Source organism: Diplotaxodon limnothrissa, linkage group LG15 (assembly GCF_057381915.1).
Source record: "Diplotaxodon limnothrissa isolate DT_005_m linkage group LG15, D_limnothrissa_male_GT1.1, whole genome shotgun sequence".
Taxonomy (NCBI): domain Eukaryota; kingdom Metazoa; phylum Chordata; class Actinopteri; order Cichliformes; family Cichlidae; genus Diplotaxodon; species Diplotaxodon limnothrissa.
The window spans coordinates 27,884,029-27,956,117 of NC_140610.1; the positions used below are offsets into that span (position 1 = coordinate 27,884,029).

Genomic DNA, 72,089 nt, shown 5'->3' on the forward strand with positions numbered 1-72,089 from the left:
TGCTGCTGTTGTTGTTTAGCGCAACATCTGCTGGTTTCCTGTTTCTGGCGCAAAGTGGGAGATAAACAAACAAGATAGACGATCAGCTGATCATTGATGAGTTTCATGATTGAAGTAGCAACAGGAGAGAGGAAGGAGAGAGAATGAGGGGAGAAGAGGAGGCTGTGCAATTTAAAGACAGAATAACTCCAGCTTTGTGTCTTTTTTTCATTCTAGCTGAAGTACGGGACTAAGTGCGTTCCTTTTCCCCTCAATACGGATGTATTGTAATTGGTCCAGCCCAGAGTTGATCATGACCAATTGGCTAATCCACCACCTTTCATTGTTTATACCGTTACAAAAACAAACAAACATAGAAATGAAAAATCACCATCGGCCCACCGGGCAAATGCCCGGTATGCCCAATGGTCAGTCCAGCTATGGTGGGTAACAGGCATCAGTGAGTCAGTTGGGCTTGTGAATCATGATTCACTAGTCAGTAAAGTGATTCTCAAGTATTGAAGGATTCGTTCATGATTCGCGCATCACTAGTCTCAGGGCTATGGCATCATCAGTGGACCTGTTGTGGCGGTATGCGAACTGTAGAGGGTCCAGCGAGTCGGGTAGTGCAGAGCAGATGAAGTCCCTGACCAGCTTCTCGAAGCATTTGCTCACGATGGGGGCTACAGGTCACCAGTCGTTCAATGAGGAGATGGTGGAGGATTTGGGTACAGGGACTATGGTGGCCATTTTGAAGCAGGCTGGGACTACAGACAGAGAGAGGGAAAGGTTGAAGATGTGTGTAAACACTCCAGCCAGCTGAGCCGCGCATGACTTGAGGACGTGGCCGGGAATCCCATCCAGACCAGTAGCTTTGCGTCCGGAGTTGGTAATGTGCGTATTTGTAGTCCGATGTGTTCGCTGAGGCAAAAGCGGTGCTCCGTGCCGCCAGTGCCATACGAACATCTGTTAATCCACAGTTTTTGATTTGGGAAGGATTTAACTGTTCTGGATAGGATGACAACTTCCACGCATTTTCTGATAAATCCGCAGTCTGAGTCTGTGTACTCATCGATGTCATTAGCAGCCACATGAAACATTTCCCAGTCCGCGTGATCAAAACAGTCCTGCAGGTTGGACTCCGATTGGTCTGACCAATGGTGTACCGCCCTCAGGGTTGGAGCGTCCTGTTTCAGCTTCTGCCTGTAGGTGGGCAGGAGCAGGATGGAGCGGTGATCTGATTGGCCGAATGGGGCACGGGGGAGGGCTTTGTACGCATCCTGGAAGGAGGTGTAGCAGTGGTCAAGTAGCCGGTCTCCACAAGTGTTGAATTGGATGTGTTGGTGGAGTTTTGGTGAAACTTTCTTTAGGTTTCCCTTGTTAAAGTCCCCGGTCGTGATAAACGGCACCTCTGGGTGTGCAGTTTCCTCACTGCTGATCGCGCTGTACAGTTCCCTGGGTGCTTGGTCAGTGTCGGCTTGTGGGGGAATGTAAACAGCCGTAACAATCACTGCTATAAATTCCCTCGGCCAGAATGGCCGGCACTTAATCATCAGGGAGCTCACGGCGAGGCTGCCATATCAAATCAAATCAAATCAAATCACTTTTATTGTCACATCACATGTGCAGGTACATTGGTACAGCACATGTGAGTGAAATTCTTGTGTGCGAGCTTCACAAGCAACAGAGTTGTGCAAAATACAATAATGTAAACAAGCAAAATACAAGAATGGCTACATCTGAAACTAATAAATATATGTACAATATATAATAGTATATGCATTTCTGGATGTGTATACTAAATATTTTTCTACGTGTGTGTGTGTGTGTGTACACATATTTTACAAATTAAATAGAGTAAACAATGAATAGAATATATAAAATAAATAAAATAAAATAAAATATACAGAGTGAGACATGTGCAAAACAGTGGCATTACTGTACAGTATGGAGTGCATAATGTTAAAGTTCCAGTAGTGAAGCTGAGGTGTCTATGAAGTGTTCAGCAGTCTGATGGCCTGATGGAAAAAGCTGTCTCTCAGTCTGCTGGTACGGGACCGGATGCTGCAGAACCTCCTTCCTGATGGAAGTAGTCTGAACAGTTTATGGCTGGGGTGACTGGAGTCCTTCATGATCCTCCCCGCTTTCCTCAGGCACCGCTTCCTGTAGATGTCTTGGAGGGAGGGAAGCTCACCTCCAATTATCCGTTCAGAGCACCGCACTACTTGCTGGAGAGCTTTGCAGTTGTAGGCGGTGCTGTTGCCATACCAGGTGGTGATGCATCCAGTGAGGATGCTCTCAATGGCACAGTGATAGAAGGTCCTGAGGATGCGGGGGCTCATGCCGAATCTTTTCAGTCTCCTGAGAAAGAAGAGGCGCTGCTGCGCCTTCTTCACTGTTTTGTTTGTGTGTACTGACCACGTAAGATCCTCAGCCAGGTGTACGCCAAGGAACCGGAAGCTGCTCACTCTCTCCACAGCAGCGCCGTTGATGGTGATGGGGGTGTGTACTTCTCTGCACCTCCGGAAGTCCACTATCAACTCCTTTGTCTTTGCGACGTTGAGGGTGAGATGGTTGTCTTGACACCAGTGGGTCAGGGCGCTGACCTCCTCCCTGTAAGCTGTCTCATCACTGTTGGTGATAAGACCCACCACTGTAGTGTCGTCCGCAAACTTCACAATGATGTTGGAGTTGTTAGTGGCTGTGCAGTCGTAGGTGTAGAGTGAGTACAGGAGAGGGCTCAGTACACACCCCTGTGGAGCACCAGTGTTCAGTGTGATGGGGGATGAGGTGATGCTGCCCAGTCTGACCACTTGGCGTCTGTCAGACAGGAAGCTAAGGATCCAGCTGCAGAGGGAGCTGCTCAGTCCTAGATCCTGCAGTTTCCTATCCAGCTTCGAGGGAACGATAGTATTGAATGCTGAGCTGTAATCTACAAACAGCATTCTCACATACGTGTCTCTCTTCTCCAGGTGTGACAGGGCAGTGTGTAGTGTCAGGGCTATGGCATCATCAGTGGACCTGTTGTGGCGGTATGCGAACTGTAGAGGGTCCAGTGAGTCGGGTACTGCAGAGCAGATGAAGTCCCTGACCAGCTTCTCGAAGCATTTGCTTACGATGGGGGTCAGGGCTACAGGTCGCCAGTCGTTCAATGAGGAGATGGTGGAGGATTTGGGTACAGGGACGATGGTGGCCAGTTTGAAGCAGGCTGGGACTACACACAGAGAGAGGGAAAGGTTGAAGATGTGCGTGAACACTCCAGCCAGCTGAGCCGCGCATGACTTGAGGACGCGGCCGGGAATCCCGTCCGGACCAGTAGCTTTGCGTGCGTTCACCTTCCTGAAGCACCTCCGCACATCCTCCTCAGACACAGTGTGCGCACTGACGTCATCCGCGGTGCGCACACTGTCCGGTTTCATGGTGTTCGCTGTGTCGAATCTAGCGTAGAATACGTTTAGATCCTCACACAGAGAGGCCGTGGTCTGCGGTGTGCTGGTTTTCCCTCTAAAGTCTGTGATCGTGTTTAGTCCCTGCCACATACTCCGAGGGTTGTCAAACTGTTGCTCCACCCTGTCCCTGTACTCACGTTTGGCTGCTTTGATCGTCTTCCGGAGTTGGTAATGTGCGTGTTTGTAGTCCGATGTGTTCGCGGAGGCAAAGGCGGTGCTCCGTGCCGCCAGTGCCGCGCGAACATCTCCGTTAATCCAGGGTTTTTGATTTGGGAAGGATTTAACTGTTCTGGATGGGACGACATCTTCCACGCATTTCCTGATAAATCCGCAGACTGAGTCTGTGTATTCATCAATGTCCCTAGCAGCCACGTGAAACATTTCCCAGTCCGCGTGATCAAAACAGTCCCGCAGCGCAGACTCCGATTGGTCCGTCCAACAGTGCACCGCCCTCAGGGTTGGAGCTTCCTGTTTCAGCTTCTGCCGGTAGGCGGGCAGGAGCAGGATGGAGCGGTGATCTGATTGGCCGAATGGGGCGCGGGGGAGGGCTTTATACGCATCCCGGAAAGAGGCGTAGCAGTGGTCAAGTAGCCGATTTCCACGAGTGTTAAAGTGGATGTGTTGGTGGAGTTTGGGTGAGACTTTCTTCAGGTTTCCCTTATTAAAGTCCCCGGTCGTGATAAACGCTGCCTCTGGGTGTGCGGTTTCCTCACTGCTGATCGCGCTGTACAGTTCCCTGAGTGCTCGGTCAGTGTCGGCTTGTGGGGGAATGTAAACAGCCGTAATAATCACTGCTGTAAATTCCCTCGGTAGCCAGAATGGCCGGCACTTAATCATCAGGTACTCCAGTGAGTCCGGTGAGCAGAAGGATTTGACCGGGTGCACGTTCGCATAATCACACCAGCTGTTGTTGATCATGAAACACACACCACCGCCTCTGCTTTTCCCAGTAAGATCCTGTGACCTGTCCGCGCGATGCACGGAGAACCCCGGTAGTTGTATTGCGGAGTCCGGTACCTTGTCCGATAGCCAGGTTTCTGTGAGGCAGATCATGCAGCAGTCCCGCATCTCTCGCTGGAATGAGATCCGTGCCCAAAGCTCGCACAGCTTGTTCTCCAGAGACTGCACATTAGCCAGTAATAAACTGGGTAACGGTGGTCTGTTAGTGCGCCGTCTCAGTCGAACCAGAACGCCAGATCTTCTCCCTCTGCGTCGGCGTTTGTGGCCTCAATTCAATTCAATTCTTTATTTATTTGTCACATGTAGTTATAACTAGTACAACACACAGTGAAATGTTTTTTCCGGCTAAAAAGTACTCCCCCCCGACTGTGCATCTTACTAAACTTATAATAAAAAATATCTATATAAAAGTATAAAAATGTATAATATCGTGCAAAATATTACGCTGTAATAGTTAAGAGCTATAGTGTACGTATTTACATAAATACAGATGTATATGATAAAATACAAATAAAAATAAGGATAAAACTCAAAGGAAAATTATATACTGTGTATGGAATTGTCCATCATGTTGTCCGATTTGTGTTTTGATTGAGGAGTCTCACTGTTTGTGAGTAAAAACTCCTCCTGAACCTTTCAGTTCTTGTTTTCAGGCTACAGAGGCGTTTCTCTGACCTCAGTGGCCTGAACAGTTTGTAAGCGGGATGGCTGGATTCGTTAGTGATCCTGATGGCCCGGGATCTGCACCTTTCAGCGTAGATGTCCTGCAGTTTTGGTAAAGATGTTCCCATAGTGCGTTCAGCTGTGCGCACGACCCTCTGCAGGGCTTTCTGTTGCTGTACTGTGCAGTTCCCGTACCACACCGTGATGTTATTACACAGGATGCTCTCAATGACCCCGGTGTAGAATCTCCTCTGGATGTTCTTGGAGATCTTAAACCTCTTTAAACGCGTCAGATGATAGAGGCGCTGTCTGCCTTTGCTGATGAGGAAGTCCGTATGTGTGTTCCAATTAAGGTCCTCGTTGATATAAACACCGAGGTATTTAAAATTAGAGACTTTCTCCACAGGGTTTCCATTGATCTGAATTGGGGTGTGAGTTTTCTCGCCTCTCTGTCTCCTAAAATCAATCACCATCTCCTTTGTTTTGCTGATATTCATGGAGAGGTGGTTTGCCACACACCACTTTGCTAAACCGTCCACCTCGCTTCGGTAGGCCCTCTCGTCATTCCCGGAGATGAGTCCTACCACCACTGTGTCGTCAGCGAACTTCACAATGGAGTTAGTGGGGTATCTGGCCGTGCAGTCCGCGGTGTAGAGGGAATAAAGAAGAGGGCTAAGCACACATCCCTGGGGGGCCCCTATGTTCAGTGAAAGGGTATGAGAGTACACATCCCCTATTCTCACCGACTGTGGTCTCGCAGTCAAAAAGCTGTGAATCCACCTGCACAAGGATGTGCTGAATCCCAGATCCCGGAGCTTATCCGTAAGGATGTGGGGCACTATGGTGTTGAACGCTGAGCTGTAGTCTATAAACAGCATTCTCACATAGTTCCCACGTCCCTCATCTAGATGGCTCAGTGTGGTGTGCAGGACCTGTGCTACAGCATCTCCATCCTCCAGGGCCAGAGAACAAAGGCGTCTCAGGTGAGATGAATGGGGGGTCTGCAAACGGAGCGTCCGTGTTGCAAAACTTGAACTCCGGAAAGTTATAAGAAAGACCGTCTTTTATGTCCAGTAAGGTTTGTCGGTCGTACACAAGGAGACATGTGCTACTCGCGAAAAAATGAAGGAAAAGTAAAATTAAACACAGAAAAAAGCTGTTGCTTGGGGGAGCTCGCGACAAGGCTGCCATACTCGGCGCCATCTTGGAAAAGATCATGGCGGTACTACCTGATTAACCCACCTTGGTAACATTCAGAGCTATGGCTGCCATGGTGTCATTTTTTGTGGTTGAAGCGACGTTTGTAGGCCTTTCATTTGCCATGTGACTCTCATTGTGCAAACAGGATGAGTGTGGTGATGACGACAGTCTCTGGCATTGTGGACCACCTTTAAGTACCTGTAGCACAGTTTATTGTCCTTCACAAATGTCCATTTGTGGTCTAGTGACTTTTCTGAGAAGCTTGGGCACTTTGACAACTGATGACTTTCATCTTTGCAGAACATGCAGGCCACCTTTAACCTTGTGTCATTTCACTTTTTTCTCCTTGTACTGTGGCTTGTGTAGTAAAGACTTGAGTCACAGATCTGTTTGGTTTGGTCTCCCTTGTGTGTCTTTTCTCCAAGCATGAGCTTGGAGTACGGTTCAGTACGGTTCCTCTCGTACTGAGCAGGATTACTATTGCAACAACACATCATCAGTAGGGTAAAACTAACCTGTCTCACGACGGTCTAATCCCAGCTCACGTTCCCTATTAGTGGGTGAAAAATCCAACGCTTGGTGAATTCTGCTTCACAATGATAGAGGGAAAATCTTCGCTTTTCATGAGAGCAACTGTGACTTCACGATTCCAACGCATTGTGAGCTAACCTGAAACCTTTTGCAATCATTTTTGGTTTTCCTCACAGTCACTTAGTATCTCTAAGCCCTTTACATGTGGTGTTGCTTGGAGACAGGAGACAGGACTTTCTGCATCTTTTGAGTGGATTTTAGACCACTTTGACAGTTTGTCTTTGAATGCCTTTTGAACAACAAATGGCTTTTGAACAACAGAAATAGGCGTGCACATCACAAGACCACCTCAGGTAAGGCAGCGACGACTCCACCACGTCAACAAGATGGAGCAAATGCAAATCAGCAATCGGATCCAAGCACCAAGAGAGATTTTTAAAAGCGAATTGTTATATTATTAGAAATGATTTAGATATGTGTTGATCGTACTTGAATAAAAGTGCCTTTTTTAATCTTGCCTGCTACGTTGGCCTGTAGGATGCCTATAAAAAGCTCCAGTGTTCATCTGGATGTTGTCGGTGGGAGAAATCCTCATCCAGGTAACTTCCTCTCAGCTGTCTGGGATCTCCTTACCCTGTTGACTGAGCCTGCATCATGATGCTCCAGTGTAGCACTTTGTGGCTGATATTTAAAACAACAAGAATCATAAAGATGTTTCCTGTTTCAGAGATCAGTGCTTCCTTCTCCACTGAAAACACTGTTAGAGCAATTTTAGACTTTCTGGTGCTATTGTAACTTGTCAGCACAAGAGGGAGTAGTAACATCTCCACACACATTTAATCCAGGTTCAGTGGTGCTCAGGTGTGAATGAGCCTGGATATGCGTGTAAGGTCCTGTTAGATCAGAGCTTCCCAAAGTGTGGGTCCTAGGGGGGGGGGGGCGCAGAGCTATTGCAGGGGGGGAGGGGAAAAAAACGGCTTGGACACTGCTAGCACGGGGCGCCCACACAAACGCAAAGCAGGAGATGAAGTATAGCTGAATATGTTTCCAAACCAACTTCATTCTAAGCCAAAGACTAGAAAATATGGTGAAGCATATCTTCCCCTTGGTTTCACCTGCACAAGTACCAAGGTAGGTCTCCGCTGTAGAATTGGTCTTCCCTTCGTCGGGAGCATGCGCTGGGCTGTTCAAATCACGGACAAACAGTATCCCACATTCTTGATTTTTAGTTCACAAACACTTCTCATAATGACTAACTACTCCTGACATTTTGGAGATGTTAGCTCTTTATACAGTAAAGTTACAGTGGGATACAAATAATATCAGGCTGATCCTGCCACGATTTGTCCCCCGGTTCAAATCACAGACTAACAGTATCCCATAGTTGTTTATGTTTTTAAACCCATTTTGCACAGAGAGGCATTTTTTGAAAAATGTATTGATAGCAATGTTGAATATTATTACACAGGAAAAAAACAACTACACGTAAAATAATGACACCGTGACGCCTCTGCCTTTCTACATGGAGGGACAGTAACTGCGTGTGTATATGTAAGCGTGTAAAAACTGAAGATAGTCAGATTAACAGTAACAGTATTTTGTCTCTATCTGCCATTCTGCAATTCATCTGATGTAAACAATAACATGGCGCACAGCGTGATGTGAAAAAAGGCACATACCTTTGACGTTGCGTGACAAACTCTGTAGTCCTCGTCCACACGTAAACGCAAAAAAGGAGTTGTAAAAAATCTCAGCTTGTATATTTATTTATTTTTGTTTGAGTAGTCTTTTCACCAAATATTTTTTTACTGTTACTTGAGTAACTTTTTTGAAGACTACTTTTCACTTTTACTTGAGTAATAATATTTTAAAGTAATGCTACTCTTACTTGAGTACAATTTTTGGATACTCGACCCATCTCTGACTGCATTACAGTACTCGAGTACTTCTTCTGCAGACGATTTAATCTAATCTATGATGCTTTTAAGATTCATCCATTCACCCACTCCACCTGTCGGTGTGGCATGTCTCACCTGAAGGTACCGGAGAGCTCTACAGTTCAGTTATTTACTCAGACCCTGGAGGGTCAGATCATTCCTGCGTCCTGGCACAGGTGAACACACCTGTCAGGTGTATCAGAGCTTCCTGTTGCTGTTTCACTGCACATGTTATTTAATATAAATGTATTTTGATACATACATCAGATTTGATATATACATCAGACGTTACAAAGTCCGAGGTCACCTGTAACTGCCTCACTGCAACACATGATCAATACAGTATCGGTATTCCAGTGGAAACTGTTTACTGATTTTATATGAAGGAAACAAGGAAGAAATTTATTAAGGAGCACTGATCAGGAGTATTGCTCGTGTATTGATCTGTTTCCACAGAGCTTCCTCTCGTTCTGATGGCATGTTTTCTTTTCCTTTCCTGTCATCATGGTGACTTCACGCCCTGCAGAAGAATGACGTCCGGCGGCTTCGGCTGCTCTAAGCTTCATTCCTGTCATTCCTATTGTTCCCCCTCCAGCACGTCATGAGCAGGTCTGATGATCTGCTGTCTGATTGGCTCATAGGTCACAGGTGAGATAAAACTGTTTTCCTGGCTGATACTCAGGTCCAGCAGGTGTGACTCACCTGTGCGATCCAGCTGATAATCAGCAGGTGAGACAAAGAGAAGGAATGCAGCCCTAGCAGCAGGCCGCCTCACTTCCTGTTCACCTGGATGAGAGGGGAAGGCCTCAGCTGATTACACTTTAACTTCACAAACCTGAGCAGCCAAAAGAAAATGAAATAAAAATGTCTGAAAAGATAAAAAAAACTGAAATAAACAGAATAAATCCTTCAAACAAAGACAAACAATCACAACTGCTTCCTGTTTATTGATCTCACGTTGGCCTGGGCATCAAACCGTAGACCTCTCACTTCTCAAACAACAGAATCAGCTCATTTACCATCAGCCAGGTGAGACACACCTGGATCAGATGACTCTGAAACAGCTCTTACTTACATGCTGGTCTTGCACTTGCCTTCCCACCCGTGTGACCAGCTGTGAGAGCAGGATGCGAGTGAAACGAGTAAACGCCAAATAAATCCCCTGAACTGTCCAGCACATTCATCAAACATGATGCCAGCGCGCTCCCTTCGCCTGCAGGACGAGAACCCACCCGTCTGTGTTAGAAAAACACTGAACTTTGACCCTCTGCTGACAGTCTCCTGGGTACCACCTCACTAGGAGGAGATTCCAGAAGAGGAGGCCGGGAGACGGACGTCTGAGCTTCTCTGGACGGATGGAGGTACTGTTATGAAATTGCAGTGATGCTTGACCCCTCACTGAAAAATAATAGAGCGTAAGCACACATCTCTGACCTCTGACCTTTGAGAGTCAGCATGTTATGTGACACGGAGTGGGCCTGGGCTCATGTCTGAATTGGTCGGTGGCATTAAAAGAGAACCTCAGTGTGTCGGGAACGGATTTCCTGTAAATAAAGCTCAAAGAGTTTGAATGAAACTCAGAGGTGAACGAACTGGTGGAGCAGGAGCGTCTGGGTGTTTTCATGTGAAGCAGCTTGCCTTGTCATTACCTGTCCAGGCAGGTAACCTCCTCCTGCCGGTCGGACCGGTTGCGCCTTCATTCCTCACTGCTGTTTAAAAGGTGGAGACGCCGGCTCAGAGCGCCACACCGCCGCCTGCTCGTCCTCTCTGGTGCAGTGGTTCTAGATAGTTCAACAGTACAGCATTCGTTTGTGAAATGTTTAGGACCACTTGATCAGAGCAAGGAACTCACAGCTGGGAACTTCTGCAGGGACTCAGAGCAACACCTAAAGTCCCCGTCCTGTTTCCTGCGAGCCGGACGCACCTAAGCTGTGACAGGTAGAAAGGTCTGAAGATAAAGGTGGGGTTTCTGGGATGATTCCAGGTGTTTGATCTTTGAAGGCTGTTTACATCCACAACTTTTATTCATGTTTTAAATGATGTCTTGATGTTTGTGAGCTTCGTCAGCCAATCAGATTGCAGCTGTGACTTTTTCTGGATAAAAGCTTCTTCCTGTTCCACATGTAAAACTTGACGTCACAAGACAACCGACGTTTCCCTCAAGTCTTGATTTGGAGATCTTGCCCTCCATGGGCCTTTGCACGCCAACCAATCAGATTACACGTTCTTCCCATGTTGTTGAAAATGAAGAATAACTGTAACAGATGTAGACTGTAAAGTAGAAAATTAATCACAGCAATGTCAGAATCATTGAATCATTGAAGAAACATTTTTATCTGAGTGCTCTGCTCTAATATGAATATTTAAACATATCTGAGCTCCTCTTGTAAACACTTCTGTGAGCTTCCTGCTGAGCAGGAAGTGTGTGCATCTGTTTGTTTTGTCATTTCCTGTTGTGAATAAAGTGCTTTACCGCAATAAAAGCTTTGTATGAATCACTGCGCCATTCAGGCCCTAGCCCCTCCATTTACTCATCGTGATGGTTAAATCTGGTTTGTACAATAACACAGTCTCATGACGAGAAGGATATCGTCATCGCTCCATATCCAAAAGATAAAAGATATCAGCTGTGTTTGTGTGTTATGGTCACACACTGGTTTTATGGTTATGCTACAGCTGATGGGAAACGTATTTTGGAGGTACAGGACAGGAAACCAGCAGATGAGGAGTGAAAAAAACTTCCATACAGCCATCCATTCGCTTCCGATTATCCTTTTCAGGGTTGCCCGGGGCACTGAATTCCAACTGTAATAGGGCGAGAGGCAGGGTACACCATGTACAGGTCGCCAGTCTGTCACAGGGCTAACACACAAAGACAAACAACCATTCGCACTCACATTCACTCCTGCATTCACACCTATGGGCAATTTAGATTGATTGATTTACCTATCCCCACTAACTGCATGTCTTTTGACTGTGGGAGGAAGCCGGAGTACCCGGGGAGAACCCACACAAACACGACACAGAAAGACCCCAGCCTGATGGTGGAATTGAACTCAGGATCTTCTTGCTGTGCGGCAACAGTGCTAACCACCGTACCACCCTGAAAAAAAAAACCCTGAATCATTTAATAAACATATGAAGCTGTCAGTTCTGTTAAAGGGCTGAACTAACCCTTCCACCAGTAATTGTGGTTATAAAGCAGGTTGTATTGTGTTACTGTACAACTGTGATGGTATGGGCAGAACTTTGTGCCATCAGAAACGGAATTCAAATAAGTTAAATTCAAATTTGAATTGCTCGCATTGAATCTGAAATGTAAAACTGAATTTGAAGTAGCATAATTTTAAATTCAACTTATTGGTTTGAAAATGATCATCACTAAATTGAAATTGAATTTTATATTTTGAAAATGAATTCATTTCCTTTGAAACTGTATTTTATCCTTTAAAAATGTAGCTCTCGAATAACTTCAGTTTCACTTATCACTATTCAGTTCTACAATTCAATTTCAATTCCAAAATTCAGTTTTTTGGGACTTACATCTGGTTCCGGTTCCAGAGTAATCGAGCACAGATTAATAGAACTACATTTTGCCAGCAGACCGAAAGTATTACTCACGGGTATCTACAGCATCTTGAGCTGCATTAAGACTTCAGAAGTCATTCGTCATGTCGAATGACCAGCAGATAAACTCTCAAATTTGTAATAAATGTATTAAATGTATAAGAACAAGCGTCAAGTTAACAAATGATAGCCGTACAGTAACTTTTATTCTTATTGTAGCTGTTAGCTAAAAATGCTAATTTAGCGTAGTTTGCCCTTGCTTCAGCTTTGACAAATATGATTGACTGTTTCTAGTAGAATTCCAAAGTTGTCATCTTAAACTCAATTCAAATTTTAAGATTCAAAGCAACTTTACCTGTGGCTCCAGTCATTTTTCTCCACGCAACTCACTTTATTCCTCCTGCGAATCTAGCTATTGGCCCATTCTCTCCATTTCACTTTAACTTCTCCTACCCTATCCTATACTTGGCTACAGAAAGTGGCGAGCCAGGAGAGTTTGCAGAGTTGTTAGCCCGCCTAAAATTTAATAAAACCTTTAAGAGTGCCCGGAGCTTCAAAATGACTTTTTTTTTTTCAACGACTGGTACTTTTACGTGTGCTAACAATGGAAGTTGTGAAAACAGAGAATGTTAAAGTTCAAAATGCTGTTTTGGTCAGTGGTTTAACTAACACAATCATTGATAAAGAAATAATTGAGTTTGTAAAAGCTTTCGGTCCTGTCAGTAGGCAGATTAAGCTACCAACTGGTGGTCAGATTATTGTGGAGTTTCAACATGAGGCTACTGCTAAGGAACTAGAGAAAAGATATCCGGTTGTTAAGTCTGACATCATTAGCCATGTCTGGACCCAAACTCCGCTGCAGGTCCCTAAGTCAAATGATCACTGCAGCATTACTGAGAGTTAAAAACTGTCTCAATTCTTTCATCTGTAATAAAATGATCAGTGTTGCTGCTCTACCAGGTGTAACAATTAAATTTAACATTCAGGCATCCAGGAAAACGTAATTTATGACATTTAACAGAGTTAGAAGTTAGCAGGGAGTTAGCTCGCTAGCTTCCATCCAGCATAACATAAACAGTAAAGCTGGAGGACGAACGCTAACGAACTTTCCACTCGATAAAAGTTAATGTGAGGGTTCCCAAAGGTTAGGGGCAAATGCAATCGCATGGTAGGATGCTGTAAACGGACCAAACGTCAGTCAGGAGACCCACCGAGATAATCCCGCCACAAAACGAGGTTAGTCATTAATATACTGCTGCTTGGGCTGCGCTGTAGTTACATCGTAAGGGTTTAAAAACTGAGCTTTAAAATGATTAGCGGTAATAAAAACCGAGAGAAGCCAACAGTGATCACTGACTGATGTTAGGGGCTTGTTGAGATTAAATAGAACAAGATACAAAGCATTAAAACATGTTAAAAATACAACAGCCTTATTAAATGCAGAATACGTTGGGCCCGGAAGCAGGATTAATCACGTCATCACTTAAAGACCGGATTTGCCTTACGACAGACCTTGCACTGTGAAACCAGAAGTTGTCTATCACATTCAAGACCTAGCCAGTGCATATAGAATTGAAACCAACGGAACAGCTACTGTAACCTTTCAGAGCTTAAGGATGTAGCAGCGCGAAGCAACCAATCTTTTGAAGACGTTTTCATGGATGAACTAGCTAAAATTGGGGAGTCATTGGGAGGAGATGTCCACAAAGCTGAGCCTTCCACTGAACAAGAGCCAGTGCCCCACAGTGATGAGGCCCTACCTTCTCCCCCTTTAACACCCAATAGCAACCATGTAAGTGCCTTGAACTATATTCATCCACCTGCAGAGGCCAAATAAAACAAACCCCTCAGATTCCCACCAACCTTTTAAGCACACCTGAAGTGCAGCGAGTTATTGTAGAGCACATTGTTAAAAGCCTCATTTTGTGGAGCTACTTCTCCAACTACTAGTGATGGGAATTCCGGCTGTTTTTAGAGAACCGGCTCTTTTGGTTTGGCTCACTAAAAACAGCCAGCTCTTTCGGCTCCCAACCAGCTCTTCAGGTTGTTTTGTTGCTTTAATTAATTTATTATCAACAACAATATAAAACTATGCACAAAAGGAATTACTAAGGTAAAAAAAACATGGTTTTTTTATATATGTTTATATATAAGTATATACGGTGGCCCCTAGAGACAAAGCCGAAAGTGTCACGGTCCTGGGTCTCCTGACCCAGCGTTTTTAGTTCTTTGTGATTTTTGTATTATTGTACTTGTGTGTGATTTATTCTATGGCTTCTAGTTTTGATCCCTTGCCCTTCATGTCTCTCTGTGTCCCCTCTGTTCTGTGTAATTGTGTGTCTTTGCATGTTTGAGTTTCTTGTTTTCTGTCACTCTGCATTGTGCATTATGTTCTCATGGTTGGTTTTTTGTTACTCTCTCTAGTCTAGTCTCTTGTGTTCCCAGCTGAGTATTTCCCTGTGTATTTTGGTTCTTAGACCTCTGCCTTATGGTTTATGTCTCTGTATTTCTTAGTTGCTGTCTCCACTGTGTCAAGTTCGCGTCTCTGTGTGATACTTCCTGTTTTACTTTGATGGTCCGTGTCTCATGTGAATGCGTCCTGCTTTGCTTGTCTCGTCAGTCCTGATTTCTCCCAGCTGTGCCCTCCTTCTGTGTCTCATTCCCCTCGTTACTTCCCAGTGTATTTAAACCCTGTGTTTCTCTGAGTCAGTGTCGCGTCGTCCCTCATGCTGCGTGGATTTCCCTGTGTCTCTCTCTCCGAGTGTTAGTTACTTGTCCCAGTTTAGTTTTGTATTTCCTATGTTCTGCCTCTTCAGCAATAAAGCTGCTTTTTGAGTTCATCCCCGTGTGTGTGAGTTTTGCATTTTGGGTCCTCCTCCTGCCTGCCACACAGCCGAGCCTTGACAGAAAGAGAAAGAAAGCCAATTACAACAACAAGAGACAATATTGTCACATTAGAAAGGTATAGTAATGATCCACAATTATTTTTGGTTGTGGATGATAAATTTAGATTTAGAAAGTTTATTCATGCAGTGAATCCTATGTATGAAATTCCAAGCAGGAAAACACTCTCCCAAAAAAATCATCCTAGGCCTATATGACAGAGAATGTGTATCTTCTTTTTGTTTTGCATATTTTAATTTATATATTATTGTGTTGTGGTTTGCAGTGTTGTTTTACTTTAAATTTGTTTAAAAGGAAAAAGCTGAAAATTTAAATAGTTAAAAGTTGAAATGTAAATAGTTGTTTTTTGTATTTTATGATTCATTTATTACATTTTATGTGGTGTGAATAAATAAAAGTATATTTATGGTGGCCCCTAGAGACAAAACACATACAAACTCCGAAGCATGTACAAACTGCAAAACACGTACAAACTCTGAAGCAGGTCACTGAGCACCTGATGGCTTTGAACTTTTCTTGTCCATCTTCCATTGGTTTTCATTTTGCACTCCAGTATGAACACAAATCCCCCAACTCGAGGTTCGCCACAATATAACCTAATAGACCTACACCTTAGTTCACAGATTCACTTTGTCTAAGGTGTATTTCTGGGATTTCACACAACCCAGGATTCAAATCATGAATATATAATGGGATTGGATTTACATCATTATGAATGAAATGTGCTCTATCTGGAAGCAGCCGGCCCCCCTCCCCTGTCGACAGGTTGTGTGTGAGATCATCAAACTGTAAATTATTAATTTTAAATTGTTATTGATCCCTTAACCCCTAGTCCTAAAGTGTGTATTTATTTTCTTACTCTTCTTATATTTGTTGTTCGTTTACTTTCACTGCTGTAAGTGGAGCCTTGTCTCGTCTCTCTATATACTGGACTGTATATAGCGGAGATGACAATAAAGTTTACTTTGACTTCAGCAGCAAGCACCGAGGGCTCTCGCGCTCACTTTTCGCGTGAATTTCGAAAAAACATCGGTGCAAATTATAAGTCTGTATCATAATGGCTCGTGTTTTCGTGTTTGTTGGTTTTTTTTTTATTGTTTTATTTTGCGAGTTGGTTATTAGATGCTGCTCCAGCCAGCCAGAGAATCCCCCACCGTCCCGCCCTCTCCTTCCTGTGCCGCAAGCAGCAGGCGCACCTCGCAAACGGAGGGTGCCCTCACTCCCAGCAAATGGGCGATAGAAAACCGATCGGTGCCTATGTCATTCCCAATATGCGCTGGCTGATGTCGGGGCAGCATGAGTACGAGCAATTTTTTTTGTTTGTTTTTTTGCCGATGCCCGTGAATCCGCCCCCCACCACATGCTCTCATGGTAGGAACGATTATGAGCATGAAATGGATAACAATTCTCCTGACCTCCAGAAGCAAATTGCTGACCTCAGGTCTCAAATCGCACAGCTCAGACCTGACAAAACAGAGAAAAGATCAAAGAAACCTCAAAAGGAAGCAAAAAAGAACACAAGTACCAAAACTCATGAAAAGCCGGAACAGATACCACAAATTGCTGCAGTGTAAGCCAAACCCAAACCTGGATACGGTTTCAAGTGTGGGGAAGATGGTCATATCGCTTCCAACTGTAGTAATGAGGCCAACCCAGCATTAGTAGCCGCTAAAAGGAATGCCCTCAGACAAAAGCAGTGAAAATGGGAAATATCCAGACCAGTCGATGAGTCCTTTAATTTAAACAAGAAGGAGCCCCTGTTGCAGGACAGATGGGTGCTAAATCTGAACAAAGTCCCACCAAGGAAAAGACAATGAAAGCCCAGTGTGAAACAGCTAACGTTCACTCAGTGCCTAAACTCCCCAAAAGACTTGTGGGTAGAAATGCACAGCCAGAATGGTTATCAATGGCATTGAATGTAGTTGCTTGCTCGACTCAGGGTCTTAAGTAACCACTATTGCCCAATCCTTCTATCAAGAACACTTACCTGATCATCCTATAAAACCCATCAGTGATCTCCTAGAGGTTGAAGGTGCGAATGGTCAGACAGTCCCCTACTTGGGATACATTGGGACGGGAATCATGTTCCCCAAAGATCTCGATCAGTCAGAACTTGAACTATCTACTCTTCAATGGTTCAATGGTTCAATGGTAACTTTATTGTCCCTGATGGGAAATTGATTCGCAGTATGTCAAAACAAACAACAAACATACAACCAACACATCACGTACACTCATTAAAAAAATACTATAATATAATATAAGCCTGATAAAACAACCTAGATATTCCATCGAAAAAAGTGCAATGTGCAATGGCAACAACACTTACAATTTAGTGTTGTTAATTAAGATAATAGCACTAGGTACAAATGACAATTTGTGTTGCTTTGTCTTCACTGCAGTCATTTTATAACGACGACCTGATGGAAGCAGTTGAAAATCGTTAAAGAGAGGATGATCTGAACACAACAGGACAGAAGTTGCCTTCCTCAGCACCTGCCTGTTATAAAAGTCCACAAGCTGGACCTGAGACCTCCCTGAAATCTTGCCCGCCACTTTAACCAGATTGTTAAGTCTGGTCTTATTATCCATGGACATACTACCGTACCAAGCAATGATACAGAAAGTTAAAACAGATTCAATAAAACTTTTATAAAAGAGAGTCATCATTTCAGATGAAACATTAAAACCTCTCGCCTTAGTTGTCCCTGATATTTGTTCAAACTCAGACACAACTCTACTAATTGGCACAAATACACTTGACCCCTTATATAAGCATCTTTGTGAGAGCACCTTACCTGACTTTGAAGTAATCCCTTATGGATACCAACAAGTGCTAAAGACATTAGCACTGAGAAAAAGACAAACTGACAGTGGCAAGATTGGCTTGGTAAAACTTTGAAGTAGAACCCAAGAAGTCCTTCCTGCAAATCAAAAGCTACTACTGGAAGGTTTCATGCATGCTAGCCACGCTAAGCCTGAACAGTGCGCAATTATTGCATAGCTCTCTACCTGGTGGTGTGTTTGTAGATTGTTGCCTTATATCTCTGCCAAAGCATGGTCCTTATAAAGTCCCTGTGTTGCTGAGAAACGGGACTAACCATGACATTACATTGCCCACTAACTGTGTAATTGCTGAGTTAGTTGCCCCTGACTGTGTCATGGCATGTCCTGAGCCTGAGAAAGGTGACCAAAAGGTGTCTGCTACGTGTAACTCTCAGCAGCAGACCTCAAACTCAAGACCCCTTCTCAGTTTCGACAGTGGTGAATCACCACTATCTGAAAAGTGGAAAGACAAGATAACTGAAACGCTAAACACTTTCTCCAATGTTTTCTCACACAATGATCTTGATTTTGGACACGCCACACATATAAACATATAAACAACACACACATAATCATTCTGTACATTCGATAATCTTTAATCCTACAACTGTTTACAACTTGCATAGTTCCCATTTCTGTATAGCTGTATATCCCAGATTCTGTAAAGTTATTTATTTCATATTCTGTATAGTTTTTCATATTTATATCCTGTTCATATCCTGTACATAGCTTGTACTCACTACAGCCTGTACATACTTATAGTTATAGAATATTCACAACATACTTCATACCGTGTACATTATAACATACCATAATAGACCCATTTCTGTAATATACTCACATATCTATATTATTGCTAATATATATTGTAATATATCTATATCACTAAAGCACTTCTGGATGGATGCAAACTGCATTTCATTGCCCTGTACCTGTGCATGTGCAATGACAATAAAGTTGAATTCTATTCTAATTCTAAAACATCACATCAACTTAAAAGACGAAACCCCCTCCAAAGAGAGATCTCGCCCAATTCGTCCCCATGATTACGAGGCAGTTAAAAAGCATTTACAAGCCCTCTTAGATGCAGGCATAATCAGAGAATCTGAATCTCTATTCTCATCACCGATAGTGGTGGTCCGCAAAAAAATGGTGATCTGCGTTTATGCATTGATTTTAGGAAGCTTAACTTGCAGACCATCCGCGATACACATGCCCTGCCAAACTTAGAGGAGTCATTTTCTGGTCTTGCGGGATCTCAGTGGTTCTCTGTGATGGACCTAAAGTCAGGGTACTATCAAATCGAGATGTGTGAAAAGGATAAGCCAAAGACAGCCTTCGTGTGCCCCTTTGGGTTCTACGAATTTAATCGTATGGCCCTGAGCACTTTCCGAAGGCTTATGGAAAAGTGTATGAAAGACATCAATCTGAAAGAAGTGTTAGTCTTTTTAGATGATTTGATAGTCTTTTGCAGTTCCCTTGAAGATCATGAGACCCAACTCATTCATGTTCTTGAGCGACTCCGAGAGTACGAGCTCAAACTCTCACCCGACAAATGTTATTTCTTCCAAACATACCCTAGCCCTAACCCCGAAAAAACTGAAGCACTCAAAACTTGGCTGAGACGCCAAACCTTAAAATAACTCTAGTCATTTTTAGGTTTTACCGGTTATTACCGGAGATTTGTCAAAGACTACTCAAAAATTGTCAAGTCCCTCACCTCCCTCACAGCTAGCTATCCTCCAAGACAAAAGCATTGTAAAAACCCACCCAGTGATCCAAAGTATCTGAACCCCAAAGAACCTTTCGGTGATTGTTGGGGACCAGAATGCCAGATATTGTTTCAAACTATTATTGAAAAACTCACCACCTCACCAGTGCTTGGGTATGCTGATGCAAAGCTACCTTATCTGGTACACACAAATGCCAGTACAGCTGGACTTGGGGCAGCTCTTTATCAAGTGCAGAATGGAACCACACAGGTTACAGCCTATGCAAGTCGTGGTCTTTCCCGCAGTGAAGCTAAGTCCTCCGCTCCTAGCTTTAAAATGGGCCATAACCGACAAGTTTCATGACTATTTATATGGGAACACCTTCACAGTCATCCCCGACAATAACCCATTGACTTATCTTCTAACCACAGCAAAGCTTGATGCCACGAGTTATCGTTGGTTGGCTGGATTGTCCACCTATAACTTTGGCATTAAGTACAGAGCTGGGAGAAAAAATCTTGATGCAGATGGACTATCTCGGAAACCACATGACAAACCTGAAGACGATACAGTTTTTATTGAGGAATGTCAACGCATTGATAAGTTCAGATCCCATCTCTTGTCCTCAGTCAAAGATGTCGAGCTCCAACTTCAATCTGATACCGTGATGGTAGCCTGTCAAAGACATATGGCCTTGGACCAGACTGGACCCTCTTGTTCAGTTGCCATTCCAGACATGTTCCAAGAGGAAGGCAACGATAACAATCTCCTAGCCTTACCCAGATACACCCATGTTAGATACCTAACAACCAGTTAGTCCTTCCTGATTCCTTACACCCTACAGTTATGCTCAATCTTTATGACAACATGGGGCATTTAGTGGTCGAACGCACACTGGAACTCATTCGGTCTTGTTTCTACTGGCCAAAAATGGCAATTGATGTCGAAAAGAAAGTGAAAGCTTGCGAGAGATGTGTCCGTAGAAAAACCCTGCCAGACAAGGCTGCTGTAATATTAAAACTTCCAGGCCCATGGAGCTAGTCTGCAGGGACTTCCTCTCAATAGAACCAGACAGTAAAAACACTAAAGACGTCCTAGTGATCACGGATAATTTTACAAAGTATGCTGTGTCCATTCCAACCAAAGTCCAGAAAGCCACCACCGTTGCAAAGAACTTATAGGAGAACTTCCTAGTTCATTATGACTTTCCAGAGCGACTTCATAGCGATCAAGGGAGAGACTTTGAATCGCGTACAATCAAAGAACTGTACTCTCTGCTCGGTATCCGCAAAGTGCGAACAAGTCCTTATCATCCCCGTGGCAACCCTGTTGAGCAATACAATCGCAAGTTACTCAGTATGCTCGGTACCTTGAAAGACACTGAAAAACATCACTGGCGTGACTTTGTAAAACCACTTACTCAAGCTTATAACTGTACGGAAAATGATGTAACAGGCTATTCTCCTTATGAGTTAATGTTTGGTAGACAGCCTTGCTTGCCCATTGATATTGCCTTTGGCCTACCACAACCAAACAAGCCACACTTTACTCACTCTGAGTACGTCAAGCAGCTGAAAAGCTACCTCGAACAGAGCTATGACATAGCCATCAAAAACTCCCAGAAAGTAGCTGACAAAAACAGGAAACGGTTTGACAAAATCATACATGAATCCACACTGGATGCGGGAGACCGAGTCTTGGTTCAAAATCTCTGCCTGAGAGAGAAGCACAAATTAGCAGACAAATGGGAGCAAACAATGTATATTGTTACCAAACAAATGGAAAACTTACCAGTATATACTGTAAAACAAGTTAAGTTAAGTTACCTTTATTAGTCCCACGAGTGGGAAATTTCATGTTAAGGCTGCCGACCAATTGCACGCGATGGCGGCGCCATCTTACCCTCTGACCATACATACATTGCACAAAAACATCACATGGGGAAGACAGGTCAGAGAGGTATAACAATGGAAAATCCACAACATGTGGAAAGATAAGGAGAAAAAAAAATAACTCCCCCCAGACTGAGCTCCAACAGGGAGATCAGTTTGAGAACAGAAAAAAACACCTCTGCACATAGCACATGAAAAAACTCTTAATACAACAAAGAAACACATGACAAGCAACAGGGATGGGTAAAGGGTGAGAGACAGCCAGTGTAGACAGTCCATCCGGGCCTGCAGCATATGCGCTGGTCTCCTTGATCCACCGTCAGCATCGGAACAGAATAAACGTCGAAGGCGTTTGGAGGGGGAGGGGGGATGAGGTATATCTGCAAGTTTATATATATGTCTGTGTGTGTGTGTGTCCAGAGTTCAACTGAGACAGTGTCCTTCGCCCTGCCAGGCTAAGTAAACAGTCTTCTAGCCAACCCAGGTGGCCTTGCGTAGGATAGGAAGAACAGTCAAAGCACAGTCTGTTATCAGGGTGTTTTTGTTCAGCTCCAGCCTTGAGACCACAGCTGGCACTGAGTGGTAGCCGCATGAAGTGATGATGGTTTTTACTTTAGTGCGAACAACTCGTAAGAATTTCAAAGCTGTTCTAACAGTCCAACACTGGTCTCTCAATCTCCCGTTGGAGAACCGTGAGCTTCTCCATGATGTTATCAAACTTACATGATGTCGTCATTCTTGTGCTCAAAGAGCACTTTCTGAGAACTCACGACCGCAGTGAGCTTCTCCAAGATATAATCCAATTTGCGGTCAGAGGTCTTATTCTGAATGTTCACGGCAGCTGCAAGCTTCTCCAAGATCTTATCCATGCTGCACTCAATGAGCCCATTTTGAGAGCTCACGCCTCATCCCATCATTTCAATCCCAGCGGGCAGCCTTGTGGGGGTTTGAACAGCCGGCTCAGCTTTCTTAATTCTTCGATAAGCCAGGGCCAAGCCATCTCCGATTAGCAAAAACCCTGTTATCATGGTTCCAAAAAGATAGATATCTTCAGCGTCTTCGATCGACAGTCCTGCCAGGCACACGACCCTCCAGTTATGCCACCTGTCGATCATGTATCCGGCAGGGAAAGTACCTGCAGGACACTCAGGCTCACCCTGATCAAATCCATAATTCCTCTTTTAGGTTTTAGAGAACAGACTGTGAGAGAGTGTTCCAGGGAAAGTAATACAAAAAACACGAGACTAGACAAGGACACAAGAGGCTAAGCAGGGAAGCTAAGGGAGAGGAGGAGGAGGAGAGGAGAAAAGTGTGACCGCCTTCATCAAGAGCAAGAGAGAATTCAACTTGTCTTTCAGGTGAAAGTTGATTAGTTGATTAGTCTCTGACAATGGTGAATCTGACAAACAAAAGGAGAGGGACCCTACAGAACACTCCACAGAGATCTATTACTTCCCTGTGGATTTCTCTCACCGACAGAGCATAAACCCAAGTGAGTCACAAAACCTAACAGACCACGCACAAGACAAAGTTCAGCTCCAGAAGTTGACGTCGACCAAACACTTAAGGAACAGGAAGATTAGTTGTATTACCATGAACCCCCACAAGTGAAAGACAGACATTTCTACCAAGTATGTGTCATTCCACCAACACAAGGAATCAAAACTGAGAATTGAACTGAAACATACTTACCTGGACAGGAAACTGCAACATATTTACCTGAAGGCGAAACTGGAAGTTCAACTGACACCAACTTACCTCAAATGGACAGTGAAACCAACTAGGGCTGGACTATATCATATCGTTCACGGTATAGCCCAGTAATTTTGGGCAACGATCCTATCGTTGTAATTTTGGGCAATGATAGGAAAATGAAATATCGCGATAGAATATGGGAAAAACGCACATGCGCAGTGCCTATGTTTACATACGCACATGGCAGTGACGCAGAATGAGAAGTGCGAAAGCAGATCGTTGAATGAAACAGATGAAGCAGAATTGGTTTGTAAAAATGCTGTGGTGTGGAACTGGTTTAGCTTTCGTCCATCAGAAACACAACAAAGCACTATTTTTGGTAGAGCATGCTAGCGGGCCGTCGTTATTACCATATTGTTTGGAAAATACGGCACACTTAAAATCAATCCTTTGATTTTTCTGAAAATCGACAGTGTCCCTTATAATCCCGTGTGCCTCATGTATGAATTCTGGTTGTGTTTACTGACCTCGAAACGATTTTATGTACACAGCGCTCGAAAATCTGTCAAATGTTTTAGTACGACTTTGCTAAGCTACGAAGCCGCACCGCTTGATGGATTGTCGGAGCATTACGGCTATCGCAGGCAGGAGTGATACGTACTGTGCTTCAACATAATATTACCGTATTGTGTGTGCATAACTTCTTTTTAAGTTTTGTGGATATTATACATGGTTATGCTGAGGATATGTCGGCCAGTTTCCACTGGAAATGCCTTTTGGTTAAACTGTCAGCAAGGAATTTGCACTGTTAGATTTTTATATAACTTTAATGCACATAAAAAACAGCTGCTTGTTTAAGTGAAAATACATTGATGGGGTTTTTTGCACTAATAAAGTTGTGGTAAAGTATTTTGTCTCGTGTCAATTATATCGTCAGTTATATCGTTATCGCAAATTTTCAAATGTATATAGTGATGAATATTTTTGGTCATATCGCCCTGCTCTAAAACCAACTTACCTCAGATGGAACGTGAAAGGGAAACAAACTTACCACGAAGTGAACATGACACAAGCCTACAAAACAACACACCAAGTGAGTCTGAAACAGATACTCAAAAAGACAAAAATGTTTTGTCGACCAGTTTGTCAGATTCACCGTTGTCAGAGAACTCAACTAATCAACTTTCACCTAAAAAACAAGTTGAAAATGATGATGAACCTGAAACCTTGCAAACAGAAACACAGGTCAGAAGATCTGAAAGAATTCGCCAACCATACCTAAGAATCACTTATCCTCAGCTAGGTAACCCACTAGTAACAGTGGTTAAATCACTCTTTCAAGGATTGAACAAAGCTTTAATCGATTCCCTTGCTCATGATGTTGCCTATTTCACTAGAGCCGTGCATGAGATTTAAGAGGGGAGGATGTAACCAAGTGAGTTTTACAACACTCAGTAATGCACTACAACATTGTTATTGTTAATTGTGATTCACCATTAATCTGTTCATCACTGTGTTGAGCTAAAGTAAATCCATAATAAAAGATAAATAATATAAATATAAGAATAAAACCCCAAAGAGTAAATTTAAGACCCCTACTGGTTAAGAAGGAACAGGCCCCGCCTTCCCCTGCTCTGTACTGTCACATGTGCTCAGACACAGAGAGAGACGGATGTGCTCGACACCATTGCTGATTTTCACCGCTGAGCTAATTGCTGGAAAACAACTATAAACTTGATAAATTGAACAAATATCCATACTGGAGATCTACAAGGACCTTGGAGAAACTGACCTGATTTGTTGTGAACATTTTGGACTTTGGAACAATCCACCACCGTGGGTCAGAAGCTGTTAAGCTAACCTTGAAGCTAAAAAGCTAACAAGAAGTTAACGGGGAATATAATAGCCCAATATCAATGTTGTAGATCTGCACGGATGCGGATGAAGCGGACAAGATCCTCTCTGAGAGTTGAACATTACAAGCGTGCTGGTGAGTTAAACTGGGAATGGGCGAATCAGGCTAATTGAAAAACTAACTATCCTAATGCTCATAGCTGTAGCTGGAGTCGACGTTTTCACTGTGGGAGAACACACAGGGTTTCTCACAGAGTTCAGCTACTCTGAGCACTCAGCTTGTGTGCTGATGAGGTTTTAGTATTACATGTTGAATATTAAATGCACTAAAATAAGATGATGGGATAAGTTAATTTTGATCTTAAAGTTAATGAATCTATTTTATTTGATATATGATGACATTTGATGCTTGAGCGGCACTGTATTGATGTCTCTGCATGTTCTTATTGTGCCAATGCCTTACCACACACTGTAAAACTACAGCCTGTGGGCTTTTGTATATTTTTTTGGTGATTTTATTTTTTACATTGAATTAACATATTGCTTCATTGCTATGCAGTGCAAAGCAATGCTCCTGTAATTCAGTTAAAGGGGCAGTACTGTCAAAAAATAATCTACCATAGTTAATGGTTTATTTATGTTTTCTGATAGAAATGTGCAACTTAATGATGAAATAAGCTGATTGTGATTTAAAGATTACATCCATGGTTAAGATGCACTGTAAAAACTATGATTAGAAATGAGACTTAATGTTTTGTGCTTGTCCTTGTTATAGCAACTGCATTATTTACATATGGCCATATATACCACTATAGAGTGTGAACTGAATTAGTAATAGCCCTGTTGTTTACAGGCTAGTTTTTTTTGTGGGATCGTGAGACCTGGATTTCTTCCTGATAAGGAAGATGGCGAGCCTTTCCCTTTGAACCGAACCATAGCCATTCCGAGTTGGCGCAGAAGGGCAGGTTGCTCTTCTCTCACGAGCAATTGCAACAATGCAGTAGGATGAAATCGCACTAATCACAGACTTTTGACCTTTTGGATTCGACTTGACTGAACACTGACTATTAAGCCAGCAAGATTGACATATCTGAGCTCAGATAGGATTCTGGGGTGTTATTATTGCTGTTTTCATTCCTGTTTATGAAGGGCTGTTTAATTGTTGCTACATAGTTCAATAAAATTCAAAGCAAGTTTACCTGTGGCTCCAGTCATTTTTCTCCATGCAACTCACTTTATTCCTTGTACGAATCTAGCTATTGGCCCATTCTCTCCATTTTACTTTAACTTCAAAACTAACTTCAACTTCAAATTAGGCTAATTCAAATTCAGTTTTAAAGAGCATTTATTCAAGTTAGAAACTCAGATTCAATGCAAGCAATTCAAATTTGAATTTAACTTATTCAAATTCCATTTCCGATGGCACAAATTTCTGCCCATAGATGGCCTCAGTTCCTGCCTACGTCGTTAATAAAACCAGCCTCTCAGTCTGTAGTTTGATCTGAGGTTCAACAAATATTTTTCTGCTTTGCTTTTGATTCCCAGATGAATTCTGAGGATCATGTGACATAGCAGCTTCTTTTTAATTTCAGTTTGGGGATTTACTTTTGTGTCAGAATGTTTTAAATTATAATTTGGAGGTTTTATCAGGGGAAAGACTTTTGACTCAGAGCACGGCAGAAGCCTTGGGTAACTGCAGAGCTGCATGCAGAGCAGGTGACACCTGAACCAATGAGCACAAAGGAAACAGAGGCTCGAGGCGGTGCTCAGTCGTGATGTCACAGAGTCACTAAGCCTTGAGCTGTGATAGGTTGCCCAAGGTCGCAGGCTAATACGAGCTCACAGACGCACAGCAAAGTCAGATCACTCACACGTTACAGCTTTTATCAGAGAATCAACTTCCTGACAGACCTGTCAAAGAGAATTGAACAAACATTCACACTCTGCACCACAAACAGCTCGAATCTGCATTTAAAGGGGACATGAAACACTGAACACATAAAAGCTCATTTACCCCAGCATCACAGACACTCACACAGACGTAACTCAGTCTGTGACGCTGGCTTTAAGAAACTTAAGAGCTTAAAGTTAAAGTTTAAAACCATGTTTAGCACCATCTTCTGTCAGTACGAAGCGTGACATCATGTGGTTGGCTAACAGACTCAGATTAGTTTATATTAGCTAAGCTAGCTCAGAGTTAAATAAACAGAGTAAGGGGATCACTATAGTGCTGCGGCAGTGAGTTTATGTTAAAGCAGGATATACTGTCAACTTTACTGTCTGTGTCTGTAGCAGGAATCTTAGCTTACACAGCACAGTCTGAGACAGGACAGCTGTCTCAGACCGGTGGGAGGACCCAGAGGAGAATGCCCAGTCTAAACCACAGCATCTCCCCATCAACAGCCAATCACAAATATTTCATGTTGTCATGGGTCTGATACAGGAGTGCCAAACTTAGAGGAGCTGTGGGCCACTGCTGGCACCGCCGTGTCATTGGAGGGCTACTTTAGTGTTCAAGTAGTACAAAATAAACAAACAAGAAAACACCCACAAATATTTCCTACAATGTAGTGTTTGTTTGTTTTGTTTTTTTAATTTCAAATATTGTACAACAAGACAATTTTTTTTTCACTCTTAGCTAACTGAAGCCTTTCATTGAACTACCAAATAAACACACTGGTCCTCTCTTTCTCTACATGGCAGCACTTCTATCATTTTGTTCGTATTTAACAAAATAAAAATGCAGACATTAATTTTTGACTCTCTCACTGAACTAATACAGCCAGTCCCTCAGCAAGTTTGTATGTAGACCCCTGGTCTAATATATACTTTGAATTATGAATCGTACTTCACTTCTCTGTGTGTGTGCACACTCCCTGACACAGTCCACAGCTGTGTGAGCCAAATCTTTACCTGCCTGATAGTACAATAGTGTCAACTACACTGTCTCCTGAACTCCAAATTAGCCGTAATGTTCTCGTTAGTAAAGCACTCTAGGACTGTTTGGAGGAGAGCCTGTTTGAGTCAGGTGACAGGTGGTTACCAGGAAGGAAGTGATTTTTCCTCCTCTGGCCGAGAGCAACGAGCGGTGCATGATGTGATCAGTGCTATTTTATCCAATAAAATAATATTTCTGTTCCCAAACACATCATGTTATGTTTACAACATAACAGTTTACAAGCCAAAGTGTTTGGACTCAAACAGGCTCTGTTAGTAAAGTATATCATAATATGATAAACTTTTCAGATTGGAGTGGTAAAGGAATCAAATATTTAGAACATATACTAGAAGAAACAGAATTTATTTCATTTGACGGACTAGTTACACAATATGGGATCAACAAGAAAAGATTTTTAGAATATCAACAAATTAAATCCATAGTAAAAAAAGACATTTAAACCGGGTCAAGTTGAACTACAAACACCACCAAGTGTGGTTCAATTTCTTACTTTTAAAACCCCCAAATTACTATCCAAAATATACAGAATGTTTTCTAAAACAGATGAATCAATATCACTTCCTAATGCAAAATTGGAAGCGGATTTATCAGTTAACTTAGACCTAAACTTCTGGTCTCAGACTTGCTTAAAAACCTTTCATCTAATCAGAAATCCCAGTCTTCAATTAATTCAATACAAAATATTACATAGAGTGCACTATACAGGTCATCGGATGTTCAAGATGGGCTTTACGTCTACCAACAACTGCTCACACTGCCAAACCAATTCACCGGACAATTATATCCACGCTCTTTGGTTCTGTCCACCAGTTCAGAAGTTTTGGCGCGAGATATGTGAAGACTTATCAAAGTGTCTGAAATGTAACATTCCAACTTCCCCCTTAGTGTGTTTGTTGGGCAGCTTGGATAATGTCACTTCAGAAAAGAATATAGCCCATATGGTTTTCACTGCCCTATGCATAGCCAAGAAAACAGTCCTCATGAATTGGAAAAATAAAAATAATCTTAATTCTAACCAATATAGAAATGATCTATTAGATTACATTAGTCTTGATACGGCTAGGGGAGGGTCTGTGCTGACGGACGTGGGTTACTGACCTGGTAGCCTGGCTGCCCCTGGGTGGGTCCGGGATGGGCGCTCCGTCTCTGGGCTGGGGCCCTGGCCGGGCCTCGGGGGCTTGGGTCCTGGTTGGTGTGTTGCCGGGGTTGTGGGCAGGTGGGTGCATGGGGGCCCAGCCCTGGCGCAGGGTGCCGCCGGTGCGTCGAGCCACCTGGGCCCCGGTCTGGATGGGCCTGGGCCCCCTTTCCCTGGCGTGTTGCGGAGTATGCGGAGTATGGGGGTGCCTACTGGGGTCAGCGGGGGAGCTGGCCCCAGGGAGGGGTCACTTGCCCCGCCCTTCCTTCCCTCCCCATCTCCAGCTGCCTCCCTCTTCCCGCTCCACCACAACCACCCACACATGCAGGGCCTTGGAGTAGGGGTGTGTCACCAGGGTGCAGAGGAGGCTACCCCCCCGTCCCCCCCCGTCCCCTTCTGGCTGCCTCTGCCTCAATTTTATCCCACAACTTAGACATTCACATTACTCACACTCTCATTACACATACATATAGGATCTTGGGGGTGGGCACGCTACATTGATTCCAAAAGACCGATCAGCAAGCACTCCAGCGGGTGGTGAAAGAAGCTGGCAGAATTATTGGAACAAGTCTGCCAGAGATCAGTAATATCTTCCCCACTCGCTGTCTGAGGAGGGTGCACAGTATCCTGCGGGACCAACATCACCCTGCGCGCCACCTTTTCCATCTGCTGCCCTCAGGGAGAAGGTACAGGTCTATACAGGCCAGAACATCCAGACTGGCCAACAGCCTGTATCCACAGGCTGTGAGGCTCCTGAACTCTCTGCCCCCCTCTCACGGACAATAACCATATCCAACTTCTTAATAGCAATGAACTGGTCTGCACTGGTGCATCATATCTTTATTCTCTTCCCCCTCCTGCCCCCCCCCCCCCCTCTTTCTTAAATAGATAACTATCATATCTGATATCATATCTCACAGTACAATAATATTGAATGGGTTGCATTGTTGTATTTTGTCATGTTTCTCAGGTCTTTGTCTGAATTTCTACGAACATTATTGCTAAGGATTGTCTTATTGCATTGGAGTCACACTGGGTTAAATATGTACACTTGGGTTTTAAGGGGTATTTATTATTTTCTTCTCTTTTTGGGTTGTATGGAAGCCCCAAACGCAATTTCATTGTTCTTGACAATGACAATAAATAAATACTACATACTACTACTACTACGACCATCAGGGTGTACACCTCACCCCTGGCGTCGTTGCCCACGTCTCAATTTTAAATACACGTAGACATTGAGGGCTAGCAGGAGGGACTATGCGCTTACCTGCTGTTCTCTGGCAGGTAGCTCCATGCCCTCCTGGGTTTTAAATGCACCTTAGAACACACATGCATCAACACTACAATGAGCGGGTGGAGGGAGGTTTGGAGTCTTCTCTCACCCCCGTTCTCTGCGGCCTGCTGGAGCGGGGGGGCTAGAAGGAGGAGTTGGCTGTCCGACTGCGGTCTGGAGTGTGGGGCCTCCCTGCTGCTGCGGAGTCGGGGCGGTCTGCCTCTCCCCACCGCAGGGAAAAGGGTAACACCACCTGGGTCTGGGTGCAGTTCCCCCCTCCAGGGGCAAGGGTACCTAGACCCGGTTCGTAGAGTACGCTTGGGGAGTGTGATCGTGTGTACAACGTCTCTTTATGTTTGTCTCCACGTTGGTTGAGTGTTGAGTAATTGCATATGAGAGCATGAGGGTGGGAATGGATGTCTGTGTCTATATGTCAGGTTGGGTATCAGACGCCACCTCTCTGGGGACATCTCAGGCCCTCCAAGGTTTGGAGGCCTATCTCCCCCCACCACCACTTCCCCTGCCAGTGGCGGACTCCCTCAGACATCGTGCGTTGGTGGTTCTTTGTGTCTGGGGATGGGCGTCCAGGTACACACCGGCTCACTCCTTGGCGGCCGCTTATCGGGGCCTGGAGCCTTGGGCTCGCTCGGGCCACTTCGGAGGTGGGGTGCCCCCGGCCTCTCGGCCTGGGGCTCGGTCACTCAGGCACGGCTGGCTGCCGGCGGAGCTCACGGGCACGTCACTGCAACCCCCCCTGGCTTCTGCTCCGCGGCTGCTGAGTGAGCCCTCATCTGGGACTCTCCTCAGCTCTTTCTGGGACAGTGGCGCGGCTGCCCCTCTGTTGGTCTTCCTTGGTCTCTTGTGTTCTGGGGGCCTCTGGATGTCTGGAGTTTTGATCTCCTCCATACCTGCTTCATGCCCTGGAGTACGGGGCAGTGGCTCCCCACAGCCTCTAGCAGATCATTACATTAAAGAACCTTTTAAAAAAAAACAAGCGCGTCCATGCTCACAGGGGTACACACGGGTGATCACACCCACAAACTACACCCTTTTTGGCTCCTACCTCAAAGCACACTGTGTTCTGTTGATCTTATGTGCTGCACAATAATGTTTAATATTTAGTATTTACTGTCATATTCCCACATATAATTGTGATGTTGTTTATTCTATTACTCTTGTTCTCTTCTCTGTTAGACCTTGTCTCAGCTGATCAGAGCGGTGGTAAAGCTGAACTCATTACAGGTTCAGACTGAGCTGAGTACAGTGACCGGTTGTTATACACTCAAAGCCTCATTCACTCAGGCACTTTCTTCTATGTGCAGTCACACACAATCAGCAACTCGGGATTAGTATTTTGCCTGAGGCATGTAGACTGGAGTAGACGGGGAGTGAACCACCACAGTTCTAATTACTATGTGAGCTGCTCTTCCTCCTGAGCTACACTCTAAATCAGCGGTCCCCAACCTTTTTTCCGCCACGGACCGACAATATTTTCATGGACCGGCCTTTAAGGTGTCGCGGATAAATACAACACAATAAAACTAGTACTGGTACCGAAAAAAAGATTTATTCATAACACACGTGAAAAGACCCAGGAAAACTGAGTTAACGAAAAAAACGATAACAAACTAACGATAAAAACCGATAAAAACCCTGAAAACCATACATTTCACACCCGAGTCTCACTCTCGCAGCCCGGTACCAAATGACTCACGGACCGGTACCGGTCCGTGGCCCGGGGGTTGGGGACCGCTGCTCTAAATGACCAACACGATCAGAGGTTTAAATGAAGACATGCAGCACACACAGTGTGAGAGAAACTACGTGCATCACAATCACATTCAGAAAGTTTAGTTTGACCATTAAGGGATCATTCTGCTGTATTTCTTTCATGGACCTGGGTCTCTGATGTCAGGTTTGTGTTTGGACTGTTTGAATCTAGTTGAAATGATATTCTACATTGGGTTAGATTCTCTGAGGGGTTTATGTTTGGTTTTCTTGTGCTTATAAGTTCTTATTAGATCGTTTAGTTTCTGTTTAGTTTCTAAACAAATGTATGCTATACCTTCTAATGATACCGCCTAAGGGAAGCATGTATAATGTAAACAGAATTGGTTGTAGCACTGAACCCTGTGGAACTCTATAATTAACCTTAGTGTGTGAAGAGGACTCTCCATTTAAATGAACAAATAGGACTTTATTAGATAGATATTATACAAAACACTGCACCATAGTATCTGTAAAATTTACAGCATGCTCTATCACTCTAATAGAATATTATGGTCAACAGTATCGAACGCTGCACTGAGGTCCAGCGGGATAAGCACAGAGATGAGTCCAATATCAGTGGCCATAAGAAGTAGCGATGGGATTCCCGGCTCTTTTTAGAGAACCGGCTCTTTCGGCTCCAAAACCGTCTCTTCAGGTTGTTTTGTTGCTTTAATTAATTTATTATTAACAATAATATAAAATTCTGGACAAAAGGAATTACTAATGTAAAAAAAAAGTGGGTTTATTTATATATGTTTATTAGGGGTGCAACGATACACAAAATTCACGGTTCGGTTCGGTTCGATACTTTGGTGTCACGGTTCGATATTTTTTTGATACAAAAAAAATGTTCATGCCTTTTTAATTTGTCATTTAATAAAATTATAAATATATATTTTAACTCAAAAGTACAGTTAAATTTTATGTTGCTGAAACAAAAAAGTAATAAAAAAAAAAAATATATCTCAGGGCTCGCAAAATTTCAAATTCCCTGGTAGCCCTTTGGGCAGGGACTCTTCAGTTTTTGGTACCCCAAAATAAATTTAAGTAGCCCGAATAAAAAAGAGCAATTTTTTGATTGATGTTTTGTTTCCTGTTTTGTTTCCTTTACAATATTATACATTAAAGTATAATATTGTATAATTATATAATATTAACTTCTTATCTTGTGCGCGTTTTTTATTTTGACAGCAAATGCGCACCTGCGGACCACTTATGTGCACCCCTGGTTATATACCTCGTCATATTGCAGCCACAGAAATTCTTTTGTCCATGAAACCATAAAGCTGAACTTTCTTTTTGCCTTATAGTCTGATTTGTCATAACTTTTCCATTTTGTGGTAAGCTTTTCTTTGGCTGTCACTTCTTCACCCTGACCTGTCTTATTTGGCTCAGCAGAACTAAAATATATATCCTGCTGCTTTTACACATGCACTCACATAACGCTCAGCGACTCTCTGCACGATCAACCTCTCACATGTTTAAGCTTGCTGCGGGAGATTTCACTTGTCATGTTTGCATAGTAAGCTAACGATTGATAAGACGATGTCAGAGGAATTGGTGCGCAAATTATCGTCACTCACCAATCAGTGCTGACGCTCTCTATACACAGTTCGTGCGATTGCAAAGTGAAAGCAAAATACAAGCGCAAATTCAAACGCGATTTAAATATGTCACATATTGACAGTGGCTCACCCATGCCAATGACATAATTACCCAGCTACATTTCCGAAAGAATGCAAAAGCATTGACATATATTTTTCCTTCCTACGATAGCCCGACGGGCAGGGCAGAGATGGATTTTGGTAGCCCGACTGGAAAAATCGCTAGCCCCGGGACGTGGGGCTAGCGATTTTGCGAGCCCTGTATCTGATTGAGGAATCACTCATCTTTGGAAAAGGAAGTTTATTATAGAGAAATGGCTCTTTCCAAAATAAAAGCTATACTATACACTTCTTCTGGGCTATATTCTCAGCAGCATATTAAACATATCAGGTCCCCATAAGGAGAATCATGTGCTAACGGCTGTCTAAATAACTCGGGTAAAGTTTGTAGCATGCGTGCTTGTTGTTTTTGTCTGCTTCCACTTGTCTTTGCACGAGGATGATGTCGGAGTAAATGTGCAGTCATATTCGTTGTGTTCCCACTAGTGCTGTCAGCGTTAATCTCGTTGAAATGACGTTAATGCCACAACACGGCAAATCTCCGTTAACGAGCTACCGCGGATCGCCCCGTGTGTGGGGCTGGACGGCCAACACGTTAACGAGCTAACTGCGCTAACACACTAGTTCCCACCAATGTAATTGAGCATTGCGTGGCACATCCGACATACTGTTTTACTTTAGTCCATGACGCGCTTACCTTCAGGGTCATACGTCACATGAAAACCAAAATAGTTCCAAATGCCACATCTGAATTAGGGTGGGGGAGGTTCAGTTTGCCATGTTGCAAGGAGAGCTTAACTTCTGTCTCGCTAGCTTGCCCTGCGCGCAGTGAATCTGCATTCGACTACTCCGCCTAGGCTGCACTGTCGAGCGCAGATCCACTGAGCACTCAACACAGACAGCATCGTCAGAAGGAAAGTTGATAAAATAAATGATAAATTTTGTATTGTTCGATACATATGCATACCGAACCGAAAGCACTGTATCGAACGGTTCAATATCGATACGAGTATTGTTGCACCCCTAATGTTTATATATAAATATATGCGGTGGCCCCTAGACACAAAGCACGTACAAATTCCAAAACACATTTCTAGCTTTAACGGAATTTCCAAAACAGCTACCTAGATCACTTAAATTACACAATTGAAAGCATGAAAGCATATGTGTATTGTTTGTATATTTATACACAAGCACTCATATATGCAGCGTGTTGTGCGCTCTGCTGAGAAGGTGATTGGCTGCAGACTCCCATCTTTGCAGGACCTGTACACCTCCAGGACATTGCGGCGTGCAGCTCGGATCTTAGCTGACCCTTCTCACCCTGGTCACAGTCTGTTTGACCTGCTCCCCTCAGGCAGGAGGCTCCGGTCCATTCGCACCAGAACCTCTCACCATAAGAACAGTTTCTTCCCCTCTGCTGTTGGACACATGAACAATAACCATATGACTATCCCCGCCACTAACACATGACCCTACGCTGTGTTCACTGTATCATTCCATGTTTGGCACTGATCACCACCTGCACTCATGTATATATCTTTCAACGTAGCACTCTTAATTCTTACTCTCATGTATATATCTCATGTATATCTCATGCACATATCTTTCCACGTAGCACTTTTAATTCTTATCCCTACTTTTTTTCCATGTCTATTTAAGTGTTATTTATGACACCATGTTCGCACTGAAGCACCGCAGCAATTTCCTAATGTTGTAAACCTGCTCAACATTTGGCAATAAACCCCATTCTGATTCTGATTCTGATTCTGATATATATTCAAATAATAATTAAAAAAAAGTTCATTTACCTGTTACTACCACACACCAAATCCGGTCGTTGGTACTGGCTTGTGTAGCCACTAGGTAACAAAAGCTCAACACTGCGCCCAGCATCCTGGAGCACTTCTGTTGTGTTTTGTACGTGTTTTGAGTTTTTATGTGCTTTTGAGTTTTTACATGCTTTGGAGTTTGTACGTGCTTTGGAGTTTGTACGTGTTTTGGAGTTTGTATGTGTTTGTACGTGCTTTGTCTCCAGGGGCCATACAAATACAAAAACCAACTATTCACACTTCAACTTTTAACTGTTTAAATTTTCAGCTTTTTCCTTTTAAACTAATTTAAAATGAAACAACACAAAACACTGCAAACCACAACACAATTAAATATAAATTAAAATATGAAAACAAAAAGAACATGCATATTCTCTGTCATATGGACCTGCATGAATAAACTTTCTGAATCCTTTATCATCTGCAACTGAAAATAGATGTGGATGATTACTATACCTTTCTAATGTGACGTTGTTGTCCCTGGCTCTCTTTCTCTGTCTCTCTGTGATGGATGCATGCAACCACACAACTGAGATACTTAGTTACCTGACCTCCGCTCCAGTCCTTCCTGGTTTGGCTGAAAGAGGAGGCTGAGGGTAGAGCTGGTTTAAATGCAGAAGCCAATAAAGTGGACTGGACCATCTATTATGATCATGCAGGGGGAATGGGGTTCTTCTTGAATGATGGTTAGCTGTTATCTCTTTAGTTTTCACCTTTGGTGTATATAATGGTTTATTCATTTGCTGTATAACTGGAGCTGTTTCTCATTTGGGCAGGTCAGTTTGTTGAGTTATGCTTTTGTTAAGTGACTTTGGAGTAGCGTTCTGTTAAGTTAACCTCTTTTATGGGCCCACTTGGTTCTTAAAAACTTTATTTTTTGTTATTTTGAATTTTTGTAATCATCTTGTCCTTTTTGGGGGTATAATAAAACCCATTTTTTTGAAGATTACATTTGTGCCTGTGTGTTCCTGGCTGCTTGGATCATGACACTCTCCCTCCTGCTCTGTTCCTGTGCTACTGAGTGTAACTACCGCCCCTCCCCCCTCTTCCCAGCGCAAAGCACAAGGCTCGCATGCGGAGTGAAGTGGAAAAAAAGTGCGAGAGAGAGGGTGAGAGAAAGAAAGAAAAAAAACCCCCCACGGCTCACGATAAGGAGCCGGCTCGCGTCGTTCACGTCAAAGATCCGGCTCTAAGAGCCATTTCGTTCGCGACCGACACATCACTAATAAGAAGATCATTTGTAACCTTCACTAAAGCTGTTTACTGTAAGTGTCAATCCACCGACGCACTGACTGATAGTGTTAAAAACTCCCAATCCTTTTAATCTTTGGGCTGAAGGAAGGACACTACTCGGTGTATAAATGCTCAATCAACAATTCTTTATTCCCATACAATTCAACACTTATGAGCACAAGCCATCATGATGGGGAGAGATGCATGAAGAGGGTCACAGCAAATCTCAAAATGGTGACGGGTTACTCAGCTCCTTATAGCCTCTAGTGGCCCCCACCTAGTCGTAAAAGCCTAAACATTCACATTCTTTCTCTCACACGGCGCCTAAGTTATGACCTCGGCTCCTGATTTTTCTGCTCTCTGTAAAGGTGGGGGTATGGAATGTGGTCTGTCTCTTCTATTATCGGTACAAGGTCCTCTGCACACAAAATTCTCTTCATGATTCAGCAGTATGAAATGTCAAGAAAACAGTGTAACACATTCAACAGTGTCGAATAATACAGGTCAATCCAATAGATCTAATGATTTTTCACACTCTTTTAAGTCAGAAGTATAATGCAAACTAAAACTACATACTGATCACACACTCTATACTAAGAAGTATAATATGACCTACAGCAGTATCCTAATTCAACTACTTCAATTACAGATATAAGATAACATATAATAACAGAATAATCTCACAATAGACAGCCTGCTCTTCCTCCTGAGCAACAGCTCATGTGTTTGTGAGGTTGTCTTTAAAGTATCGGCCTGTAACATCCTGTATTGTGCTGCACAGATATGAAGAAACAACACAAAAACTGCTGACTCCTCAAACATTTCAGGAAAGTAGTCCAACATTTAGCAATCACAAAAACAGGAAGTCTCACCCTTCTGCTTTCTCCAGAAAAAGTGAAAAAGTTGCTGAGTATGGGAGACTTGTATGGTTGGCTGTGATTGGAAGATGAAACAAGGTTAGTTGGTTGGAAACAAAACAACCACACAGGAATAAGAATGAGAATCATCATTTCTCCTGTCAGACTGTTTTTGTTCAAAGGAGACAAGGACAAAGAGAAACACCATTGCTGCAGTATTCAGTGTGTTATTGTTACGCCTTGTTATTGGATAAAGCACCGACTCTTCAGCTGTCAGAGAAGCAGTGATATCTCTGTAAAAACAGTAACTGCATCATTTAAACGAGCCTTTTATTTTCTAAGCAGGTGTAAAAGACACTGAAACACCTCTTGTTTCTCATCATCATCATCATGGAGTCATCATCGATGCTGCTCTTCATCCTTCTCTGGACTGTCGGAAGGAGTGAGGTTCAAGGTAAGAAACGGCCAAATGACCGTGAGTGACATCATTAAATCATGCTCCTCGATCGTGATCTTTAAAACATGTCTCAGTTTCACTGATCTGAGTTCAGACTGATTTCAGCTCTAAGAGACATCTGATTAGTTCACAGCTTCTGCTTGTTGAGTTTATTCCACTCTCTTGTTTCTTTTGAATTCTTTTGTTTGTGTCAGCTTGTGGAGCTGTTTTTTTTCCCCACTGAACTGTTTTCATGTATTTATGCTGTTGTTGTTGCTGCTGTTTTACGTTTATTTTAGTGGTAAAGCTCACAAGTTTTTTCATCACAGAGCTGCTCTAGATAACCAGGAGCTCTGTGAGGTCATCCTGTCTCCTTGTCTTTTTTCCTGCAGATCTGTCGGGGAAACAGTTCACATTTCCCAGCGACCCCAAAGGCATAAACCAGCCCCGCGTTGCTCTTCGTGCTAACACCCGCTTGATCACTGTCATGACTGTATGCCTTCGCTTCTTCTCCCAGCTGAACCGGATGCAGGGACTCTTCTCTTTGGCCACCCGAGACCACTCAAATGCTCTGATGCTAAATAAAGACGCTGAGGGGTCCTACAAGGTCCACGCGGGCGACGACACCTACATCTTCACAAAGCTACCCACCAACAGGATGGACTGGAACTCGGTCTGTTGGACCTGGGACTCTCGGACCGGGCTGACCCAGCTGTGGCTGAACGGACTTCGAACCTCACAGAAGTTGGTGGGACAGAACTATCTGGTCAATGGTGATCTGAGCATCATTGTCGGTCAGGAGCAGGATGCGTACGGAGGTGGGTTCGACAGGAATGACTCGTTTGAAGGTGACATTACCGACCTGCACATGTGGGACCGGGTGGTGTCTGCGTGCGACCTCAGGTCCTACATGAATCAGGGCTCCTTCTCTCCGGGAAACCTCCTCAACTGGAACAACCTGAACTTTGATGTGTCAGGGAACGTCTCCATCCAGGATGCAGATTTTGAGGAACCAGTCTGTCAGTAAAGTGTTCTTACTGTGAGCGTAGGGCTTCAAGTTCCAGCTTCAAGCACTTTTTATGAAACAGCAGCCATTCGGTGGATGCTTCATGCTGGCTGATGCTGTGTCATCGTTTCCAGATCAATTAAAGTTCCGATGTCTCATTCTGCTCGGCTTAATTTATTTATTCACAAGATTTACACCAACATAATCCAGTCAGCACGTCACAGGTAGTGGAGGTAAACGAAGTCACTGCTATATGGTCACACCTGCACACTGAAGCCAGCACGCAGGTGTAGATTATGCATTTAAAAGCCTCAGGGTTAGCATTTGGCTGCTGCCATTTTAGTGAGAACTAAGCTATGAGCTAATGCCAGCTAGCTTATGATGACGATGAAGCTTTATTTGTCACTTGCAGTTGCCTGCAGCGAAACTGGACCTCTTCTGACCATACATATGTTACACAAACATCACATCAGGGAGACAGGTCAGAACAGGTACCGTAAAGAAAAACAATGTACAGCACAGTAGGTGGTGGAGGAGAAGACAACTCTACTCGGACTGAGCTCCTGGTAGGAGTTTGAGGGGAATGTATGTCAGTGTCTGTATATGTGTGTGTGTGTGTGTGTGTGTGTGCATGTGCATATGTTTCCTGTGTTCAACTGAGAGAGTTTTCATTCACCCGGTTTAGCAAAATTAAACAGTCCTGTAGGAAGTAGCGGTTTTTGATATGGGAGACACGGGCGGTTGCCCGGGGCGGCAAACACACTGACCTACACCACCAAACCATCGCACACACCAACCTGTAAATGCTCTTTTGCACAATATTATTACTAGATATATTATATATTATTATTTTTTTTGCACTAACTTGTCTTGTAGCACCTTGGTTCCTGGAGGAACGTTGTTTCGCCTCACTGTGTATTTTTAAACTGTATATGGTTGAAGTGACAATAAAGTTGAACTTGGACTTGGACTTGGACTGGTGGGGGGCGGCATCACGGGCATTGGCAAAAAATAATAATAATTTGCTCGTACTCAACCTGCCCCGACGTCAGCCAGCACATTTTGGGAATGTCTATCGCGCATTTGCAGGGAGTAAGGGCGCCCTCGTTTGCGAGGTGTGCCTGCTGCTTGCGGCACAGGGAGGAGAGGGCGGGGTTGCGGGTGATTTTCTGGCTGGCTGGAGCAGCATTTAATAACCAACTCACAAAATAAAAGAAAATAAAAACAAGCCAACAAACACGAAAACACCAGACATAATGATACAGACTTAAAATTTGCACTGATGTTTTTTCTAAATTCTGTATGCGAAAAGTGAGCGTGAGAGCCCTTGGTGCACCTGCACTTTATTGTCATCTCCGCTACATACAGTACAGTATATAGAGAGACAAGACGACAGGGCTCCAGTTACAGCAATGCAAGTAAACAAACAATAAATATAAGAAGAGTAAGAAAAAAATATACACAAGGGATCAATAACAATTTAAAATTTAGATTTTACAGTTTGATGATTTAAAGTCTCACACACAACCTGTTGAAAGACGAGGGGGGCGGCGGGGGGGGGGGGGGGGGGGTGGCTGCTTCCAAATAGAGCACATTTCATTCCACTGCAGGGCAACCTGCCACTGCATGTGGCGAATAAAATTTGAACTTGAACTTGAACTTGAACATTTCATTCATAATGTTGTAAATCCAAATCCATTATGTAGTCATGATTTGAATCCTGGGTTGTGCGAAATCCCAGAAATAAAACCTAGACAATGCATATCTGTGAACTAAGGTGTAGGCTTATTAGGTTATGTTGTGGTCAACCTCGCGTTAGGGGATGGGTGTTCATACTGGAGTGCAAAATGAAAACCAATGGAAGATGGACAAGAAAAGTTCAAAGCCATCAGGAGCTCCACAGGGAGTGTTCACCCAGGGCGCCAAACAGGCTAGGACCGCCACTGCCTGTAGGTATAAATCTTATATGTCCTCAATTGACAGTCCTGCCTGGCACACAAATTGTCACTTCTGCCACTCTTCCATTGTGTATCCGGCAGGAAACGTCCCTCCCAATGATGGGAGTAATGGCGTTATAAGTAATGGCGTTACTAATGGTGTTACTTTTTTCAGTAACCTAACTAATTACTATTTCTATCGCTACAACGCCGTTACCGCCACTAACAAAAAAATGTGGTGCCGTTGCGTTACTATTTTTCAACAAACAGACGGTTGAAGCTGTGTTCAGCTACGTAAGTAATCTGAGCGCTACAGCTTTAAGTAGCTGCGCGCACAACACCTGGAGCTAGGGGGCAAAACAATCGCATGAGTGCTGCTGTTTGGCTGAGGAAGAATAAAGTAGTCGTGGTAAACCAATCACATGGTAAATGGCCTGTATTTATATAGTGCTTTACTAGTCCCTAAGGACCCCAAAGCGCTTTACACATCCGGTCATCCACCCATTCACGCACACATTCACACACTGGTGATGGCAAGCTGCATTGTAGCCACAGCCACCCTGGGGCGCACTGACAGAGGCGAGGCTGCCGGACACTGGCGCCACCGGGCCCTCTGACCACCACCAGTAGGCAACGAGGGAAGTGTCTCGCCCAAGGACACAACGACCGAGACTGTCCAAGCCGGGGCTTGAACCAGCAACCTTCCGATTACAAGGCCAACTCTTGAGCCACGATTGCCACTTCAAGATGACAAAGCAACAAGGTGCTATATACCAGCTTTTAAATTGTGTTGATAGGCCACGTAAAACCAGATAAACAATGATAAACAATATATACGTGTGTTTTTTCCTGAATACTTTCGTCACGTTTACTGTCTAAGGACAGAGCAAGCAAGCACTCTCTGCTCATGACCAAAAAATAAAAAAAAACAAAACAAAAAATACCCCTTTTGTGTTGGTGGAAATATGTACCACGTCGACCAATCAAAAAATGATATGGCAACATGACATTTGGTTGTTTAGGAAGATGGGGAAGTTTTAGGAGTGTGTGAGAGAGAAAGAAAGAGAGAAAGAAAGAGAGCAGAAAAAAGAGAGAGAGCGAGTTCTGAGATGTGAGAGATTTGTGACATTTAGCGTGTTTGGAGTGTGTAGTTTGTGATTGTTACATTAAAAAATATAACTTTTTCTGCTATGTTTTTGTCTGATTTTAGATCAGTTGTGTTTATACAGTATGCCAAAATGAAAACATAGGGACCAGTTGATCAAATCCATATTCTCTAGGTTATAGAGAACAATACATGCCTGCTAATCAGTGCTCAGTAACACCCAATCAAAACCTGTGATTTTCAGTCACAAACGCTGGAGCTCAGACGTCTTGGACAGTCTGTCACAGGGCGAGGTTCACACTTTAGAGGCCCTCATCATGTTAGTCATACAGGGAGACAGAGAGACCTCTAGTGGTGAGTTAGTCCATGACATCTTTCAACTTCATGTCTAAAATTTATTTAATCCAGTCTAGATGCTCACTGGAGCATACACTGGAGAAAGTAAAGAAGAGGAAATGTTGACTGTGGTCCTCACCCTCTCTGACTACCTGTCACTTTACTCTGATGCTGACTGGCTATTTCCGCAGAATATTTCTACTTGTAAATCCAAACTGCTGCTGCTCCATCAAAACTCATCAGATCATCAGTTAGCTCCATCTGCTGGAGAGACCACTGACTTACATCATCTGATGTGTGTGCTCTCTGACACTGACCGGGTCTTTCCTCACAGGTTAGACTGGTTTTGACATCTGATGTCTCTCTGAGGTTATGAGCATGTGACACTGTGTTAAGATCAAACACTCACAGACTCCAGGACTGACGAGGAGAACAAGCAGCTGCTTCTCCCCTGATGTTTTGTCCACACAGGAAGCTGTGAAGTGCCTGGAAGCTGACCTGAGGTGAGTTCAGCAGGTGAGAATCCTTCCAGAGAAATGTGAACACGTCTGTGGATCACTCTCACTGTACGGCACGAGTGCTTCCTAATGCTGACTGGCTGTGTGGGCTCGTCAGTATTAATCCAGTGAAGAATCTGAATCTGAGAACACTGATTTCAGAATCAGGGGTGTGTATTTTGGTGGTGGTTGTTGTGGACTGTAGTCTGAGTTTGAGTCAGTGGTGAAAAATGCCGGGAATGTCTGAACTGGTTTGACACTTTAGAGCAGCTTAAACTTATTTTCTAAGAATAAATTCTCAGAGTTGAGTTGTCTTATAACAGACTTGGATGCACTGAAGGCCTTTTTGTTCCACATGTTTAACCTGGAAACGACCTGGAAAATAATAATATAAAATATAAAATTTTATTTATATAGCACCTTTCTAGACAGAGTCACAAAGTGCTCCACATAAGATAAAAAGTCATAAAAAAGTAAAACAGACAATATAAAACAGGCAAAAATTAACCAAAAGCTTTTTTAAAAGGTGAGTTTTGAGTTGTTTTTTAAAAACAGCTACTGAGTCCAGAGTTCTTAAGGTTTGGGGTAGAGAGTTCCACAGTCTAGGGGCCACAGTGGCAAAAGCTCTATCACCCTTAGTTCTCATCTTAGTCTGTTTTATAGCAAGTAAGCCTTGATCAGATGTTATAGGACACAGTGAATGGATTTGTATTAGTATCAGTGAGGGTAACCTCTGTCTGTGCAGCTACCCTTAGAAAAAACCCAGAAACCGCATCTTTATTTATTTCTATACTGGTGTGTCAAAACCTATTATTAAAGGTACAGGGAGGTCATCTCTATGGAAGAAGTTAAAGACAAGACCAGGATTCAGAGGTTTTCATCAGGATTGGATGTGCACCTCTGGCACACACAGTTCAATATCAAACCTGTCGACAGTACAGGTGTATTTTTCACAGACCACAGTTTAGATTCACAGCAGAGTCTCAGTAGCTCTGTAAAGGACGGGTTTCCGAGTTTTAATTAGTCTCTGAAAAGTTCTGACTTTTTCACTGTGTGTTGTTCTTATACCGCTTTATCAGATAATGTGGGCAACATGAAAAAATAACCAAAGAACAAAAAAATAAACACCAAAGTAAATCTACCCGCATTTTTATTTTACAGTATTTGAATTGTGAAATGGTCACATGTTAAATCCTGACTGTGTAAGAAACAGATGCTTGCATGTTTTTGCATCAAACACATTTTGGGGAATTACATGCAATGTGGGGATTATTGTAAATCCATCAACGCTATAAGACATCCAGAATTAAATGATGACTTTGTCCATCCTCTGCAACATTTAAACAGCACACAAATATGATGATGTAAAGGATGTTGTGCTGACTGAGTTTGTTGTGTCCGTGTGAAGGTGGGGCCTCTGTTATGGATCAGTGTGAGCACAGAGAGAAGAGAGCCCCTGCCTCTAAATCCACTCTGTGTGGGGAACATGAGAGCCAGAGGTGAGAGGACCATCTCTGACTGTCAGGACTCTTCTCCAGGTCACAACTCAGTACTCACATCACTGCTCCATCATTATCCGGACTCAAAGCTGTGTGTGTGTGTGTGTGTGTGTGTGTGTGTGTGTGTGTGTGTGTGTGTGTGTGTGTGTGTGTGCGGGTGTGTGTGCGGGTGTGTGTGCGTGCGCGCGCACATGCGTGTGTGTGTGTATTAAAGTACACAGCAACAGAACAGATCTAAATATCCTGAACCAGAAACAGAAACAGAAGCTGGACCTGAACCTGGACCAGAAACAAAACCTGGACCTGGACCCAGGGGTGTGTCCCTCGTGAGTGGACACTCTTTGCCTTGGTCTGAAACAGAGTAAGTTTGTCAGTGACCCAAAGATCGTACTCAGACCACAGATAAGAGTTTATTCTGACAAAGCATTAGCTCATTGACAATAATTAATCATTAGCTATTATTAATCTCTGGCTCTCTTCCACAGCGTGTCTTTGTCCTGCCTTTGTCCTTTGAGGTAGGTGTTGTTGTGATTTGGCGCTGTGTAAATATATTTCAATTGAACCCTAACCCTGTAGAACCAGGGTCTTTTCCATTAGGCAAACTCAGGAGGAAAGAATCAGATTATTAGGGCTGTCCAGCTGATTATGATGATTTGTGAAGGCAGACAGTTAAAGCTCTCTGAGGCCTTACTTGCTAGAGTGGATGATGATCATGTTGGAGGAGCTGAAGGTGGGCAGCCAGGTCTTTGTTTCCACAGTGTTGAGCTGATTGCAGAGGAGGCACAGGTAATTGACCAATTTTGAACTGAACTGGGTAACTGGGAAGCAAGTGAGAAGAGAGGATTACATACTGGAAAGACTAAAGTCTGACAGCCGGGGCGCTCCGTCATCTCAGCGTAGAGACGACAAGTCAGGGTTTCATACAGCTCATAAAATCAAAGTGTATGCCGATCTAACAGTGTATGTTGACTGGACAGAACAGGTCCTTCAGTACACAGGCTGAATGACAGGCTACACTGCAGCTGCACGGCTGCAAATCCGGGTCCTCCCTTTAGATGAGCTTACACAAAATACTGAACTGATAACTACCAACTGTCTGAATTAACCTAGATTTACAAGTATCTTTTAAACCTAAGTACCTACTCTTCAAGTTTCTACTTGATGTAATGATTTATTTTGAAATGTCAGTTGTCATCTCTGGCTGTGTGCCAGGTAGACCCACACACAGCCAGAGATTGAAGAGTTGAGAGTTGAACTGAAAAGACACAGCTTTTTTTTTGCTGGAACAAAAATACTCAACAACTAAAACATACAAAATGCCACAAAACTCAGGATGTGTGACAAATATCTACAGTCTGATTCTGGTTTTGTTTCTGTCAGGCTCCAGCAGCAAACAGCAGTCTCTCCTGTAACCAGCTCAATGTCTGTGCACTCAGCTTTGGCTTTTAATGGCCAAGCATCATCTGGAGAAATGTGAGTTACCTTGTGAGTGTGTAATACACTATGTCCTCTTCATGCTGTATAACTAGAACAATTAAAGTTCAAGTTAAAAAAAATTACAACAATGTATATAGCTACCTCACCTCCACAGAAATGACGTAAGCTACTCAGTTTACCAAACAACATGTCACAGACAGCCTGTTAGAGAGTTATCTCTGAGATGCTGATGTGATAGCTCCCTCAGGACAAAGACTGAGGGACCAGTCAGAGAGTGGGCTCAGGGAGTGCTTTCCAGATACTTTAATGAACATTAACAGCAGGCCAGTAGTACACCAATTGGTATACTCAATGAGAGTATGGGAGTGCGTATGTGTGTGGTTTTAAATAACAAGAAAACAGGGAGAATAACAATCATTGCTTTTCAACATCACACACCAATAATGAATTACAACATAAATGATTAAATAAATGCTCTGGCTTAGGAAAATCTCACAGTGCCATTTTAAACAGGTAGAAAGCAGGAATATCTGCATATCCAAAACAACAGAAAAGGCCTAATATCTCAAAATTAGTAAAGATTAGCAATTAGGTGTTCAACAGAGCCCTCTAGTGGCCAAATAATCTAACTGCTATACACAAATCCGACCAGTATCAAAGGCTACGGTGGTAAGTTACATGCGTCTACCAATATCAATCAAATCTCCAAACACACTCCATATCATGTACCTGCCTCTGTATTTTTGTTGTTCTGTTGTCTTGTTTTTGTTCTGTTGTCCTAACCTATAATGTGCTACTCCTAATGTAAAACCCTCCCTTGTGTCATCATTTAAAAAACTTACACTGGTCACCCAAGGGACCCAAAATGGTCCTGCCCCAAAAAGTGCGATAAAAATGTTATATATTAATATTTTTTTCCACTTTAAATGAGTCAGTCTTTTAAAACTACTTCTGCCTAAAATATTCATATCAAGTTTTAATTATATTTCGGGGGTTTTAACCCTTTAAATCCCAGTTTCTTTACATGAGCGCACCATTTTTTTAGCCGAAAAAAACAAAAGACTTAAGTAATATTTGATTGTTATTATAATTAGGCCTTTAGATGGTCCAAAGATTGGCACCAACATTCATTTTGATTGATCGTTATTTTTTTTGCAGGGGCAAATTAAAAAAAAAAAAAAACTTACACTGGTCAACCTAGGGACCCAAAACGGTCTGACTCACGTTTGCACAGGAAAGCACACTGCTGGAAAACGCTACTCCCAGGCACTTATGGAAAAATGCCCTTAGGAAAATTTATTGATGTATTAATTACCACTACTGTTATAACAATGCAGCTGAAATATAAGGAGACTTTCTGACACAGCCTGTTCACATCCAGCTCCATGGATGTATCACTGCTCTCAGCGTCTGTGATCAGAATTTGGATCAGAAGTAGGTGAAAACAAGGGCAGTTGGTCACCTGCCCACAGTGATGCCACCTGGAGGAGCAAACAGCATGCAAACGTTGTTCTTCAGCATAATCACATACAGCCATGATATTCACTGTTGGGTCTGTCTAGCACAGACCTACTGCTGGAACGAGACAATTCTACTACAACAGCAAAAGCAACAGTTCTTTGTCTTACTCATGCACGAGGGAGAGAACTGTGACGAGCGTCGTTCCTTCGCTTGACCCAGTTGCTCTCGTCTGCCCCCTCGTAACACTGCTCTTTATTACAGTTACATGACTATGCATAAGTTCATTAACATATGAAGTTTTACACAGGCATACATGTGAACAACGAGTACCATGTCTGTGTGTATGTATAGGCATGCGCGTGTGTGTGTGAGGGGGGGTCAAGTATGGGCTCAAATTGTGGTCATAAATATTTTGTACTTGTAAGTCAGGATTTGTATGTGTAAAAAGAATTTGTATGTATGTAAAAAAGATTTGTGTGTGGACTTCGCCAAAAAATACGTGTGAAACTCTGCACTCAAGTTTCAAGTTACAAGTATGAATTTTGACCCTATTTTTCTTCCTTTCAGCTGATTGGCCAATGTCATGTCAATCACAAATTTAACTATCCAATCAGAGAACAGATGGGTTTGGCTATTGGAGGGGTGCTTTATGGAGCTTCAGGTCCTTGAAGGAAATAAATGCCCTTTTACATGCCAGCCCAGCGTTTTCCTTCATCATCAGGAAGGGAAACAGTCTGTGGTGGTCCGAGTTTTGTGATTTTTGTGTCACAGATTTATGTGCTTAATACAGGGACCTCCAGAGACTTTTCAACAGTGCTGTGGACCTCGGGGGGCAGTGTTGTGGAAATGACACAGTCTCCACTAGTGGGGATAGTTACAAAGCTTTCTTCGTTATGAATGAGCATACATGTTTTTATTGAACATTTGAAGAACCAGCAAAAAAAACAGAAACGCTTGTAGAGGACATAAAGTCAAAGATAGAAACGACAAGGAGCAGGTGCATCTAGTACAGATGCCGCAAAAACCCACAGAGCTCAGCAGCCAGCACAACAAATTCTGGATCCTTGGCTTTTAGTTAGCAGTTAGCATTAGCAGCACATGCTGCGTCCAATGTGAAAGGAGCTTTATGCTGCGCACTGTGACTCACAGCAATGCTCCCGGGTCAGCCCTGACTTTGTGTTAAACTAATCCTAAAGTAATAATGGTATTTCTAACCACTGATATACCACAACTTTATCCTTTCAACAGCTACTGAAAGTTAGGGGACCTAGCTTCTATCGGATATTTATATAGAGATCCTCCAGCTTCAAACTGTATTACCCTTCAAGGACCTGTGGTTCAAAAAAGCTCCCCTCCGACAGCCAAACCCATCTATTCTCTGATTGGATAGTTAAGTTTGTGATTAACATGACATTGGCCAATCAGCTGAAAGGAAGAAAAATGGGGTCAGAATTTGTACTTGTAACTTGAAACTTGAGTGCAGAGTTTCACACGTATTTTTTGGCGAAGTCCACACACAAATCTTTTTTACATACACACAAGTTCATTTTACACATACAAATCTTTTTTACACACACAAATTCTTTTTACACATACAAATTTTTTTTACACACACATAAATTCTTTTTACACATACAAATCCTGATTTACAAGTACAAAACTGATTTACAAGTACAAAATATTTATGGCCACAATTTGAGCCCATAGTCAAGATGTGACCCTGTGAACGACTCCCCAAAGCTGGTGCTAGGAGCGCAGTGGTCCACCTAAACAAAGGGCTCTTATACTTAAGCAGATACAGAGTAGGTGTCCTCATATAGTATAAATCAGAAAGAGAAGGTATGACCTCTCTCATGACCTTAGGGTGTGTGTGTGCATGCCAGAACACTCTGGAAGGCACACTCTTTACAGACTGCTAAGGATCAAACCTCTATCAATCTACAAACATTTATATACTTCTAAGCATAAATGATTATAAATTTCTATGCACAAATGACAATAATAAAACATAAACCCAACATTCACATTAAATACAGAGTGCACCTTTACTGTACACTTCCTAAAACTGAATGTTCTCACAGGGTTACCCAGCAGAGCTCAGAGGTTCCCAGTGGTCAGTCTGTCGTTCAGCATCAAACAGACCTGGATGCCATATTCATGGTGAGACCAATTAATGCTGTATCAATGACATGGAAGGATGCATTTCGTGTGCTAATTGGACACTAAACAGTTTTAGCAATCAGCTTATAGGTTCTTATTATTTCCTTTTTCAGTTACTGGAGATAAAAATGGTCAATTTTGTAAAGACCGAGCTGAGGAAGATCCAGAAAGTTTTGAGTGCAGATTACCCAGAATGCTTAGAGAGTCTGAGGGAGAATGATGAGATGTTGGAGAATGAGGACGAAGAGCAAAGGAAGAGTAGCAGAGTAGCATTTCTGAAGATCACACTCCACTTCCTGAGGAGAATGAAGCAGAGGAAGCTGGCTGACCATCTTCAGAGCAGTAAGAATCTTTTATTAGCTTTGACATGATGTGGAAGTTCTGGAAGTTTGTATTTCAAACCTCAGCTCATCTTTAATATGATGCAAAACATCTGCACCATTTAACTCCTCCTGAGAGGCTGTTTTATTGCTTTATTTTTCATTTATCTGATCGCATTAACTTATTGTAAAAAATAACATGATTTTGTGATCCTTCAGGGACCCGTGCTCCAGGGTGCCAACATGAACTCAAGTCTAACCTGAAAAAGAAGTTCCAGTGTGTGTTAGAGGAGATTGCTAAAACAGGAAACCCAACCCTTCTGAATCAGATCTACACAGAGCTCTTCATCACAGATGGAGGGACTGCAGGGGTCAGTGATGAATATGAGGTCAGACAAATTGAAACAGCATCCAGGAAACCAGACAGACCAGAAACTACAATCAGACAAGAAGACATCTTTAAAGCCTCATCTGTTAAAGATAAACCAATCAGAACAGTGCTGACAAAGGGAGTGGCTGGCATTGGGAAAACAGTCTTAACACAGAAGTTCACTCTGGACTGGGCTGAAGACAAAGCCAACCAGGACATTCAGTTCATGTTTCCATTCACTTTCAGAGAGCTGAATGTGCTGAAAGAGAAAAAGTTCAGCTTGGTGGAACTTGTTCATCACTTCTTTACTGAAACCAAAGAAGCAGGAATCTGCAGCTTTGAAGACTTCCAGGTTGTGTTCATCTTTGATGGTCTGGATGAGTGTCAACTTCCTCTGGACTTCCACAAAACTACAATTCTGACTGATGTTACAGAGCACACCTCAGTAGATGTGCTGCTGATAAACCTCATCAGGGGGAAACTCCTTCCATCTGCCCACATCTGGATAACCACACGACCTGCAGCAGTCAATCAGATCCCTCCTGAGTATGTTGGCATGGTGACAGAGCTCAATGGATTCACTGACCCACAGAAGGAGGACTACTTCAGGAAGAGATTCAAAGATAAGAAGCAGGCCAACAAGATCATCTCCCACATCAAGATATCTCGAAGCCTCCACATCATGTGCCACATTCCAGTCTTCTGCTGGATCACCGCTATAGTTCTGGAGGATGTGCTGAAAACCAGAGAGGGAGGACCGCTGCCCAAGACCCTGACTGAGATGTACATCTACTTTCTGTTGGTCCAGGCCAAAGTGAAGAAGATCAAATATAATGGAGGCACTGAGACAGATCCATACTGGAGTCCAGAGAGCAAGAAGATGATCAAGTCTCTGGGAAAACTGGCTTTTGATCAGCTGCAGAAAGGAAATCTGATCTTCTATGAATCAGACCTGACAGAGTGTGGCATCAATATCAGAGGAAACTCAGTGTACTCAGGAGTGTTCACACAGATCTTTAAAGAGGAGAGAGGACTGTATCAGGGGAATGTGTTCTGCTTCATCCATCTGAGTGTTCAGGAGTTTTTGGCTGCTCTTCATGTCCATCTGACCTTCATCAACTCTGGAGTAAATCTACTGGAGAAACAGCAAACAATATCTAAGATGTCCAAAGTATTTAAAGACAAACCTAAACTGAAAGATCTCCACCAGAGTGCTGTGGATAAGGCCTTACAGAGTCCAAATGGTCACCTGGACTTGTTCCTCCGCTTCCTCCTGGGTCTTTCACTGCAGACCAATCAGACCACTCTACGAGTCCTTCTGACACAGACAGGAAGTAGTTCACAGTCTAATCATGAAACAGTCCACTACATCAAGAAGAAGCTCAGAAAGAATCTGTCTGCAGAAAAAATGATCAATCTGTTCCACTGTCTGAATGAACTGAATGATCGTTCTCTAGTGCAGGAGATCCAACTGCTCCTCAGTTCAGGAAGTCTCTCCACAGATAAACTGTTTCCTACTCAGTGGTCAGCTCTGGTATTTGTCTTGCTTTGTTCAGAAGAAGATCTGGATGTGTTTGACCTGAAGAAATACTCTGCATCAGAGGAGGCTCTTCTGGGGCTGCTGCCTGTGGTCAAAGTCGCCAAGAAAGCCCTGTAAGTGGATTTATGAATAAAACAACAACTTTTTATAGAACAAAGCGGCTCATTTTTAGTTGTTTTTCAGGTTGAGTTGTTGTAACCTGTCAGAGAGAACCTGCAAAGCTCTGTCCTCGGTTCTAAGCTCAGAAACATGTATTCTGGAAGAACTAGACCTGAGTAACAACAACCTGCAAGATTCAGGAGTTAAACTTCTTTCTGCTGGTCTGATGAGTCCAAATTGTAAACTGGAAACTCTGAGGTCAGGATGGCAGTCATTCAACAGTTACAGACAGTTCTGAGTTCTGTTTGATTCTTCTATTCTCTAATTGTATGATTGTCCTTTAACGTCTTGAATTTTGTGGCATTTTGTGGCATTTTTCTTCTTCCAGCCTGTCAGGCTGCCTAATCACAGAGGAAGGTTGTACTTTCCTGACGTCAGCTCTGAGCTCAAATCATTCCCACTTGAAAGTGCTTGACCTTCGCTACAATCATCCAGGAAAATTGAAAGTGAGGCAGGGACTCAAGGATCCACACTGGAAACTCAGGTATGGACAGGGCATGGCTACTCATTTAGTACTATTTTGGCTAATTGTTTGCTGATTTAATGTGTTTTTGCTCAGAGCATCATCATAAAGAAGAGCTCATTTTGGGTATTTCTGAATTTTAGCTAGAACAAACCCAAATTTTAATTTCCAGTGACAATATTTCACATATTGGAGGGTTTAACTGGTTTGCACACATTCCAGTCTGGGCGGACTTGGATTCTTTTAGCAGCATCCCAGTTTTAGCAGCATTATTGGTGGATAGCTGCTGTCCATATTAAAAAAAAACATTTTGTGCTCCAGTAGTACAGGCATTACTGAACACTGTCAGTAGTCTTGGCTTACACTGATAATTTTCTTAGATGATTTAGAACAACAATGTACTTACAAATATTAGATATAAGGAACAAATAAAAGATAACTACCTAATGTAACTGGGTCAAACTTGGAAGAACAGGGAAAACTCTGGTGCTTCATGTGCAACAGTTAGATCTCATGTTGAATAGAAAATCATTGTTACTGTGTTTCTTTCTCCAGGCTCGACCATGGTGGACAGCAGTGGTTAAAACCTGGTTTGAGGAAGTGTAAGTTTGACAAATGATGACAAATCAGCAAAATCCAAATTTTATCGCTGTGCTATAAGTTGATGTGTGCTCATCCGATCGTTCAGTCTGACGTCACTAGCCGTGTCTGGGCCTACACTCTGCTGCAGGTCCATATATCAAATGATCACTGTGGCATTACTGAGAGTTGAAAAACTGTCTAAAGTCTTTCATCTTTAATGAAATGATCAGCGTTCTGCTCTACCAGGTGTAACAACTGAGTTTAACATCCAGGCATCCATGAAAACGGAATTTATGACATTTAACGGAGTTAGAAGTCAGCAGGAAGTTAGCTCGCTAGCTTCCATCTAAATACAATATAGCATGTCCTGACTGTGGCGGTTTGGAAACAAATTAAAATGTACAGCTCTGTTATCACTTCCAACATAAATGAAGACAGAAAACTAAACAGCAGTGACGTTTGTAGGGTTACTGAAGTTTGGCTAGCTGGTGTATAATGATGTGCTACGTGACCACTAGCGACACAGCTATGTTAGCAAAATATAAACAAGCTAACTTTTTTTCCACTCGATAAAAGTTAACGTGAGTGTTCTCAGTGGTCAGGAACAAATGTAATCGCATGGCAGGATGCTGTAAAAGGACCAAACTTCAGCCAGGAGAACAACTGAGATAATCCATCCACAATACGAGGTTAGTCATTCATATACATGCATGGGCTGTGCTGTAGTTACATCGTAAGGTTTTAAAAACTGAGCTTAAATAAATGATTAGCGGTAATAAAAGCCGAGGGAGGTCAACGGTGATCACTGACTTTTTTTTTAGGAGCTTTTTGAGATTAAATAGAAGAAAATACAAAGCATTAAACATGTTAACAACACAAAAGCCATATTAAATGCAGACTACTTTAGGCCCGGAAGTAGGATTCATCACTTAATAATCGGATTAATCCAGGTAAGGAAATCCCAGAAAGCGGATGCTCGTCACATTACCTGTTAATAGTATAAACCTATGAGCTACAATACCATACCCCAACACAAACCCCTATCCTGATGAGAGCACACAAGCTTTCTTTTAATATTTATGTATGAACACAAAGTAGTCACACACGCTGAGCCTACTGATAGAATACTAGAAAACATAAACACGTAGAATGGAGGCTGCTACCTGTTGAAGTTCAGGCTCTAGTCGCTGAGCTGGTGAGGTGTATGTCTCCTGAATCCAAACTGGAAGCTGGTTCCACAGAAGAGGGGCCTGAAAACTGAAGGCCCTCCCTCCCATCCTACTTTTAAATACTCTAGGAACAACAAGTGAATCTGCAGTGTGAGAGCGAAGTACTCTAATAGGGTGATATGGTACTATAACCGACCGTGGCTCACCGGGTTAGGAAGCGCATCTGTAACCGGAAGGTCGCCGGCTCTCTGTCCTGGTTATTGTGTCCCTGGGCAAGACACTTTACTGTTGGCCAGAGGGGCCAATGGCACGATATGGCAGCCTTGCTTCTGTCAGTCTCCCCCAGGGCAGCTGTGGCTACAACCGTAGCTTGCCTCCACCAGTGTGTGAATGCGAGAGTGAATGAATAGTGGCATTGTAAAGCGGTTTGGGTGCCTTGAAAAGCGCTATATAAATCCAATCCATTATAACGTCATTAAGATAATATGGGGCCTGATTATTTAAGACCTTGTATGTGCGAGGGATGACAGTGATATTAAGTTTTATATAAATAAAATGACAGAACATAATGAAAGAACAGACACTAGATGTGTCAGATGATAAACTGTATCTCTGCTGTGTGTTTCTCTCTCCATCAGATTTCTGTGAATTAAAAGTGGACATGACTTCAATAAATAAAAAACTCAAACTGTCTGACAACAACATGAAGGTGACCGTTGTGGAGAACAAGCAGCCCTATCCTGATCATCCAGACAGATTTGACTGGTGGAAACAGCTTCTGTGCAAAAATGGGCTGATTGGTCGCTCTTACTGGGAAGTTGAGTGGAAAGGAGGCAGTTTTATATCAGTGAGTTACAAAAGCATCAGAAGGAGAGGAAACAGTGCCGACTGCAAATTTGCGGGAAATGATCAGTCCTGGAGTCTGATGTGTTCTGACGCTTTTGGTTACTCATTCTGGCACAACAATAGAGAAACACCCATCTTCTCCTCCTCCCCAGTCTCTCACAGAGTAGGGGTGTATGTGGACTGTCCTGCTGGCACTCTGTCCTTCTACGGAGTCTCTTCTGACACTCTGATCCACCTCCACACCTTCAGCACCACATTCACTGAACCTCTGTATCCTGGGTTTGGACTGTGGTCCAGTGACTCCTCTGTGTTTCTGAGTCCTTTGTGTACTAACAAGTCTGTAGAGCTTGACTGTTTAGAAGAGGCAGAAACTACAAGTCGGTGGTATGAAAGCTGAATGTGGATGATGTTTCTTTTTTGTTTGCTTTGAATCACATATTCTGGGATTGATATGTTGTGATGTGATTTTGCTTTGCATGATTATCTCCTCACCACTTTACTTCAAACTCACTGATTGTTAACCTCTAATATAATAATAATGGATTGCATTTATATAGCGCTTTTTGAGACCCCTCAAAGCGCTTTACAATACCACTATTCATTCACGCTCACATTCACACACACTAATATCCCTAATATCAGCACATAAATATGTGGGGACATCTTTGCATTTTAAACCCTTTTCTGTTGACATGCTATTTTATCTCAAGATTAACTATTTTAAAAGACTATGAAGTTTGTGAATTAATGGTTACAGTTTTATGAATCTAAGAAAAATTTAAAGGTTTTAGTTCAAGTAATGTTAAAAGCTGTTTTACAAACTGCCAAAAATTGTAAATCATTCAGTAATCATTAATAAATCTTAAACATATCAAATGTTCCACGAGGGCAACAATAAAGTGTTAATGCTTTACTAATAATATTAACATGAGTAAAAGTCTATATGTTGTGTTTATTTTCATATATATATGTTGTTTGTTTATATTTGTCACCAGCAGTGTGGCTGATTATTTGACTCCAGCTGTTATGGTTAATTACTTTTTCATGATAATGAATAAATAAACTAATAGCTGACATGCTAACTTGCCTTTTTTTGCTTTGTAGTTGCTGTTTTAACTGTATTAACAATGACCGTGTTACTTATTAAGCTCCTCTTCTTTTTTTTTTTATTACTTTCTTTTTATTGTTTTTCTTTAAACATTACACAGATGACATAAGAGGTAACAACAAAACAAAATTAAATAAAATAAAGAAATAAATTAATAAATTAATTTAAAAAGTGAAAAAAGAACATGTTGGGTCACCATGTTTCTACAATTTGATCGTTTTTCATTATCAATGTGATGGTCTTTATCCAGTTTATGTAATCAGTCCATTTCTCCCACTTTCGATGATATTGATCTTCCTGAGTCCTTATTCTGTAAGTCAGTTGTTCCATAATTTGTATTTCGTCTATAATTTTGATCCATTCATCCTGCGATGGTGGGTCTATCTTGTACCAATTTCTTGTGATAGCCTTTTTACAGGCTGCAAGCATAATTTTCAATATGTATCTATTTTCTTTCAACACATTTCCCGTAATGACACCAAGATATAATAATATACAAGACTTGGACACAGTATAACCCAGAATTTTACTTATAACTAAATGGACATCTTCACAAAATTTTGCGATCTTGGGGCAGAACCAGAACACATGGGAATGAGTCACATTTACATCTCTACAGCTTCTCCAACACGGTTGTGGTAATGAAGTGTGTTTGTTCCTAATTTTGGGTGTTATAAAAAATCTTATTACATTTTTCCAGTAATGCAATCTCCAGACACGTGATGATGTTGTTGACTGCTGTGTTTTCCAGATTTCTGACCATTCCTCATCGGATGTGTTCCCTCCCAACTTTCTCTGCCACATCAGTTTTACAGATGTTATTGTACACCCTCTTGCCTCCGTTATATGCTCGTAAATTGTTGAGATTATTCTAAAATTTTTTGCATTGTAGGTTTCAGTTATGGTTTTGATTAGAGATGGCACGATACCACTTTTTTATGTCCGATACCGATACCGATATCATAAATTTGGATATCTGCCGATACCGATATGAATCCGATATAGTGTTTTTTAATCAACAAAACTGTTTTTTAAATATCTTGCTGCATTTTGTATAAGTTCATACTCAAGTTTAAAACAACAACTACACTAAAGCTATTCTGTTATACCTGTATGCAAAAAAAAATATTTCATAGTTCAGCAATACTGATCAATCTAATAAACTTAAACCTACACCATCCTCCCTATTCTGGTATTTTAAAGAGTACTTAGCATAAATATTAAGCAACCTAACTAATAGGGTTCCAACTCCCAGCAACAACAAAAATAAATAAATAAAAAATAGGGAACCACCCCTCACGCTCCACCTCATGATGCTTAATCGACGTAATCAACCTTAATTTGATGCAGTGTGAAAAAAAATACACAGAAATCAATTATTTTTCAAGAAATATTAAATAGATTCAACATCTTTCTTCAACAAAATTGCAGACTGCACAGATGGTACCTTCCCAAAGGAAAAAGTACTATAGCTTACTAGGGTATATTAGACTTAACAGTTACTATATACAATAATGGACTTCTATACGTTTTACATCAGATTAAAACTTTGGGTGTAAGATTCAGATAAATATTAAATAATTAAAAGCTCGACATTTTAAATGAGAATAAGAAAGAATAGTATGTCTTTGTGCCCTCTTTTCCCTGTTAATGCCCTATCGGCCCCCCTGGCTAAACTTTGCTAGATCCGCCCCTGCACAGTTACCAGCCGTCAGCTACGTAGAAAAAGATCCTGGTGTAGAAAGTAATAATAAATAAACTCTAACAACAGCTGATCAAGCTTAAACGTGCTGCTGTTGTTCAGCCGCTGGTTTCCTCTGTCTGGTGCAAAGTGGGCCAAAAGCAAACAAGAGACACGGACTCGCGACAGAAAAGCCGATCAGCTGATCATTAAGCAGTTTCATGATTGAAGTAGCAGCCGGAGAGCGAGAGGCAGTCGCTCGTTAAGCTTAACGCAGGAATGCTTTACAAACATTCAGAGATGGACTTACACACTTGCTTTACTTCTCTCGGGGATAACTTTGTCGGAGATGAAATGCGGGGTTGCTAGCGAAGCTCCACATGCTATCCAGACCACCGACAGGTCCCGCATGCCACAGCCGCTCTATCACGTGATGCATACTGCTCCGACGTGCTAATGTTCTGAGGTGAGTTACAGCGTGTTGCAAGTTTTGTGAGGTGCTTTCGTGATATTTAATGGATCGGATTACATTTTTTATTTTTCTCCGATATCCGATCCAGTAATTTAGGTCAGTATCGGACCGATACCGATACGTAATATCGGATCGGTCCATCTCTAGTTTTGATTATTGAATTTTTATCCAGATTTACACTATGTTTTACTTCTTTATTAAAAAAGTCCCTAATCTGCAAATATCTGTAGTGATCTTGATTACTTAGATCATATTTTTGTTTGATCTCCTGGAAGTTCATTGCATTCCCATCTTTAATTAGTGTACATATCACTGTTAATCCATTAGGAATCCACTGTTTAAATCTTTGGTCCATAGAACCAGGGATAAAACCCTTATCATAAGCTATCCATCAAAGCAGTCCGAACTCTTTTTCCAGTTTGTATTTTCGTACCAGATTAAACCATATTTTTAGTGTAAACTGAGTGAATAAATGCAGCTGTTTAATTACACTCATTGCTTCTTCTCTGTCTCCTATAAGGCTTTGGATTTCTCTTCCTTGTACTGATTTTTCTAGATTCTTCTATTTGGCTTCATAATCATTGTCACACCAACAATTTATATGCCTGATTTGTGCAGCATGAAAGTATGCCTCAAGGTTTGGGAGTGCCAAACACCCCTTATCCTTTCTTATCTGTAATGTATCAAATTTGATTCTCGGTCTGTGACCATTCCATATAAACGTGGAAATGATTTTGTCCCATAATCTGAATTGTTTTTCAGGTATGTCAATGGGTAGCGACTGAAAAAGGTAGAGAAGTCGGGGTAGGACACTTACTTTTATGGTCTCCATTTGAGAACCAATGTCTTATGGAAGGGTAGCCCACCAATCCAAATCACTCTTGATTTCCTTATCTAATTTATCGTAATTATGTTTATATTAATCCTCAGCGTTTTGTGATAAGTCAACCCCAAGATATTTCATTCTTGTTGCTCTCCAATTCAAATTATATTTTTGTATAGTCCATAGTCCAAAAAGGCCCAGACGGACAAGTTCAGGGGGCCGACAGCACAGGAGGCCAAAACAGTTCAGTTCCGGAGGCCGACCATGCGAATGGCAGCGGCAGTGGGGCAGGTCCGGAGGCCGCCCACGCAGTAGGTAGTGGCATGGAAACAGTTCCGGGGACCGACCGTGCGGACGGCAATGGCGGCGTGTAGGAGGTCGTCCTCGCAGAAGGCGGGGGTGGCAACAGAAGTCCGGAGGGCAGCCACGGTGGTGACGATGCCCAACAAGCGGCCTGACAAACACTCGATGATGTTGAGGCGGTAGTTTGGGACCTGAAGGTGGCGTGATCCCTGCGGGACCAGGCGAGGCGGAGGCTGGACCAGACGAGGCAGAAGCCGAGGCGGAGGCTGGAACAGACGTGGCAGAAGCCGAGGCGGAGGCTGGAACAGAGGTGGCAGAAGCAGAGGCGGAGGCTGGGCCAAACGAAACTGGTGACGCTGAAGAGGAGGCCACTGCAGGGGATGCTGGAGCTGATGCGGGGGCTGGACCAGGCGAGGCAGATGAGGATGAAGCTGAAGCAGAGGCTGGACCAGGGGACGCTGATGAGGATGCCGAAGAGGATGCTGAAGCTGGACCCGGCGACGGCGTGGGTGGACCTGAAGCTGGACCCGGCGACGGCGTGGGTGGACCTGAAGCTGGACCAGGCGACTGCGTGGGTGGAGACACAGAGGCTGCAGCTGGCGAGGATGAAGACACAGAGGCTGCAGCTGGCGGTGGCGTGGAATCCGGAGACGGAGGCGCTGCAGCAGGCAGTGTGGACGAAACTGTGGATGCGGCTGCTGCTGCGGGTGTGGATGAGGCTGCTGGTGGAGCAGCTGGTGGCTGGACGGGCTCCTCGGGCCCCCCAGCTGACGAGGAAGGTCGCTGGACAGGCTCCTCGGGCCCCCCAGCTGGCGAAGCAGGAGGCTGGACAGGCTCCTTGGGCCCCCCAGCTGGCAAAGCAGGAGGCTGGACGGGCTCCTCGGGCCCTCCAGCGAAAACAGTCTCAGGACCAGTGGGCACAGGGGCCCCTGGAACACACAGAACAAAACGTGTCCAGCAACGAGGAAGGTTGCTGGACGGGCTCCTCGGACCCCCCAGCTGACGAGGAAGGTCGCTGGACAGGCTCCTCGGGCCCCCCAGCTGGCGAAGCAGGAGGCTGGACAGGCTCCTCGGGCCCCCCAGCTGGCAAAGCAGGAGGCTGGACAGGCTCCTCGGGCCCTCCAGCTGGCGAAGCAGGAGGCTGGACGGGCTCCTTGGGCCCTCCAGCGAAAACAGTCTCAGGACCAGTGGGCACAGGGGCCCCTGGAACACACAGGACAAAACGTGTCCAGCAACGAGGAAGGTTGCTGGACGGGCTCCTCGGACCCCCCAGCTGACGAGGAAGGTCGCTGGACGGGCTCCTCGGACCCTCCAGCTGACGAGGAAGGTCGCTGGACAGGCTCCTCGGGCCCCCCAGCTGGCGAAGCAGGAGGCTGGACAGGCTCCTCGGGCCCTCCAGCGAAAACAGTCTCAGGACCAGTGGGCACAGGGGCCCCTGGAACACACAGGACAAAACGTGTCCAGCAACGAGGAAGGTTGCTGGACGGGCTCCTCGGACCCCCCAGCTGACGAGGAAGGTCGCTGGACGGGCTCCTCGGACCCCCCAGCTGACGAGGAAGGTCGCTGGACAGGCTCCTCGGGCCCCCCAGCTGGCAAAGCAGGAGGCTGGACAGGCTCCTCGGGCCCCCCAGCTGGCAAAGCAGGAGGCTGGACAGGCTCCTCCGGCCCTCCAGCGAAAACAGTCTCAGGACCAGTGGGCACAGGGGCCCCTGGAACACACAGGACAAAACCAGCAGGCACGGGGACCTCTGGCAGGCACAGATCGGAACCAGCAGGCACACGGGCCTCTGGCAGGCACAGATCGGAACCAGCAGGCACACTGGCCCCTGGCAGGGACAGGACAGAACCAGCAGGCACATGGGCCTCTGGCAGGGACAGGACAGAACCAGAAGGCACACGGGCCTCTGGCAGGGACAGGACAGAACCAGAAGGCACACGGGCCCCTGGCAGGGACAGAACAGAACCAGCAGGCACATGGGCCCCTGGCAGGGACAGAACAGAACCAGCAGGCACACGGGCCCCTGGCAGGGACAGAACAGAACCAGCAGGCACATGGGCCCCTGGCAGGGACAGAACAGAACCAGCAGGCACACAGGCCTCTGACAGGGACAGAACAGAACCAGGCACACGGGCCTCTGGCAAACACATGGCAGACTGCAGCTGCACAGAGCATTGAGTCTGCTCAGGCAGCAACGGCCGGGTGCGGTCCTCAGCTGGCTCCTTAACCATCAGGGGTCCAGAGTCTGCTGGGGGCTGAAACCCAGCCTCTGGGGAGGCCCTGGAGTGAATCTCAGTCTCAGAACTGGCCAGCTTTTGAGGACTGATAACAATATTGTTTGGTTTGTCTCTCTGATTAGGATTCGAGGTTGTGGAACAGTTCTGTAAGGGTTGGATAGACATAGCTTGCTGTACCGGAGGTGTAGGTGAAGGTGATGGCTGTATAGGTGGCTGAGCTGAGGACGACTGAAGAAAAGGTCGGGAAAATGATGGTTGTGAAGTTGGAAACCGAGCTGACGATAAGGCTGATGATTCCTCTACCAACTGAGGTATTGACTGGGCTAAGGATTGAAATAAGGTTTGTAATAAGTCAGGCTGTGGATGTGACTGTGCTATGGGAAGCGAGGCTGAATGTGGTGGAGGTGGCGACTGAGCTTGGGGCCGGGCGGCTAACTGAGCTTGGGGCCGGGCGGCTAACCGGGCTTCGGGCCGGGCGGCTAACCGGGCTTCGGGCCGGGCGGCTAACCGAGCTTCGGGCCGGGCGGCTAACTGAGCTTCGGGCCAGGCGGCTAACTGAGCTGACATAGCCCCAGAATAAACAGTTCCAGATGAAACAGTCTTAGCTCCTGGGTCTGAAGGAGCATCAGAAGCACAGTCTTTTGAACCAAAGCGGAAACAATTGCTCTCAAAATGAATACTCTCATTTTCTGGAACAGGAGGAACAGAAGTTCTAGAGTTCATGAAGCTGACGTTAGCGGCCTTGGGGGAAACGGTACGTTTATCCCTCGACACAGAAGGCGAATGTAGGGGGACTTTGTCACTCACCCTAGGCGGTTGGTCGAGAAGAGTCCCAGGCTCCTGCTGGAGCCGTGAGTGCTGGCGGCACGTTCGCCGCTTCCAAGTAGAAGAGGGAGCAGCGCTGGCAGAATGCGACAAGGAATGACTCGGCTGTGGCTGCTCCTGCTGTGATGTGGAAACGCTGGGTGAGTCGGGTGGCACTATAATGACCCTAACATCTTGTAGAAAGCTTGAGCTGGTGTAAGCTGGTTGCTCGCGGTCTCATAGCAATCCTCCCGGGACCGGCGGGAGCGTTTTCTGTGAGACCGGGGCATCCGGGGGGAAGAAGCAGGTGAGTGGACCGAAGGGTAAGCAGCTAGTGAGGAACGGCAGCACGGAGGCCCTCCAAGCGCTAGCCGGGTCCCGTCAAAGGCTGAGCTGCGCTTCCTCAGTGAGTCTGCTGGATCCATACTGGTCGCGTCATTCTGTCATGAATCGCTGTGTGGCAGGCAAGCAGGAGTGGTGGACCCAAAATGCAGAACTCAGACACGGAAGTGAAACTTAAAGCGCAGCTTTATTGCTGGGAAAAACCTCGTACAAACTAAACTCACCAAAAGAAAACCAAAAGTCAGAACAGAGGAACCAAGGACTGAAACACTGGAAAGAAACACTAAACTGGAGCAGGAGACCAAACACTAGGAACATAGAAGCAGAACAGCTAGTTGAGGGTACGACGCGACACTGACACAGAGAAACACAGGGCTTAAATACACAGATGGCAGTAATCAAGGGATGAGAGACAGGAGGGGAACACACCTGGGAGAAATCACAGCTGACGAGACAGGGGAAACATAAACTGAACACACTGACATGAGACATGAACTTTCAGAATAAAACAGGAAACTAACAGACAGAGAACCAGACAGGACACTGAACTTGACAGGCAGACTCATGAGCAGACACAATAACACCATGGACAGACAGAGGGAACACAGAAGTGGGAGCAGGCATGCAAAGAACAGAAACCTAACAAATGGCAAAATCACAACAGAATACACACTCTGAATGAACAAAAGCATAAGGAAACACAAAACACTGAGTCCTCAGACTCAGGACCATGACAGGGCGCTATGAAGATTGCAAACAAGGTAGGAGAAAGGCAGCAGCCCTGTCTGGTAGACTGCTCTAATTTTATGGTCTCAGTTAAACTACCATTTATTCTTATTCTTGCGGTCGGGTTTTGATAAAGTGTTTTAATACATCTGATAGCTTTATCATGAAATCCAACTTTCTCAAGTACGTGATATAGAAAATTTCAATTTATGCTATCGAAAGCCTTTTATGCGTTGAGGCTTATTAAGGCTGCACATTTTCCTTTTTTCGAATATTACTGATAATATATAAAGTTCTCTTTATATTATCTTGGGTTTGACATCCCTTTATAAAGCCTATCTGGTCTTCATTGATAATATCACTAATAAAATATTCATATCTTTTAGAAATAACTGAGGTATATAATTTATAATCAACATTTAGTATTGATATGGGTCTATAATCTGAACAAATCTCGCTGGATTTTTTCTTGGGGATCCCTGTTATGACCGCTTCTTTCCATGAAGGGGGCATTTCACCATGTTCGAGTGTATATCTGAATGATTTTTCGAGTAGTGGTATAAGCTGTTCTTTAAAGGTTTTATACCACTAGGATGGTAAACCGTCACTACCGGGAGATTTGTTTGACTTTAATTTATTTATTGCTTTATCTATCTCTGTTTCCGTGATAGGAGAGGTCAGATAGTCATTATGATTTTTCCCAACTGAGGGTAAATTCAGTTTCTCAAGAAAAGCTTTTATCTGGTCGATGTGAGGGGAGTATGGATGGGTATCGAAACCCGGTTCTTGTTGAGAACCGGTTCCCACTGTTTCAATTCCTTGGAATTGTTTGCCATTTTTGCAAACGATTCCCTTGTCGATTCCAGTCGCCCCGAATGACATCACCACGTTGCGAAGCGTCATTTACCTGGCAGGAAACACGGCGCGAAAGCGGCTCAAACGCTCAAAAGTTTGGTTATACTTTACGAGAATGGATGACAACAGGGCAACTTTTCAGTACTTGAAAAGTAGATATTTCATTTAGGGAAGGAAACACTACGAATATGCAAAAGCATTTGCTCACAAAACACGTGATAACCTTAAATGAATGTCGTGTTTTTAATTCCGCTCCAGACTCGTGAATCTCAACCCAGCAGCAGCGGTAACGTTTGTACGTTCTCTCCCGTTAATGGGGCAGGTAAATAATCAACTAACAGTGCATATTATGTTAGCGCGATCTGTTTTATTACAAAACCTGCCATTACTGTGCATTTAGGTGATCATGATGAGAGAGACAGAGTCTGGCTCAGATGCTGGCAGTTCTCGCTGCAGTCTATCGGTAGCGTCTCCTTTCAGGCCAGGATAGACGAATGTCACCGAGCAGTGACTAAGTTTGTGGTAAAAGGCTGCCACAGCAGATGCCCCCGATTTTCGGTAAGTGAATGTGTTTAATTGTAGGCAGGGACATTACTGGATATTCTTGTGTAATTGCTACAGAATAATTTATGGTATACTTTGTTGTTGCTACAGAAGAATATTTATTTTATTATTTTACATTTACAATTTTCTTTCCTGGGGACCCTGTGACACCCCATTGAAGAGCCGTAGGCTGGATCTCTTAAGATCTCACTGCTGGGTTTGTAAGGCCATGTTACTTGTAAATTTCTATCTTGTTCAAAGAGAAGATATAAAACAAAGTTCTAAGCTAATCGAACTTAGTGTTCTCCCTTTTTAAAAAGAATCGTAAGAGAATCGATAAAGAATCGGATCGTTAAACAGAATCGAAAATGGAATCGGAATCGTGAAAATCTTATCAATACCCATCCCTACAAGGGGGAGAGGCTGACTGTATAAGTTTCTATAGTAGTCCATAAACTGAGTTCCATTCTTTTAGGGTCATGAATTATTTGATCTGTTTCTATATCCCTTATCTTGTGAATTATCCGATCTCTTTGTTGTTTTTTCAGTTGTTTTGACAATAATTTGTTTGGCCTTGGTCCCACTTCATAGTAGGATTGTTTTAAAAATCTATTCTATTTTTTATATTTCTGAGGCTAGTATTTTATCTATTTTATCCCTAATTTCATTCATTTTTGGAAGCAATGAAGGGTCTTGTGTGGTCTTGTGTTGTTGTTCAATTAAAAAAAGGTTCTCCTTCTCCTTCTTGTATACCTCCTCTCTGTTTTTTTAATTGTGGCAGTCTTGGCAACAAATTTTCCCCTTATAACTGCTTTGAGAGCATCCCATAGTATGACTGGGGTAACTTCTCCATTATCGTTTTCATTTTGATAGGTTATAAAGTCCTTCTTTAGTTCCTCCACGTATGACTTATTATTTAATATTCCCACATTTAGCCTCCATAATGTATTTTTCTCCTGTACTTTCAAATAAAGTATAAGGTGGATTGCACAGTGATCAGATACATCTGCTTGTTGAATTTCACACTCTTTTACCCTGTTTAAATCATTATTATTCATGAAGAAGTAATCAATTCTAGCATAGCTGCTGTGGGGGGGAGAATAGTGTCTATAGTCTTTTTGTAGAGGGATGAAACTCCATATACCAACTATCCATGACGATATGAACTATAAAATGAGTTAGCATTGTCACGATCCTGGGTCTTATGACCCAGTGTTTTGAGTTTTAGTTCTTTTGATGTTTATAGTGTATGTTTAAGCTTATCAGGTTTCCTAAGTTCATTTGTTATCATGCCTAAGTGTTTCTAGTTCTTATTATCTCCCCCTCGTGTTTCCAACTATGTTAAATCTCCCCTGCTCTTCATGTGTTTCATATCTGTGTCTTACGTTGTCAAGTTCGGGTTGTCATGTCTACGTCTCATTATGTTTCCCGTTTTATTGTGAAGAGGTCTGGTGTTTCTGTGTTCATCGTGTTCAGTTTTACTCTCCCACTGTGACGTCATTATGTTCATGTGTCAGCTGGTTCCCCATGTGTTGCCACTTTCCTCATTATCCTCCTGTGTCTATTTAGTCCATGTGCTTTCAGTCATTCGTTGTCAGGTCGTCTGCTCATCCATGTCTCATCTCCAGGTATCTCTGTCAGTTCACTATGGTTAAGGTTTTTCATGTTTAGTTTTAGTTCACCCAGTTTAGGTTATTGTTTAGTTTTCACCGATGCCCTATTATTTTGTACCCTCGTTGCTAGCCTCAATAAACGGCTTGTTTTGTTAATCCACACCACGTTTTGGTCTGCGTTTGAGTCCTCCTCTGCAACACATACGGTCTGCCCCAGCCAGACCGTGACAAGCATATCTGAACCTCTTAAGTTTCTCGCTTTCCAGACAAGACAGAGGCGCTTCTTGTAGAAAAATAATTTGTGACTTGTCTTTCTTTAATTTGGTCATTACCTTCTGACACTTCACAGGATTATTTAGACCATTAATATTGAACGTCAGTATTTGAATATTATGATCAATCATTTCTAATGGGTTTAAGCAGCAGTCCAACTCTAAACATAGAAAACAAAAACAAAAAACAACAGTTCAACATTAAACACTTGTACTTGTACTTATCCATCCCGTATAGTCCCTGTTGATGGGAGGAGGGATTTGTGCCTCACTATGGTGGGGGCCCTCCCCAGCTGTGAGAATAAACCCACAAAAACTAGAATTGTCCAACATTTGGTGGTTGCAGCAAAATACTCCCTCTTATTGGTTTTACTGATCTATAAACTTAAGTCGTGAGTCATTGTAACTCGTTTGACCCAGATTAGTGTATTAGATTAATACTCTACAATACAAAAGTAAATCTCCTTTTAAGTAGGAAAATAATAGTATTTAAGTTCACCCACGTGGAGCTGTACTATCTAAAGTGGCGACGGTGCGTTTCCATCGTAGCACTGTGTTCAGTCGCTCCTCTGCAGCCACTGCGATGTTAGCTTTTGTCGTCACTTTCACCCTGAATCCACGTCAATTCAGGTCTCGTGCTGCCTCTTCTGCTGTGCTGTAAATCACTAGACCGGTATCCCAATACAGCCGCATCTTTGTATAGGGTGTCTGGTACCGGATCCCCTTCTCCTCCAGAGCTGCTTTTATGGGCCCATATGTCTTACGCTTTTCCATAACATCTATTGCATAGTCGTTATCAAAGTAATGTCTTTCTTGTTAATCTCCATCTTCTGTTGCCATGCTTTCCTAAAGACCAATTCTTTAACGTGAAACTCCAAAAAGTTAACAATTATTGATCTCGGGGAAGCGACAGCTGATGGCTTTGGTATCGATGCTCTGTGTGCCCGCTGGATACAGAGGTCAAGTCCCTCTGGCAGGGTCAGGTGGCATTTAAACAGCTTGTTAACAAATTCAATGACAGATCTTCCTTCTTTTTCCTCTGGCACCCCGTAAATCCTCATATTATTTCTTCTTGAGCGGCTCTCAAGATCAACAACTTTGTCCCGCATCTGCAAGTTTTCTTTCACCACCGCCAGTAGCGTTTCTTTCATCTCCAAGCAGGCAAACTCCATGTTCGCTATTCGGGTTTGTGACTGTGCTATGTTGGTTTTTTGGCTCTGGAGTTCCTGCATAACTTGGTAAATGGCCTGTATTTATATAGCGCTTTTCTAGTCCTTAAGGACCCCAAAGCGCTTTACATATCCAGTCATGCACCCATTCACGCACACATTCACACACTGGTGATGGTAAGCTACATTGTAGCCACAGCCACCCTGGGGCGCACTGACAGAGGCGAGGCTGCCGGACACTGGCGCCACCGGGCCCTCTGACCACCACCAGTAGGCAACGGGTGAAATGTCTTGCCCAAGGACACAACGACCGAGACTGTCCAAGCCGGGGCTCGAACCGGCAACCTTCCGATTACAAGGCGAACGCCCAACTCTTGAGCCACGATCGCCCCCCACTTCACCTTTAAACTCCGTAAGGTCTTCTTTCAAAACTTTCTTGACATCGTTTTTAAATTCGTCCAGATCGTGTCTCATTTCTTATTTAAAATCTTTTAGCTCTGTATGGAGCATTGTTAGAGCTTGTAGCAGAGCATTTTGATCAGTGCTGGCTTCAGCTAGCATAGTTTCTCCGCTGTGGTCTTTTTCCTCGTGTCTGGTAGACTTGGTCACTTCTGGGATCTGTTGTGTGTCAGTCGTTTTTTATTCATCATCTGACTCCTTAGCTTTCTCCCTCCGACCATACTTTGATTAAGATGGTATCAGTGTTATTTATGTTGATAGGAGGTAGCTTGTCCAAACCGATTTGAGGATCTCGCTATTATACGTCTATCTTGTTGTAGCACCACGCCAGAAGTCCAATGATGTTTTTCTTATTAAGCTCTTGCCAGCATCGTGCAAACCACAGTTCAAATCAAGGTTGTAGCTGACTTATAATAAACAAGGCAAAGTCAGGGATAACAGTTCAAGTGCCTACCATCACTTTATACAGTCTAACAAACACATGCATACCTGTCCTTCAGATGAAGTGCTCTTTTGCAACAGTGAAATTCTTTAAGAGGGATGTTTGGTCTTTAAGCACAAAGTTAGCATTAGTTAGCTTCTCCTGATAGATGAGGGCTGCTAACATCAGGTAACGTTGGGAATACTCTTTGTTTTCTCCTAGTTAATGTCTCATCTGTGACTAGTTGTCCTTTGAATCACACAACAATGTGATTAGTGATCAACATGGCTATTTATTTAATTGTGAATGCTTGTGCATTTGTTAAATACGTCATATGTCATAAAGGCAGACAAAGGCATGAGTGATTCTCTCAAGAAACTGAGAGAAGATGGCATTAAGACAAAACCAAAGGGTGCAAAAAAGCCTTCCACCACAATCATGTGGTGATTCAAGAAGGAGTCATTGAGCATGAAGTATGGAAGACCCTGGATACACTGGAGAGGTTACCTCTTTGGGCTGCAGTGTGGAGGTTAGCATCGCTTCATCACAGCAAGAAGGTCCTGGCTTCAAATTCAGTGCCTATGTGGGTTCTTTCTGTGTGGAATTTGTATGTTCTCCCAATGTCAGGCGCTAGTTTTCACATAGATCTTTGTAGAGGAGAGACAGTTGTATCAGGACAAGGTGTTCTCCCTTATCCATCTGAGTTTTCAGGAGTTTCTGGTTGATGAATCGCCTTGAGGCAACTTTTGTTGTGATTTGGCGCTATATAAATAAAATTGAATTGAATTGAATGTGATGAATGTCCATCAGACATCCTGATGGACAAACAACAAATATTATCAATGGTCTCAAATACATTTCCACCACATTGCTGTGAAAAAGTCTTTCAACAACATCTTTTTGCTCAGATTTATCATTATTATAAGTTGATGCACTCTCAAATAATCAAAGGTAGCAGCTGTACATCTTTGATTTACATCTTTACGTGGTCAGTACACACAAACAAAACAGTGAAGAAGGCGCAGCAGCGCCTCTTCTTTCTCAGGAGACTGAAAAGATTCGGCATGAGCCCCCGCATCCTCAGGACCTTCTATCGCTGTGCCATTGAGAGCATCCTCACTGGATGCATCACCACCTGGTATGGCAACAGCACCGCCTACAACTGCAAAGCTCTCCAGCGAGTAGTGCGGTGCTCTGAACGGATAATTGGAGGTGAGCTTCCCTCCCTCCAAGACATCTACAGGAAGCGCTGCCTGAGGAAAGCGGGGAGGATCATCAAGGACTCCAGTCACCCCAGCCATAAACTGTTCAGACTGCTTCCATCAGGAAGGAGGTTCTGCAGCATCCGGTCCCGTACCAGCAGACTGAGAGACAGCTTCTTCCACCAGGCCATCAGACTGCTGAACACTTCATAGGCACCTCAGCTTCACTACTGGAACTTCAACATTATGCACTCCACACTGTATATAAATGCCACTTGTTTTGCACATATTCAACTCTGTATATTTTATATATTTTATTATTATTATTATTATTATTTTATTTTTTTACTATTTAATTTGTAAAAATGTGTATACACACACACACACACACACACACACACACACACACGTAGGAAAATATTTAGTATACACATCCAGAAATGCATACACTATTATATATTGTACATATATTTATTAGTTTCAGGTTGGCCATTCTTGTATTTTGCTCGTTTGTGTTGTTGTGTTTGCACATCTCTGTTGCTTGTGGGGCTCGCACACAAGAATTTCACTCGCATGTGCTGTGCCAGTGTGCCTGCACATGTGATGTGACAATAAAAAGTGATTTGATTTGATTTGATATTTTAAAGTACGGGTATTTCCCCATACTTTAACAATGCAAGTATTTCAAAGGGGGTGCCATAAAGACTTTATAGCAGTGGTCTCCAAACTACGGCCCGCCTCCACACTTGACCTGGCCCCCTGAACAATATTAGAGATGCATTATTATTTTTTCAGTCTGGCCACGCGATCGACACTAATGCACCCATAGAACACTGGGGTGTAGTGGGCCTGCCCGACTGAATCTCTGGAAATGTTTCCCCATGTTAATAAAGCTCATTTGATTTGAATTGTGAACAAAAAAATTTTTTTTGCTACTACGACGTCACTTTGCCCAGAACGTGAACGTGCCCCCCCAGAACGGAATAATGGCAAAAAGGTTAGGTAAGAGAAAAATTGATTCAGAATGCATGGTATTTAACCTGCAGTGGACACACAATTATTTTTTTGTTCAATGCAAAGAAAAGGCTGTTTGTCTCATCTGTCAAGAGACGGTGGCGGTATTCAAAGAATACAATCTGCGCCGACATTATGAATGCCGTCACAAAGACAAGTATGATAGCTTCCAAGGCCAAATGCGAACAGACAAAATCTCAAAGATAAAAAGTGGACTGTTAGCTCAGCAGACTGCATTTGTACGCCAAACTCAGCTGAACCAGTCATCAGTTCGGGCCAGCTGTCGTGTTGCTCAACTCCTTGCAAGCTACGGTAAACCTTTCACTGAGGGAGAGTTTGTCAAGAAATGTTTGAATGTTGTCGTGGAGGAGGTGTGTCCCGATAAGAAAGATGTCTTTAATGCTGTGAGTCTATCGGCGAGCACAATCACCAGACGCGTGGAAGAAATAGGGGGTAATGTATAGGCCCAGCTGCAGCAAAAGACGAAAGAATTTGACTATTTTTCATTAGCACTGGATGAGAGCACAGACGTGCAGGACACAGCGCAGCTTCTTATTTTTATTCGTGGAGTTAGCGCAAACTTTGAGATGTGTGAGGAGCTGGCAGCCCTCCAATTGTCTGAAAGGCACTACGACGGGGGAGGATATTTTCGACAAAGTATGTCAAACAATGGAAGAGTTAGATCTGGACTGGGCAAAGCTTGCTAGCATCACAACTGACGGGGCTCCTTGTATGGTGGGCGCATCTCGGGGCCTAATAGGACGCATGAACCGCGAGATGGAAGAACGGGGTCTCATCGCCCCTCTACAAGTCCACTGCATAATTCACG

General features: G+C 43.4%; 3 protein-coding genes across 3 annotated transcripts in view; all 3 read left to right on the forward strand.

Moving 5' to 3' along the window:
• The first annotated feature begins 38,285 nt into the window (after positions 1 to 38,285).
• LOC146617694 (C-reactive protein-like) lies at positions 38,286 to 39,358 on the forward strand. The gene is made up of 2 exons (XM_085372967.1): positions 38,286 to 38,349; positions 38,724 to 39,358. Exons 1-2 carry the CDS (start codon positions 38,286 to 38,288, stop codon positions 39,356 to 39,358), a joined length of 699 nt encoding a protein of 232 aa, XP_085229093.1.
• A 5,276-nt stretch (positions 39,359 to 44,634) lies between these two features.
• Positions 44,635 to 55,615, forward strand: LOC146617695 (NACHT, LRR and PYD domains-containing protein 3-like). The gene is made up of 11 exons (XM_085372949.1): positions 44,635 to 44,711; positions 44,926 to 45,072; positions 45,197 to 45,226; positions 46,092 to 46,184; positions 49,691 to 49,769; positions 49,883 to 50,111; positions 50,309 to 52,112; positions 52,183 to 52,356; positions 52,487 to 52,642; positions 53,177 to 53,223; positions 55,011 to 55,615. Exons 1-11 carry the CDS (start codon positions 44,635 to 44,637, stop codon positions 55,613 to 55,615), a joined length of 3,441 nt encoding a protein of 1,146 aa, XP_085229075.1.
• Positions 55,616 to 71,929: 16,314 nt separating this feature from the next.
• Positions 71,930 to 72,089, forward strand: part of LOC146617696 (general transcription factor II-I repeat domain-containing protein 2-like) — a 1,820-nt gene continuing 1,660 nt past the window's right edge. Inside the window, exon 1 of the mRNA XM_085373511.1 lies at positions 71,930 to 72,089. This exon is cut by the window's right edge and continues 740 nt beyond it. Coding sequence (XP_085229637.1) covers positions 71,930 to 72,089 — 160 coding nt within the window.

What these genes read in the sequence shown, in the direction of transcription:
- LOC146617694 (XM_085372967.1), top strand. Translation starts at nt 38,286, where the DNA reads ATGGAGTCATCATCGATGCTGCTCTTCATCCTTCTCTGGACTGTCGGA. An exon ending in CGGAAGGAGTGAGGTTCAAG is followed by an intron (nt 38,350 to 38,723) that starts GTAAGAAACGGC and finishes TTTTTCCTGCAG; the next exon opens with ATCTGTCGGGGAAACAGTTC.
- LOC146617695 (XM_085372949.1), top strand. Translation starts at nt 44,635, where the DNA reads ATGGATCAGTGTGAGCACAGAGAGAAGAGAGCCCCTGCCTCTAAATCC. An exon ending in GGGGAACATGAGAGCCAGAG is followed by an intron (nt 44,712 to 44,925) that starts GTGAGAGGACCA and finishes TGTGTATTAAAG; the next exon opens with TACACAGCAACAGAACAGAT. An exon ending in AAAGTCGCCAAGAAAGCCCT is followed by an intron (nt 52,113 to 52,182) that starts GTAAGTGGATTT and finishes GTTGTTTTTCAG; the next exon opens with GTTGAGTTGTTGTAACCTGT.